At 41.2% G+C, this 72,089-nt stretch overlaps 1 protein-coding gene and 1 pseudogene across 3 annotated transcripts; one reads left to right on the forward strand and one right to left on the reverse strand.

Moving 5' to 3' along the window:
* The first annotated feature begins 1,531 nt into the window (after window positions 1-1,531).
* LOC308102786 (homeobox protein Nkx-2.4-like) lies at window positions 1,532-7,821 on the forward strand (annotated as a pseudogene). The gene is made up of 5 exons: window positions 1,532-1,574; window positions 2,461-2,901; window positions 5,606-5,890; window positions 7,228-7,370; window positions 7,480-7,821. The product of its transcript is annotated as a homeobox protein Nkx-2.4-like (transcript).
* A 3,641-nt stretch (window positions 7,822-11,462) lies between these two features.
* Window positions 11,463-57,118, reverse strand: xrn2 (5'-3' exoribonuclease 2). Of its 2 annotated transcripts, XM_080454139.1 has the most exons (31): window positions 56,885-57,118; window positions 55,765-55,892; window positions 55,432-55,543; window positions 54,735-54,846; window positions 54,242-54,300; window positions 53,949-54,038; window positions 53,641-53,713; window positions 52,438-52,488; window positions 51,861-52,018; window positions 51,080-51,154; window positions 50,692-50,825; window positions 49,878-49,935; window positions 48,974-49,081; window positions 48,553-48,597; window positions 48,105-48,248; window positions 47,513-47,557; window positions 40,574-40,653; window positions 37,810-37,945; window positions 32,941-33,048; window positions 32,422-32,511; window positions 32,063-32,135; window positions 31,006-31,089; window positions 30,266-30,366; window positions 30,085-30,164; window positions 27,965-28,021; window positions 27,641-27,709; window positions 26,651-26,797; window positions 24,112-24,239; window positions 16,624-16,696; window positions 14,029-14,296; window positions 11,463-11,665 (listed from the first exon to the last, which is right to left on the reverse strand). In XM_080454139.1, the coding sequence occupies exons 1-31, from the start codon at window positions 56,957-56,959 to the stop codon at window positions 11,597-11,599; spliced, it is 3,030 nt and encodes a 1,009-aa protein (XP_080310265.1). In that variant the 5' UTR covers window positions 56,960-57,118; the 3' UTR covers window positions 11,463-11,596. The 2 variants fall into 2 exon arrangements, with proteins under 2 accessions (XP_080310265.1, XP_080310266.1); XM_080454140.1 differs by lacking the exon at window positions 47,513-47,557.
* Window positions 57,119-72,089: the final 14,971 nt, after the last annotated feature.

Consider the following 72,089-nt stretch of genomic DNA (forward strand, 5'->3'; position numbering starts at 1 on the left):
CCTCAGTCCTCCTCAGTCCAAAAAAGGCGATCAATTTGGAATGGATCTCCTCCTCAAGTACCGACTCGAGTCTTTACCCACTGCACGCCTAAATACCGGGAGATAAAAAAAATAAGCAAAAACAAACAAATATAATCCTGTTTCTAGTAAGAGAATCTATAGTCCAGTTAGTCCTATAGGAAAAGGACCTTTGACTTTTTGGAGCTACTTCTGTGGACCAGCCTGGATGATGATGATGATACATCAGTCACATTAACTTCACATTTGAGGACATTGCAACAAAATCCTGGCTTTTGGAAACGGTTCCAGTAGGACTTGGGTATGTATAATTAAAATGTTAAAGGGGTAGTTCACCCCCCAAATAACTTTTTTTCTATTGATTACTCACCCCATGGAGCCTTGAATTCATGGATATTTTTTTGTTTTTGTCGCATTCCTTCCTTTATTATTTGATTATAATAAATTTAGCCCCATTGATTCCGGTAGGAGACACAAATGCATTTGTGTCTCCTACCGGAATCAATGGGGACACATTTATTATAATCAAATTATTGGCTTAGTAATGTGACAAAAACAAAAAAATATCTATGAATTCAAGGCTCCAGATGGTCAGTAATCAATAGAAAAAAAGTTATTTTGGGGTGAACTACCCCTTTAAGCATTTTTATTAAGGGCTGTTTTTTTATCTATTTTAAAAATGTCTTTGTTACGAAAATTATTTTTTTTCTAAATTGTATTTTTTATTTGACTGTCTCTCACTCGATGTGAATTGTCATGTTTTTTTTGTGTTGTTTGTATAAGGACCAAAATGGAAAACAAGTCCTGGACTTCATTGTGGTTTTTATCCTTGAAATGTGTTAACATAGGGCTATGATGATTTCGTTGCTGTCAGCCAGAAACCTTGCATGTCCAAAACCATTACTTTTCAGGAAATGGGAATAAAAAAGAGCGTGCGTTCTAATTGATCCAATGCAGTCCTGTTAATATTTTTCATAGGCCAATTATTAATTTTTTTAAAACACGGACAAACACGGACACACTTTACCACTTTCAGTTGTTTTTTTGTATTCAAAAATAGCAAAAGAAATAGCTGATCTACAAGAATGAGATGCAATGATGTTTGGCATTTGCATATTATTGTATATTTGTCTGTCATTAAATGTTTCGATGGAAACAACTCGGAAACAAGCCATAGGCTTTCTTGGGTTTAAAATCCTCTTAGTAGACCTTGTATTGAACTGTACTTTCTTGTCCTTTTTTTTGTTGCAAACTGCTAATAAAGTATTCAATCAATCAATTATTCAAAAGTTGTGAGCTTGTAGATCAGATATTGTTTTACTTCAGTCAGTGTGACACTTGAATTACAGAATTCAATAATACGAAAAGAAAATTGAAACATGAGAGATACGAGGTTTCTTGGCCGACAGCGACGATTTGTAATATGTGGTTATTATTGATTGTCAAATAAACTAAGGCTAAATTAAATGAAATACAAATCCGTTGTGTTCCGTGCAGAGTGGGAGGTGTCGCCATGTCCCTGAGCCCGAAGCACTCCACTCCCTTCTCCGTTCAAGGTTATTTATTATAGTTCTGCATTTGTCATTAGTTTAAATATTTTTTTTTCGTTTTGACTTTTGTGTTTTCAATTTCAGTTTAATTTTGATTCTTTTTTGTTGTTGTTTTTAAGCGGGTGTGCTAGTTTAGTTCAGTTTTTATTTGTCGAAAATACTTTGTTTAGTTTAGTTTTTATTAGTTAGAATTTTTAAATTTCTATAATACTAATAATAATTATATACATAATAATATATACAGATATTTTGTAATATGGGTGTAGTCAGGTGTAGACCACCAGCTTATAGGTTGCCTATTTTTGAATTTTTTTGAAGATTTTTAACAAAGAAAACCAAGGCCATTTCTCTATGATTTTCATTTATTTAACACAGTTTGGTTTCTAAAGCCTCCTTTTTTTAAATTCTAGTTTTGTTAGTTTTAATTAACTTGCTATTCAAAAATAGCAGATCTACAAGCTCATGCTGCGCTATGAGCTTGTAGATCTGCTATATATATTTTTTTATTCATGAAGATTTTGTGCAAATCTTTGAATATATATATTTTTTAAAGTGAACATTTGCTTTGGGGGGCGGGGGGGGGTCCCTGGAACAACATATTTTGAGATGGGGGTGGTCCGTGGCCAAATACATATCATTTGGGACCCCAATTTATACTGTAAAATCAATGTTAATTTAACTTTGACTACAAAGTCAGAGTTACAAATGGAACCAAATGGACACTCTCAGAGTTACAGACCCATAAGGGTCCATTTGGTTCCAAACTAAATAACCATCATTTAGCTGGGGACCCCCTGGAACTCCCTGAAGTACCCCCCTGGGGGTCCCCGGACCCCAGTTTGAGAACCAATGACTTCGGAAGACATTTGTAAGAATGTCTTTCTTTTTGCAGACATCCTGAGTCCCATAGAGGAGAGCTATAGGATCAAGTTCGGCGGATCGATGGACGCCGGCGGGGGGGCGACGACCACGGTGGTGTACCGGCAGAGCCAGGGCTCTCCGCCGGGCATGCAGCAGCACACCACCGGCTCCTCTTCTTCTTCTTACCACCACCACCATCATCACCATCAGTTCTCCTCCCCCGGGACCACCATGGCGGGGGGCCCCTACTGTAACGGAGGAATCAGTAACTGTAACGGAGGGATAAGCAACTGTAACGGAGGCATCGGCAACTGTAACGGAGGGATCGGCAACTGTAACGGAGGGATCGGTAACTGTAACGGAGGGATCGGTAACATAGGCGAGCTGCCGTCCTACCAGGACACGGTGAGAACGGGAGGAGGAGGCCCGGCGGCTGCGTGGTACAGCAACCCAGAACCCCGATATCCCACAAGTAAGTTCAATTCACTTAACCACTTAAAGGAGTATTTCACGGTAAAAAAAATACTTATTTTCTATCAATTACACAGCCATGAAGCATTGAATTCATGGAGATGTTTTTTGTTTTTGTCCCATTCCTATGCCAATAATTTGATGACCCGAGGAGACTCAAAGGAGACTTTTTGGGTCAAAAACAAAAACAAACAAAAAAACTCTCCATGAATTCAATGCTTCATGGGGTGTGTAATTGATAGAAAATAAGTAATCTTTTTGGGTGAACTACTCCTTTAAACCCTATATTGAGTGGAGTCCATCAGGGCTCCATAGTGTATTTTCTGTTTTCTGTTATTGTGGGGAAAGCTTTGGCTGAAAATAACCGATCGACAAGCTCACAAGGCATTGCAACGCAAAAACGCAAGGCAGTTGTGAGCTTGTCAATCTGCTATTTTCTGCGAAAGCTTTCCCCACAATAGGGATGCTGGGGTTTAAGTGGTTAATATTCAAAGGAGCTTTATTGGCATTAGAAAACATACATTTAGCTTACATTGCCAAAGCAAGTGTCAAAACATAATTAAAACAATTTAAGAAAATAGATGGGGAAAGTGTAGCTTACAGCTGGAGGGATTGCATTGCGTTAAACAGAGCTATATGTCACATTGCGACGTTATATACATGTTATATATATACATTTTTTGAAACAAATAGCAGCAATCTTTTGCAGTCACTTTTGGGACACTTATTATTCATTATTCTATTATTCATGTCATGGCAGTCAGGTGGAAAAACCTTGCATCTCCAACTCCAAAACAGTTACAGGAAAAAATTTACCAGTTTTTCTAATGGATCCAATTGTTATTTTGTCAGGAGGTGTTAATATAGGCCTACTTTTTATTGGTTCAATATTTATAAAAGCCATTCACTTTCGGTTATTTCTGTTCCCCAAAAATAGCAGATCTACAAGCTCACCTTGAGCTATATAAGATCTGCTATTTTTGCTATACTTTTGTGTGACACTGTTGTGTGCAGTATAGGGCATTCATTTACAGATACAAGGTATTAGCCTATTATTAATGTTCTACTTTGAAAAAGGCAGCGTTTTGATCACTTCAAACCAAATGTATCTGGAAAAAAAATCCTTTAAGTTAACGGTGGATTAATACATCTCACCAGTACAGAATGAGATAGATATAGAATACACAAATACAGATATAGGCTAAATACATATAGCCTACATAATTATTAAACAACTATACATCTTAAAAAACATCAATTAAATATCACAATAGGCCTACATGTAGGCCAATTCCAATGTTAAAAAGGTGTGCACGTGTTCCACCCCTAGAAACAAAAATAGGTTTGGCTAATGTAGTTCACAAATATTAATATTTAATATAAAATATTGACCACTGAATAATAATAATAATAATAATAATAATAATAATTTGGCACAACCAGTAAGTGAAAATGCAAAAAATATAATATTTATCTCTTTTCATAAACTATTTGTATTAAATAAGAAAGCCATGTGGTGTGAATTATTATTATTTTTATTATTATTATTATTATTATTATTATTATTATTATTATTATTATTATTATTATTATTTATTAGTAGTAGTAGTAATATTATAAGAAATGCAGTGCATAATTTCCTCAATGCAAGACAGACCAAATATCACATCACAATGTGATCTATATAAAAGTTGTAACTGTAGCATAAACACTATACCTGATGTCGTGTGATATCTTACAGTTATCGACCACACACGAATCAACTCAATAAAATCACTTCACAGCATGGCAAAAAAACACCATTCTGAATCTAGTTCATCATATGTATGTATATGTACGTACGCTATAGGCAAGGAAAAGTAAAATCCTATTTGTGAGAATGTATTCATTTGTAACTCCAAGAATGTATTATGAAACCAAATCAATTTGCTTTTAGTTACATAAGCTAGCCCACTTAAACCCCAGCATCCTTATTGCATGGGGAAGACTTTTGCAGGAAAATAGCAGATTGACAAGCTCACAACTGAGCTTGTCACTCGGCTATTTTCAACGAAAGCTTTCCCCTAACAAGGAATCAGGAGGACAGCTATATATGTTGATATACTACAACTGCTCATGTGTGTTTGTGTGTGTTGTGTGCATGCTTGAGTGTGTGCGTGTGTGCGCGTGTGTGTGTGTGTGTGTGTGTGTGTGTGTGTGTGTGTGTGTGTGTGTGCGTGCGTGCGTGCGTGCGTGCGCGCGCGCGCGCGCGCGTTTTTGATTGTATGAATACTTTATTGGAAATGCAAAAAGCACGACTGTGTCCCATAGACCTTCTAAATCTTTCTGAAAACACGTATATGTTGCTATATATCAGTGGTTCTCAAACTTCTTTCATGTCAAGGACCCCCAAAATGATATGTATTTGGCCGCAGACCCCCATCTCAAAACATTTTGTTCCAGGGACCCCCCAGAAGCAAAGATTTGAGTTAAAAATGTTCGTTTGAAAAAAATATATATATTCAAAGATTTGCACAAAATGTTCGAGATTTTTCAAAAATAGATCTACAAGCTCATAGCGCGGCACTCAGTGCCACACAGATCTGCTATTTTTGAATAGCCAAAGTATAAAACATGACTACAATCTAAAATGCTTTAATTCCAGATCTAAAATGGATTAGACGTGACAAAAAAGCTGATTAAATCTGATTCTTGGTATAATGAAGTTTCCAGGTTCATGGGGGGGTCCGGCGTGAACATGAACATGGCTAGCATGTCCGCCCTGGCGGGGATGGACCACCACCACCACGCCCACCACCACGCCCATAAGTCCCACATGGTGTGCGCGTCCACGCTGCACCACGCCGTGGCCCCGTGCAGGAGGAGGCGGCGCGTCCTGTTCTCCCAGGCCCAGGTCTACGAGCTGGAGCGGCGCTTCAAGCAACAGAAGTACCTGTCGGCGCCGGAGAGAGAGCACCTGGCCGGCATGGTGCACCTGAACCCCGACCCAGGTAGCCTATACTCTATACGGCAATGGATTTCAACCTTTTCAGGCCGTGACCCCCCCAAAATAATCATATTTGAATTGTGGGGACCCCCCCAAATAATCATATCGTTAGCATATAATATAGCACAATTGCTTGACTGATATTTTTTTGGTTTTCAGGAGACAAAACAAAACAAAAAAAATCACTTTCTGCCTATTTAAAGTCACCTAGAGATGACTTATGCAGAAAGTTAAAAAAATTAGTTTTCCTAAGTCATGTTTATCTGCCTTTATTTATATCTGCCTAATTCTACTCTCCTAACAAGGCTGATTCATCCTGCCTTATTGCCTATATGTCCTCAGCCTATCAGAATGCTTGTTAGTTGTTACATTCAAAATAATTTCTGCCTACGTCAAAAAGTTGACCTAAAATAAGTCATTTTGGAATGTAACAAGCACTCTGATAGGCTGAGGACATAGCAATAAGGCACAATGAAAAATGTCAATTTGACCAAAAGTGAGTTAGGCAATTATGCTATGAGGCTAACCGCTAATGATATTTGAACTGGGGACCCCCAACCCTTATAAGCACTTGGAATGTAGGAGTTGAGGCATTACATTTAGTTTGACTCGGTTCCACAGATAAATATTGTGAAAATAGCAGATCTACAGGCTCACACGCGAGGCATTGTGAGCATTTATTTTCTTATATTATTTGACAATTTGGCCAATGTTTGATCAGTTTTTATAGTATAGTTTGTTGTTTACCTTTGATGCAGTAATGGTCTTTTTCTTTTCTTTCTTTCTTTTTTTTTTGTTATTGAAAAAGGTCTTAAAAGTCCTTAAATTGTCACTTCACTGTCATCTGGGGTCCCGGCCCACAGGTTGAGAACCACTGCTACACCGTACTTATTTTTGGAAATGGAATGGAAACAAGCCATAGTACTTTCTTGGGTTTAAAAGGAATAGTTCACCCCAAAAAATACTTTTTGTCTATCGATTAGTCCCCCCATGGAGACTTGAATTCATGGATATTTTTTTGTTTTTGTCTCATTCCTAAGCCAATAATTTGATGCCCAGCGGACCGGTAGGTAGCGGTTCCGGTAGGAGACACAAAGGAGACTCTTTGTCTCCTACCGGAAACTTACTGTATAGGAATGAGACAAAAACAAAAAAATATCCATGAATTCAAGTCTCCATGGGGTGACTAATCGTAATCGATAGAAAAATAAGTCATTTTGGGGTGAACTATCCCTTTAATCCTCTTCCTTCCCTTGCATCCTTTTGTATAGAACTGTACTTTCTGTGCTTTTCTTTTTGGGGCAAACTTTTAATAAAGTATTCAATCAATCAATCAATCAGGTGAAGATCTGGTTCCAGAACCACCGCTACAAGATGAAGCGGCAGGTCAAGGACAAGGCGGCCCAGCAGCAGCTACAGGACAACGGAGGAGAGGAGGAGGAGGAGGAGGAGGAGGAGGAGGAGGAGAGGAGGAGGAGGAGGTGGTCTGGTGGTGGTGAAGGGTGACCCGGCGGCAGCCTGCCGCCCGGGTCACCCTTCACCACCACCAGACCCGGCGGTGGTGGTAATAATAATAATAACGGTCAACAACAGAACCCACCGGACACCGCGGCCGCCTCAGCCGTTGGCCAACCGCAGCATCAGCACCAGAACCAGAACCAGGACCTCCACCATCACCTCCTGCACGTCAACAACCCGTTGTCTCTGACAGCGGCCTCCGCCACCGAGGAGCTGGAGGAGGAGGAGGATGGGGAGGGGGAGGGGGACATGTCCGTGAGCCCGAGCCCCCCATCACGGCAAATCCCCCCGTCGGCGGTGGGGCTGTCGCTGCACCAAGCGCAGATAAACGCCAACAGCCATCATCACACGGACGGGGGGCTGATTGATAATTACAGCATGATCAACACTAACCTACTGTACGGACGGACCTGGTAGCACATGACGAAAGGAGAGGAGACCCCACCGTGTAACTTTACATTTTACAGGGATAGTTCACCCCCAAAATGACTTTTTGTCTATCGATCAGTCACCCCATGGAGACTTGAATTCATGGATTTTTTTTAGTTTTTGTCGCATTCTTAAGCCAATAATTTGATGACGAGCAGTGGGTTCCGGAAGGAGACACAAAGAGTCTCCTTTCTGTCTCCTACCGGAACCGCTGCCTACCTGGTCATCAAATTATTGGCTTAGGAATGCGACAAAAAAAATATCCATGAATTCAAGTCTCCATGGGGTGACTAATCGATAGGGGGAAAAAAATATCATTTTGGGGGTGAACTATCCCTTTAACTTTTTATTCTTATCCTGGACGCAGTTGTCAAGTTGGATGATGAAGGGAATCAATTAAAAACAGTGATTCTCTACCTTTTTTACCATGTCATGGACCCCCAGTTTGATATGCATTATTAGGCCATGGACTTGATGCCATTTTTTCTTTTTACTCTGGGACCTCAATTGACACAGTAAAATCCTGTGTTTATTTAACTCTGAGAGTGTACAAATGGAACCAAATAGACCCTTTAATGGAACCAAATTGTGTACACTCTTGAGTGACAGACCCCTAAGGGTCCATTTGAACCCCTGGGGACCCGACGATGAGAACCAGTGAATTGAAAAATGAAGTTCAAGGCACTGGAAAAGATAAGCTGAGGAAATGGATTCATGCAACCTTTTCAATAAATGACCTTTCACTCTTCATTCAAAACAAAGCTTGGGTTCAGTTGTTCTGAGGAAGATAATTGAAAAGAATTCTGCCAATATGTATATTGTAGAGCAATGAACTTGAACTGTGTATTGCAGACATTCCTCCATGGTGACTGTATTTTGTTTCTGTCCTAAAAACAACTACATACATTTGTAAAGTTTCTTTTTGTAAAATTACATTTGTGATTGCCGCTGAAAACTGCTTAAAAACAACCACAAAGACAAATGAACATTGTTGTGTGAGTGTAGGTTATTGACAGCTACGGCCAGTGGTGGAAAAAGTATTTTTTTTTTACTTAAGTGAAAGTATCAATACTGCAATGTAGAAATAGTAAAAGTCCGGTGATCTAAATTTACTTGAGTTAAAGTACAAAAGTATTGGCATCAAAATATACTTGAAGTGCCACAAGTAAAAGTACTCATTATGCAGAATGTCCCGTTTCACAATCATATGTATAAAGTTTATTAAAATCTTTCGAAAATAGAAGATCTGCAGGCCCCACAACGGATCGCAATGCGACACGTTGTGAGCTTGTAGATCGGTTATTTTCAAATAGACAAAGTTTAAATAGGGCTGAAGTTGTAAATGTGTTTTGTAATAATAATTCAAATCTACAAAGTAACTAGTACTGTAACTAGTTTTCAAATATCTGTAGTGGATTAATAAGTACAATATTTGCCTCTGAGATGTAGTGGAATAGAAGTCAAAGTATTGAAAATCGGAAATATATTCAAGTAAAGTCAAAGTACCTCAAAATTGTTCTTAAGTAACTTGAGTAAATGTAATTAGTTACTTTCCACCACTGGCTACGGCAGACTTCACGTCACTTATCGCAGGTTTATGTGAATTAAACCGGAGGTAAAAAGTCTCTCATTTTGTTTGTGAGTCATCAATCACTTGATTGTGGGTACAGCGCAAAGAAAGTCATTTCAATGGATAGCATGGATTAAAGTTCTTAATCGCCACAACTGATTACAGTCATTTTCACAAGATTAAAGAATAATAGAATGGGTCAAACTATCAATATAAAATACATGTTCAGAAGCATCTTTCATAAACATTAATGAGCAAAGGTTAAAGCCTCAATCTGCAATTTCTTCAACTGGTTGGCTGTATGTAGAATAGCAAGAACACAGATTTAGAATGATAATACCTAAATATCATAATTCTACATTATTGTGATAATTGTTTAGGAGACAATTAGCGTTAGTGTGGAGGACTCTTTTCACACGTCTTCCCAAATCACTGGAACTTAACCTATAGCAGTGGTTCTCAAACCTTGTCATGTCAATGTATATCGCGAACCCCCATCTGGAAATATTTTGACAGGAACCCCCATACAAGATTTGTGTAAAAATGTTTCAAATTGTTTCACAAGTTTTTTTTGAAAATAGCAGATCTACAAGCTCACGCGACGCGTTGTGAGCTTGTAGATCTGCTATTTTCATATCCAATGTATATCGGGCTCAAGTGGTTAAACTGAATTGAATGCAAAATTAACTAATTTTGCTGGGAACCCCCTGGTACCCCCCACCAGGACCCCACTTTGAGAACCAATGGCCTATGGCACACATTTTCAGTCGTGAGATTAGTTTTTTGCTTTAATCCCTGGGAAAGCAACGAGTTAAGGACATCTTAAGGACACCTCATCAAACCAGGATAACATATGATTTCCTTCCCCCACTGAATTAAAATGAAACGAGAGAATTCCACAAGAAAAAGAGAAAAGCGCTGTATTTGGAGAAGTGGTTATCAAAATGTTTTCAAGTCAAGGACCCCAAAATTGATATGTATTTCGCCACAGACCTCCACATGAAAAGGTTTTGCGCCAGGGACCCCCGGAAGTTAAGATTTATGTAAAAAAAGCTAAAGTTTAAAAAAATCCAATATCTTCAAAAATAGCAGATACTGTATACAAGCTCTACGAGCTTGTATATCTGTGAGCTTGTAGATCTGCTATTTTTTCATAGCGAACATATAAATGGATAAACTGGTTCAAATGATTGCAACGCTATATTAACTACTTTTGCTGGGGACCCCCTGCAATCCTCTCAATGAACCTGGGGGTCCCCAGGCTCCACAACGATTTGGAGTAAGTGGAGTAAAATGTGTCGCAAAAAAATCGCATATCAAAATAAGTGTTTTCTTTCATAAGCCAGCATATATATCTATATATGTATATAAAATATACAAAGTGAAAGTATGATTTTATGCTTGGAAAATGCAACACGATGGTTGATTTCACTTTATTGTTCAGTAGGCAAACATTGATAGTAAATTAGACTGTGGTCAATACAGGATGAGAGAATGCAACAAAACGGGCATAGGATTAACCCTGCCTGCTGACAAAATGTGACAAATTATATCGACATTAACGTAAAGCAGTCTATTACATTGCTTACATTAAACTTATATGCTATACTGCAAACTGTGATATGATTTTGAAACCCCAAACAGACATTACAACTGTTGAACTTAACTGGTTCAACAGTACTTATTGGTTTATGCATTAGATTTATTTTTTTATCGATTTATAACTGCAGTAAAAGACCAAATATTTCAAATAAATATGTGAAATCATTCACAATTTTGTGAGAACAAAAAAATAATTAATTGAAAAAAAATTAAAATACTAATTTTAAAATAATTATTTGATTTGGAAGAGAAAGACCAATCACAAGTTGAGATTTAAATTCATGTTTATTACATAATGTAACAAATTTAAAACATCGTGTTTGGAGAAATCTCTCAAAATCTCAAAGAAAAAAAAACCTAAATAAAAACAAAACGACAGCAGTTGTCGTCAATAACTATAACTTGTATTTCACATGACGTCCATAAAAGAAAAAAAAAATCTCTACAGGACATTTTTACTTTTAGCGGAGCACAGAGAGCGAGAACAAAAAAAAAAACGTTTCACAAGTAAACATTGAGGGAAAAACTGACGGACATGAAAGAGCTTCATGTACAAAAATCCTGGCCCCGCACGAGTCCATCTGTATCATTTTAGTTCCAGTTGTATCTTCTAGAAGGTGGTGGAGCGGCATAGCCACCCCTGGAGGAAGAGCCATAACCCTGCAACACAAAAACAACAAACATTTATACGAGTTATGATCTGCTATTTTTTTTTTATAATTACATTGTGAAAATCTTTATATATATTTTTTTTTAAGCCAACCTTTGTAACTCCAATCTTTGCTTCTGGGGATTCTACAAATGTCTTCTAAATCCTAACAGACCCCCAAAATTATATGCATTTGGCCGCGGACCCCCATCTCAAAATATTTTGTTCCAGGGACCCCCAGAAGCAAATATTGAAGTTAAAAATGTTCGCTTTAAAAAATATATATTCAAAGGTTTGCACAAATAAAATAAAAAATAGCAGATCTACAAGCTCATAGTGCGACTCTATAAATGTCTTCTGAATCCTAACATGTGGCTATATCAGTGGTGCTCATACGTTTTCATGTCAAGGACCCCCAAAATTAAAAATGTATTTGGCCGATGACCCCCATCTGAAAATATTTTGTTCCAGGGACCACCAGAAGCAAAACATTTGAGTTAAAAATCTTCGCTTTAAAAATCAGAATCAGAATCAGTTTTATTGTCACATCACAGGTTTACAAGGTAAAGAAGTGGGTGAAATTCGTTTTTGTACATCGTTCCCATCGCAACGTTAATTTCCATAGAAAGAAGAGGGGGGGGGGGGGGGAGAAGAAGAGGGGTGGGGGGCAAGTGGGAAGGAGATCAAAACAAGAGAGCAACAGAAGGCCAGACAAGTTATCTACATATTTACAAAGTACCTGAGATAATAAAAAACTAAGGTGCCTGAGCATAGCAGCAATGTATGTATACTGTGCATGTTATACTTATACTGTGCATGATATACATATGGACGTTAAGGTGCTTAGAGAAAAAAAAGCACAATAAAAAAGACAAAAAAGTCAGTGCGTTATACACTTATAAAATACACATAAATTCAAAGATTTGCACACATTTTCAATTTTTTTCAAAAATAGCAGATCTACAAGCTTCGTGACGCGCTATGAGCTCATATATCTGATAATTTTTAATAGCTAAAATCTAAAATGACACAGATGCTTTACCGGTTTTAATGTGTTAACACAGTGGTTCTCAAACTTTTCCAAGAACCCTCATTACTCAAAGTGCACAATTTACATTTACACTCTCAAAGAGTAACAGACTTCTAAGGGTCCATCAAAGAACCCTGAGGGTCCCTCGACTGAGAACCACTGATTTAACACATTCATTAACAGCATCATGGGTTCTTCTGTACAGGAAATGGTTGGAATATTCCCCAAAAGTTTAAAACTTTAATCTAAAGCAGCGATTTTAATTTCAAGGACCCCCCAGTTTGATTATGCATGAGGCCAAAGACCGCCAAAAGAAATCTCTTTATCTCTGAAACCCCAGTCTACACTGTAAAATCCTCAATATTTATGTAACTCTACAAGGAGCCCTTCAATGACTCAAGTGGACGACAAAGGTCAGACCTTAACTGTAATGACAGCGGTGAACGATATCGTTTTGGATCTCTTTCAGGGCCATTTTAATGAACGCTAACAGCCAACCGAAATCCAAATTCACAGGACCGCACGTTGTTTATGGAACGTTATCGTTTGTTCGTTCGTGTGGATGGTTCACAAACGGAACATTGTCTTCCTTATTGTCAGCAAAGAAATACATTTGTTTCAGTCAAGATTTCAGGTATATTCTGTTGCCGTCAGGCATAAATCTCTTGATTCTTTTTGTATTGTAGCTTATATTGTAGCTCAGGGTTAGCTTGTAGATCTGCTATTTTTGAAAGATTTAGAAATCTTTGAATATATATATATTTTTCAAAGCGACCGTCACGCTACGGCCCAGGCCTTTTTTGAAACATTTTTGACTCAAATCTTTGCTTCTGGGGGGTCCCTGGAACAAAATATTTTGATTCTACAGATGTCTTCTAAATCCTAAGAGTAAAAAAAATAAAAATGTAAGTTGCTATATCAGTGGTGCTCACACCTTTTATTGTCAAGGACCCCCAAAATTATATGTTTTTGGCCACTGACCCCCATCAAAATATGTTGTTCCAGGGACCCCCCAGAAGCAAAGATTTGAGTCAAAAATGTTTCAAAAAAGGCCTGGGCCGTAGCGTGACGGGTCCAGGCACCCTAGGCTGCAATGTCGCGGGTTCGACTCCCGTTCCCGACGACCTTTGCTGCGTGTGTCCCCCCCCCCCCCATCTCTCTCTATAATAAAGGCATAAAAAGCCCCCCAAAAAAAATCTAAGCCCCCAAAAAAGCTATGAGCTTGTACTGTATATCTGCTATTTTTGAATAGCCAAAGAAATCTTAAAATGACAGATGCGTCCCTGGATTGAATGGGTTAAAGTGACAACGTTGTGACATAGCATCAGGGGCCGTGTGTCTCACCTGCTGCTGCTGTTGCTGCTGCTGTCCTCCTCTGTCATCACGCCGGTCGTCTCTGCGTTGCTGCTGGTGGGGTTGTTGGTCGTAACGCTGGTGGTAGTTCCCCCCTCCACCACCACCTCCACCATGTCCACCTCCTCCTCCTCCACGGGACTGGTTCTGGTTGTAGGCTCCTGTCTGCGACTGCATGGCCCGGTCCCAGCCTCCGTGTCCACCACTTCCTCCTCCTCCTCCTCCACTTCCTCCTCCACCACTACCTCCATACTGTGGTCTGTGAGGTGCAATACAATACACATTCAATAACAGATCATCCATTACGATTAATGAACGATTATTTCATTGTTGTTGTGGAGGGGCAGAAACCTCTCAACCTCGTTTTTTTTTTCTTTTTGTCAGGAAATTCAGTATTTAAAGATTCAGACGGCAGACTGAATCCGATGAGGGGTCCCAAATATGGGGCTGATGACGGTGCTACGATTTTGTTTACCCGCCATGAAATGTATAGTTATTTACATAAAAAGCATTTCTTCAAAATTACATTCTTTCATCCTGCTAATCAGAGACAACTTCTACTGTCCCTGTTAGTTTTTCATTTTAATTTAAAGTGGTTAAGTGTTGGTTTTAGAAGGATAGAACTATAAGTATGAACAAGATATTGTGGCTAAATAACTACACTGGTAGTTCTTTTTTATTTTCTTAAAAATAACAGTTTTGGTCATACAAGGTTTCCACCCCACAGCGACAAAATATATATTGTGCATGTGCGTTTTTTCCCCCCGCAAGTTTACCCGGTCCATCCCAAACTTCTATAAAATGTCTTCCATTTTCACTCTGTTACAGAATTTTGTTTAGTCCTTGGGGGGGAGGGGGGATTCCATTCAATCATGGTCAAGTATGGCTGATGGCACTGATCAAAAGGAGCGAAAGACCTTTTGAAATTTCTATCGTTTCAACTTCGAAATGACCTCGGCGAGACCCCCCGCTGACTGCCATTTACCCCGGGGATCCAGGCCTCAAAGGGATGAAACAGCCACTCGTATGGGACGACTTAGAGCTTCCTAGATCCATGAAAGAACGAGTATGAAATGAAACATATCGTTGCTGTCGGGTGGAAAAGCGTTACTTTTCAGGAAACGGGGAAAAAAGAACCATGTCTTCCAGACTCCCACTTTCAGTTACTTTAAAAAAAATACATCCAAAATGTATATCGAATTTACGTAGCGTTTTCTATGTACTCAAAAAATAGCCAACACAGCAAATAGCAAATGCGCCGCGTTTTGAGTTTGCGGATCTGCTACTTTTGATGATTTCGTGTGACGCTGCAGTATTATTAAGTAGGTGCTTTAAATTTACACAAAAAGTTTAAATATAAGAGGTTTCTGCCCAGCAAATGACCCCCCCGCCCCCACAATTTCCTGAAAAGTAGCAGTTTTGGACATACAAGGTTTCTGCTTGACAGCAACGATATTCACACAGAGTCATCCTCTCCACCCCTGCAATGAGGCCACCACATTGCTCCGTTGACGTCGGCACGCCGCCAAACGCGGCGGGCGAGGCCCTCCAAGCGCACAGACGGCCGACACAATGTGTCGATCCGTAAGCAAACCCCAACCATATTAAAAAAAGTCTCAACTCATTCACCGCAATGAAGGATGAGAAAAGAAAGGAAAGGGAAAGGTTGGAAGAAAGAAAAAAAAGCCAAACCCAGCAGTCCCATCCATCCCTTATTACCGAACCAGGTCACATACTGGCCCAACGGCGAGCTTAAGCACTGCACTGGAATCCATAATCCCTCTCTTTGCCACCGTCCCCCCAAAAAAAAGTTCACTAATGCATTTCATTTCGTTTCAGGGTCCGCTTTCTTAACGTAGCTAAAGAAACTGTTTTCAGTGCGTGGGGATAATAACTAAGTGACCCTGAGGATGACACAAAGCCACAATGGAACCCGGGCGGGCAGGTTCTGGGAGAGAGAGAATCAATAGAAGGGAGCAGAGATGATACAACCTCAACAGCATTAGTGATGGCTCATTACGTTACACAAACCTCCTCCAGAGAAATCTGTTTTAGCGCACCAAGAAAAGAAGCTTCACGTTTAAAAAGACCCACCCCCCCTCACCCCCCTCCACGGAGGCTGCAGGTGGATTCCAATGGGGATGAGCAACCAGAGCTTCAGATGCCGGCATGTTTAAATTACAGTTAATTCTAGCGGGGAGGAGCGGGGGGCACAACAATACTACTTTATTTCCTGAGTACTCGCCGACACAGAGGGAAGCTTGCACAAAAGAATCTCAGTTTAATCTTCATACTTCAAATCACTCCGCCACCATCATTGGGACAAACATGTTTGTATTTGACTACTACAACATCATCAGTGTTTGACACAGACAAACTACTGGCTAAGCACACCTTCTATACAGCTTCTTCCAGAGGATAACAGCAGATATAGTCTGTATAGTAAGTATGGTCTCTCGACTGTTGGCTCGAGACCATATCTTCGAAGGAAAAGCCTACCTGACCATAGGAGAGGTTAACAGAAAAGCCTACCTGACTATAGGAGAGGTTAAAGTGAAAGCCTACACGGCTGTAGAGTTCTCTCACCTTGGGAACGGGGGTTGTTGGTTGAAGAGTGGAGGAACGCCCAGCAAGCTGCCCTGGCCCTGCTGCCTGGAATCTGGACAAACCAAAGACAGTTTCATGAGGTTAGGTTGTGTTGAGTTAAGCCACTCTTAAGGACCTCTCTTAAGGACCCATCGCTACAGAGTGTGGCATTAAAACATTATATGACCTTTTAAAAAAACATGGACTACTATGAAACTTTTTAAATATCAACGGTGTTCATTAAATGCACAAGGACAGAAGGGCTGTCAATAAGTGGTTCTACTGAGCTACATTGTGTGTAAAATTAAATTCATGAAAACTTGACAAACTCCATCAAAACATTAGATCTACGTTCGAATGCCCGAGGCAGAAATCTTAACGGACACAAAACGCCCAAAAATACTTCAGATTCCAGATCACCTTTGTCCCTTTACACATCGTTTGAAACGATGACACGTGAGAACGTTCTCTGGGGGGGCTTTTGTTTAGCCAGAATTCATCCGAATTGTTTAGAAATCATTTCGCCGACATGCCACAAAAAGAGACGCCACTACGGGTTAATGTGGTTATGACCCGATTCATCTACGAGCCGTAACCCCGATATCTATAAACCCACTATTTTTAAATCTTTTATGGTGATAACACAGAACCAATCAGTCGCTGTGTGGTAATAATACAAAAATATATAAATAAATAGGTAAGCTCTATTCAGTATGACAAATCACAGTGGAGGGGTGTGTGGGGGTGTACAGAGATGGAGAGAGAGGGATAGAGAGAGGCAGAGGAAGCGAGAGAGGGAAACATGGAGTGAGCGCGCGCGCGCACACACACACGCACACACACACACACACACACACACACACACACACACACGCACACACACACACCATTTGCATTTTTGCTTGTTGAGAAAATGAAATAAGCATTCAGCCCGTGGCATTGTGGGTAAACTCAAGTACCTCTGGTTCCATCACAGCGAGCTCCTTTACAAAGACACTTAACCCATTAAAACCGGGAACGCATCTGTGCAACCACTTTAACCATAATTTTATACTTTGGCTATTTAATATACATGCTCATAGCGTGGCACCGAGTGCCGCGCTGTGAGCTTGTAGATCTGCTATTTTTGAAAAAGTGTGAAGATTGGTGCAAATCTTTGAATATATATATTTTTTTAAAGGGACATTTTTTAACTCAAATCTTTGCTTCTAGGGGGTCCCTGGAACAACATATTTTGAGATGGGGGTCCGTGGCCAAATACATATCATTTGGAGAGTCCTTGACATGAAAAAGTTTGAGAACCACTGATCTTTTTTTTTTAATTGTTAGGATTTAGAAGAAATTTGTTGAATACCCAGAAGCAAAGATTTGCGTTACAAATGTTCGCTTTAAAAACATATATATATATTCAAAGATTTGCACACATTTTTGAAAAAAATAGCAAATCTACAAGCTCATAGCGCGGCATTCGTTGCCGTGCTATGAGCTTGTAAATCTATTTTTTTAATAGCCAATGCAAAAATCTAAAAGACGGGATTGCTTTCCCGGTTTTTATGTGTTAAAAAAGGGAAAGAGACACAGAGACGTGGGTGGGGGTGGGGGGGACAAAAAAGAAAAGTAGCAACTGGCTTCATCCGTGTTCCACCGTTGCCAGGGCGATGACCAGCTGCAAACTCAGGACTTGGCTTGTTTATTATAGCAGTGTTTCTCAAAGTGGGGTCTGGGGACCCCCCCCAGGGGTCCCTGAGGGGGTTCCAGGGCGGTCCCCAGGTAAATTATGATTACATTAATATAGTTAGGAACCAAATAGTCCCTTACAGGTCTACAACTCTTGAGTGTTCAAATGAAACCAAATGGACCATTCTGAACACTCGGGAGTTATTGGGGTCCGTGGCCTAATGTATACCAAATTGGGGGTCCATGAAATTAAGATGGAAGTCATACATTTTTACTACTGTCTGTAGTTCAAAGTGTTAAACATTGTTTCGACGCAAATTATTTGATTCAAGCCTTCTGCGTTTGTCATTTCTTCCCTTTATACCGTCAGTTACTAACTCTGGTGTGTCATGTACTTCAAATTTAGTTTTATTTAATCTACTTCCTGTAAGTAGACTTAAAAATAAAACCAGCCGACCAATCATATTACGAGGCTCTTATTCTGCTGAAAACGCGCCGTTTCCAGCTTGTATATCTGCTACATCTGATGCGTTCGTGTGACGCTGTAGTATGATCAAGTAGGGCGTTAATAAAAAAAATAAACACAAAAAGTTAGAAAAGGTTATGGAGATAAGAGGTTTCTGCCCGACAGCAATGAGGTATTATAAAACCTGCTGTGTTTTTCTCCATTAAGCTTACATTTCCAAAACACAATTAGCAGCAAGCAGGCGAGCAGATCTTCTCACATCATCATTACCTATTGTCACCGAGTTGTCCTGTTTGGTTATCTCCTCCACAAACACCACTTCAAACGGACCACCCAACTGGACCCCAATTATAACTGCACTACATCCTCCTCCCCCCCACAAAGGGACCTCCGAAGTTAACAGCCTGCCACCAAACAGGCCCACCTTTCAAAAACAGGGCTCGTCGGTTTGGGAGGCTCTCCGACATTTTACAAATCATGTTGCACAAAATCATGAGTTGGATTTTTTGGGGGTCATTACATTTTCTCCAAATCTTTCAAAAAAGTTTTTAAAAATTGTGAAACTAGAGATCTTACAAGCTCGTAAAATATTCGTTGTATGAGAAGTATTACGGCGCTTAAGTGGTCAACATGTTTGAACGCAAGATTGTATTTGTGTTCATGCGTGCATTTACGTGCGGGAGGTTCTTAGATTTGTCAGATGTAAGAAGGGGGGGGGGGGGGGGGTGAGAACTATGGCTCCTGATTGTACCAATGATGACTCAATGGGACGACTTAAGCCAGAGTTGCAAGCAGTAAATAGCAGATAAACAAGCTCACAACGCGTAGATATGCTATTTACTGACTAAGTATAACTGAGGCTTTTACACGGCAGAGACACCTGTCAATCTATTTAACAATGATTTGAAAAGGCTTGTGGGCAGCCGCTCCGCTCCGAGACAAAAGGCAACAAAGGCTTACGCCTCAAATCCCTAAAACACACTGCCGTCACTGTATTATTAACGCCCCGGGATTACAAGCCCGCCACAAACAACTGCCCGTCTCGCTCCCAAGCCTTTTCAAATTAGTCCAGCGACAATACCAACCACTCCAGTGTGTCCATCTAGGGAGTCTGGGGGGTTTGCAACCAAGGGCAGGAAAGTAACAGTTTAAAAAAAAAAGACTTTTACACACCTGGAAACGTTTATTTATTTTGCACGATTAATTCGCATTTAATTTAAGCTGCGTGTTCATGTCGTGAGCACATTTCACACACACACACACACACACACACACAACGCGGCTATTAGGTGGCCGATTAAAGAGACATCATTTATTTTGCGAAAGGAGGTTGATTTTTCAGCGAAAATAAAAGTGTCAACCTGCAATGATGAAATGAGGCATCACCAAATTAATAGTTGGTGGAAATATTGGCTGACGTATTTCCACATTGTATATTGGTCACGCTCCCCCGCTGTTTCAAGAGCTTTATGCTCACAGGCGCACAGGTCGATTATAAAATTCCTAAACTGATATTTCAGAATAATACCTAATTTACACTCCGTAGTATGACGTGTCACTTGCCAACAAGAACTGATCTTCAAGCTAACATGTCGCGTCACATAAATTAAGCTCAACCACTTAAACATGTAATTTGTCACGTGACGAATAGCAAAAATAACGGATCTAGATAACTGTTGACGGTGGTAAAAAACAAATACAGAAGATTGCCTTGTGATGGTAAGGAAACTGGGACTAAACAGAGAACCTGTAATATCCATGTAAGCTTGGATGTAGATCTGCTGTCCTCAAAATGTCTTATTTCTCAAATTCTACTATACTTGGGAGGGAGTGTATGGACATTTGGCCCTCACAATTAATAGTAATATTGTCTCAAAAATAGCAGATCAACAAGCTCAAAATGCGACGCGCAGCGTTTCGAGCTTGCGGATCTGCTAATTTTATTATGCTTTTGTGTGCCGCTGTAGTATGATCAAGTAGGGCGTTAATTTACGAAAAAAACACAAAGTTAACATATGGAGAGAGGTTTCTGCCCGACTGCCACGATCTAGAATTAAAAGGTGCACTCACACACACACACACCCCGTCTCTGTACCCTGATAAAAGTGTCCGGGAGGACAATTCTCGTTTTGACAATTCTTTAAAACGTTTTAATGGGATAGTCTACTTAATGACTACTTCAACTTTTTTTTTACTTTTACTCTGAAGTAGAAAATAATACAGGGCTTTACTTGTAACCTATTCCTACATTATACTATTACTATATTTGACTTAACCCATTAAGACCTGAGGCATTCTACAAATGCCTTCTAAATCAGTGGTTTTCAAACGTTTTTTCAAGGACCCGCAAATTGATATATATGGTCGCGGACACCCATCTGAAAATGTTTTGTGCCAGGGAACCATAGAAGAGAAGATTTGTGGGAAAAAAAATGTATTTTTTTTTTAAATAGCAGATGTACAAGCTCGCAGCACTGTGAGCTTGTATATCTGCTATTTTAGCAATCTAAACCACTATTCTAAATCACAGCTGCTTTCCCGGTTTAAATGGGTTAAGCCAAAAAAAAAAAGTACTTCTTCAACCACTGAAAGCGGGTGAACATTCACGCTTTCTCCTCCATCTCTACAGCGGTCGGTGCACACACACACCTTTAATTGTAGATCGTGGCAGTCGGGCAGAAACCTCTTATCTCCATATGTTAACTTTGTGTTTTTTCGTAAATCAACGCCCTACTTGATCATACTACAGCGGCACACAAAAACATAACAAATTAGCAGATCCACAAGCTCGAAACACAGCGCGCCGCATTTTGAGCTTGTAGATCTGCTAATTTTGCCTCTTTTTCTTTTGGAATCCTGAAAAGTAACAGTTTAGGACATTATGACAGTATGAGGTTTCCACCCCGAGACGATGTTACGATTAATTGTGAGGGCCAAATGTCCATACACTCCCTCCCAAGTAGAGTAGAATTTGAGAAATAAGACATTGTGAGGACAATGTTTCCTGGTTCCTCAGTCAGAACGTTTTTATTTTTTAATTTTATGTTTACAATTAGGAAAAAATTCAGGTTGGGGGTTTAGGATTAGGCATAATTTTAAGTTTTGGTTTAGTGGCTATGGTTGGAGTTATGCCTGATGCCTTAGTTGCTGCACCGAAAACAGCTCATCTACAAGCTCACAACATAACGATTTTATAATTGACAAAAAAAGCTACAAATTATATTTTTCAAAAATCGTCGTCTCAAAATATTTTTGTCCTTACAAGTCTAGTAATACAAACGTGTGTATGTGTGTGTGTGGGGGGGGGGGGGGGCATCCAGTGGGGCCCACTCGTCCACTCGACCATCTCATTAGCAAACCCTGTTCTCGTAGACTGCTAATCAGCAAACAGGGGGACCCCCGGACCTCCAACATCACAAAAGCCCCACCGGACCAAAAGCCTCCAGGACTGATTACTGGGCCAGCCTGGCCATTGGTCCAGAAGGAGAAGTGCTTTCTGGACAAAAGCAAAGCCTCGTCGGGGACCCTGAATAAGGTCTACTTGTCTTGGTTTAATCCCATTCCTGGGCTTGGTAATATTATGGACGAAAAGTTTTTACAATTTGTTTGTGTAGATTAAGACAGATCTCTGCCAACATGAGACAGAATCATCAATCACATCTGTTAATTTGAAGATATTGGAATCTAAAAAAGAAAGTTCTCTTTGTTACGCAACTGGTCCTTATGCTAGTTAGGATTTACTAGCGAGATCAAAAGCCCATTTCCACCCAAGGACAGTTTAACTTCACTTACAAAGCAATGAGATCGCTATCAAACTAAAGAAATCAAGTAAAAAAATGTGGGTGAAAAAATAAATGCGTTGTGAGCTTCTAGATTGGCTATTTTTTATTTTCTTTAATCTTTGAAAAAATATTTCCTCAGAGGCGAGCTGTCTAGAAGAGGGTCTGTGCGTCTGGAGCTAATCTCCCAAAACGATGGACTGATCAGTGTCAAATATACAGTATTGTGCACACTGAAACACTTCCACTAATGTGTGTGTTTCAAATAGAGAGTTACAAGCTCACAACGCATCGCTATTTTTCTAGCCGTCGTATGACAAAGTATAAAATCGTCTGTCGGGTGGAAACCAAAACTGTTTTGAGCTTGTGGATCTGCTACTTTTGCGTGATGCTGTAGTATGATCAAGTACGGCATTCATTTACGAAAAAGGACAAAAAGTAAAAAATGTGGAGATAAGAGGTTTCTGCCAACAGCAATGATGTAAGGCTTAATTGATTATGGGCTAAACATAACCCACTTACTTATGCAACCACTCCAGGCAAATCAAGTCTTACTTTTCAGTCAAATTTAAATAAGCTCATAAGAAAAATAACTGTCCACAGCACAATTCCACATCTCTGAGTGAATATTGTGAATATTATACAAAACTAAAATAAACCACCAAATGGAAGGTATCAAAGAAACGAAACCAAAAAAAAGACAAAATAAAAATGACCCGACAATTACCGACGGCCCACACCCACTTTCCACCATGATCGCCTTTATCAAACTGACTCTTTCAGGCCACAACAAAGCTCTGCTAGAGCTTTGCACTAATTGGCAAGTTTAAGACCCAGAATGGACAACCACAGCCCCCGGAGGAGCCGACATACTCCTCATTTGCATCAAGTGCCTCCGGAATAGCGTGGAGTCCCCCTGGTGGGCCGTGAGCACCGCGGTCCGAAGGACATTATTCATCAACTTCAAAGTCAGACAGGAGGACACACAGAGTCTCAAAGTCTCTCTACCATCCTTTCCTTTCTACCTCTTGCAGGCGCACACGCACACACATGCACGCGTGTGTGTGCGATTCGATTAGCCATTGTGCATTCCCTTCCCACACAGTAAAATCCTCAGTGTTAAGTCAACTCTGAGTGTGCAAATAAAACCAAATCGCGATGCATTGTAGATCGGCTATTTTTGCTACTTGCATGTGACACTGTAGTATGAAGAAGTACGGCATTAATTTACAAAAAAAGAAAAAAAAACTGTCGGGTGGAAACCTCATATGTCCAAAACTGTTACTTTTCAGGATTCAAATTCAAAAACGGCAGATCTGCAAGCTCAAAAAACGGTGTTTCGAGCAGCGTTTCGAACTTGCAGACCTTCTACTTTTGTGCGACACTGTAGTAGGATCAAGTAGGGCGTTAATATACGCCAAAAACACTAAAAGTTAAAATATGGTGATAAGAGGTTTCTGTCCGACAGCAACAATATAGAGTTTAAATATGGACATACAAGGTTTCTGCCCAAAAGCAACGTTATCCAAGTCTGGGTGCATGCTTTCGTGCGTGTGTGGTCCTTACGTGGGTTATGTTGGCGGTGACCTCCTCCACCTCCTCCACCTCCTCGGTAGTTTCCTTGGTTTCCATAGTTGCCAGGGGGCGGGGCATTGCTGTATTGCCCTTGCCCGCCTCCTCTGTTGAGGCTGTGACTGTAAATGACAACGCAGAGCGTCAAAGTATTAACACATTATCTGTGAGAACACAACGTTAAAATGATCATATTGTTTGGTTAACATTAGAATGGGCAGACAGTAGGCAAGCTGAGAGGGAGACAGTGTAGGAGAGACAGACAGTAGGTAAGCTGAGAGGGAGACAGTGTAGGAGAGACAGACAGTAGGTAAGCTGAGAGGGAGACAGTGTAGGAGAGACAGACAGTAGGTAAGCTGAGAGGGAGACAGTGTAGGAGAGACAGACAGTAGGGGGAGACCATGATGGAGAGACAAGACAGTAGGAAAGCTGAGAGGAAAACAGCATAGGAGAGAGTTTTTTGGTAGCGTCTACCCAAGTAACTGGCTGAAATCTCTGAGTTAAAGACTGGTTTGAGGAAAGAATACAAAAGAGGAATAACATTTTGATTCCTTCCATAATCAACCCTCCCAACATGCGATAGTGGGACTGGTCCAGATGTTCCATTAAGCCCGTTTCTTGATCAGAATATCAGCACTTTTGACTAAAGAGCTTAAGATCCTCATCAACCATGGCAGCTCAGCGGAGACGATAAGACATTTACACACTTACAACAGATCCTATCATTTTAAAAAGAGCACTTCACTTCCAAACCACTTTTTAGACATTGAGAATTTTGCGCTTGTTTTTATGCCTGTGACGACGGCCTAAACCGTAACGCAGTAAACGCACAATAATGTAATTTTATGTTCATAAACAATTTCACGGTTGGAGCAGTCAGCGTTCTTTTGTGGATCTCTATTCATAGATTTGTTTCCCATATGTTTTCCCACACAATGCAGTGAAACCTGGTTGGGAGTGCATTAGAGTGTCTTGTCTAACTCTGCAGCATCAAACAGGATTTGCCAGTCACGTTCTACGCGTCAATTATTTCCACACTTGACGCAAGTTAATTTCAGTGCCAGTTAATTAAATATGTGGTATAGTTAAGGTAGATATGAGGTTGGCTGGTTGTCAGATGCTAAAATTAGCTTGGGTAATAGCCGTTTAATGCGTGGCCTACAGGTTTTTCTGAACAGAAACAACATTACCACACCAGAGTATTAAAGAGATGTAAAAGGATGATCTGATCATTTCATGTCTGGGGTGGAACCTGTTTAACGTCACATGTTTTTTATGCACACAAGTAAAAAATAAAGTTAAAGATAAAGGGCAATTCCCCGATTTTTTACGTGAATCCTTTCACTCCATTATGAGATGCATCGCAAAATCACTACCTTGACGTCATCTTCACAATAGAACGATAAAGGTCCTTACACACCGGGGCGATTTTTTCGTGCGAATAATACGCTTTTTTTAAAAACCTTATAAAGTCAATGCAAGCGTACATGGCGCGAAAAAGCGGAAAAGCGAAGCGAAAAAGCGTCTTTTAATTATTCGGAACGAGTCCGAATTTTGCGTATATTCGCACATTCGCCGGTGTGTAAGGACCTTAAGTCAGGTTGAAAATCACTAGTACCAGTAGCATCTATTGATTATTTTCTTAGCGATTATATATGTGAGAGTGTGAGAGAGAGTGTGAGAGAGACATTTTTTTTTAATATATGTAAATTATTAATTCTTGATACATCAATGAATCGGCACAAATGTATTTTTTATAATCGACTAAATTAATTAGTCTGATTAACACATCCACCGCCAAGGGCTAATCTCATAATGTACTCACCAGTGCCAAGGTTTTATTGTTGTTTTTTGTTTTTTTCAGGTCGCCATAGGCCCCGTTAAAATCCTTTAGATTGCGCGATGCACTGTTTGTAAACAACGGGCACATGTCCTGGTGTCTACTCGTCGAGACCGCGTGTCAAACGGAGCCGCCATGTTTGAGTTCTGACCGTTTATGTTAACATGGGAAATGCGAGGATGAAAAACTACATAGGTTTTACAGGGCTTTTAGTGTACGACTTAGAATGGAGGCCGACGGGAAACAAAAAACGGGATCGCACTTCCGGTCGACTTCTAGTGGTGTTACACTGAAAATGGTCCCCCTAGAAAATTAAAAAAAAAAAAAAAAAATCGAAAAAAAAGGAAAAAACACCCGGACCGTAGGACTACGGTTTCGGCGCTTAACAGTTGGATTTAACGGACCGTAGGACTACGTTCTTGGCGGTGGATGTGTTAACCACTTAAGCCTCATTCTAGACTTTGTCATACAATGGTGTTGTGAAAGAATAGCGAAAACAGCCATGTCACAATGTGCTGTTGTGAGCTTGTAGATCTGCTATTTTTGAAAAAGAGGGGAACCCTCAAAATGTTATTTTTTTTAATAATCAAATAAATCCATTAGTTCGATTAACTGTTAGACACCGAATCACCAGAGAAAGAACCAATACACTGTACTTTGGCTAACTGATCTATGAATGTGAGTGACCCTTACCCGAGAGCCCTGAAACCTGATTGGTCGAGGTGGACTTGCTTCCTGTTGGGATTGAAGCCTAGCTGGGGTCTCCAGCCGCCACCGCCTCTGTGGCCGCCTTGGTTCCCTCTCTCCCAGTCCCCTGGTTTCAACACCTTTTCGGGCATCCTGAACAACAGTAAAACAACAATAAATCAATGCCTCCTTTTCCCGTTTCTTCTCATATTGTTTCTAATGACGCGGAATTGTGATAAATAACAATTTGATTCTAAAAGGGATAGTTCCAGTCCTGGATTCGGAGTTCAGACCGAATGAGTTCCATTGTAAAATACTTGATAAATACACACCTAGGGTGGCATGTATAGCTCGCTAGCACCGTCTTCATGGATTAATGGATAATAAAACGACTGGAAAACTGTTTGACCAAGTCGTAATGTGCGATTTGTGAAAAGGTGTGAAAGGAGCCCCCCACACCAGTGCTGTTTCCTTAACAATTAAGACAATGATGATGTTTTAGTAAGATTTGTTCCTGCTGTTCCACATACTGCCAACGAGGTGAAGAAAATCACAGATTGAGGATTTAACTTTTGCTTATGAAATATCTGAGACCATTAGGGTTTCATGGAAGATGCTTCAGAACATATTACTAGTTTGACCACTTCAAATGCACCAATCTTAAAATAATAACCGAAAATGGCCCATCTACAAGCTCTCAATGCCAGACGCATTGAGCACCTGAACTAGACTGATAGAATATCGTTGCTATCGGGCAGAAACCTATCTCCATATTTTTACTTTGCGTGTTTTTTCGTAAATTAACTTGATCATACTATAGCGTCACACAAAAGCATCAAAAGTTAGTAGATCCACAAGCTCGAAACAGCGCGTTTTGAGCTTGCAGATCTGCTACCATTCTTTTTTTTAATCCTGAAAAGTAACAGTTTTGGACATGTGAGGTTTTCACCCGACAGAGACGATATAATGGAATACATGACATTTATAATGACTCACTTGGCTCCGTTTAGGACAATAGCCTTGAACACATGTCCAAGTGGAAACTGCGGGTCTTGGAACTTAACCCTAGGGGAAATACAAAATAAAACAGTACGGTTTAGGTAAATAAATAAAAAATGTTAACAAAGAATGTATGCTGAAAATATATTTGTTAAGTGTGAACCCTCGAATTTATGCCATGCAAACATATGCCTTATTTATATGTCATGCAATCACCTGCATTGTTTTCTCTTTCCATTTCTATATCTCCATCTTTCACTCTATCTCTCTCTCTCTCTCTCACACACACACACGTCTACTGAGATAGATCAAAGTGTTTACCCGATGGCGCTGTTCACCGTGATGTCACGCAGCTGGGGTATAGGAGACTCCACCGGCCTGAAAGAAGGTTTAAACAAAAACTTAGTCATCAGTCCCAGTGTCTGGGCCATAAAGCCTGCCCTGGAGGACAAGGTACGTGTGCTGTAGGGCAGTGGTTCTCAACCTGTGGGCCGGGGCTCACTGGTAGGCTGTGAGAATAGTGCAAGTGGGCGCCCAAATCATTGGACAAACACCAAGATATTTATGATCATCTTCTCCTTTCGACTGTTCCCTTCAGGGGTCGCCACAGCGAATCATCTGCCTCCATCTCACTCTGTCCTCTGCCTCCTCCTCGCTCACACAAACTAACTTCATGTCCTTTTTCACTACATCCATAAATCTCCTCTTTGGTCTTCCTATAGGCCTCCTGCCTGGCAGTTCCAACCTCAGCAATGCATCCTTCTATCAATATAGTCACCATCCCTCCTCTGTACACGTCCAAACCATCTCCGTCTGGCCTCTCTGGCATTATCTCCAAAACATCCAACATGCGCTGTCCCTCTGATGTACTCGTTCCTGATCCTATCCATCCTTGTTACTCTCAGAGAGAACCTCAACATGTTAGTCTCTGCTACCTACAGCTCTGCTTCCTGTCTTTTCCTCAGTGTGACCGTCTCTAAACCATACAACATAGCTGGGTCTCACCGCCGTCTTGTACACCTTTCCTTTCATTCTTGCTGATACTTTCACACAACACACTTTTCTCCACAGTTTCAAACCTGCTTGCACATCTTTCTTCACCTCTTTTCCACACTCTCCATTGCTCTGGAATGTTGACCCTAAGTACTTAAAATCCGCCACTTCTTTACCTCTACTCCCTGTAACCTCGCTGTTCCTCTCATTCACACACACATGTATTCTGTCTTGCTGCGGCTAAGCTTCATTCCTCTCCTTTCCAGGGCGTATCTCCACCTCTCTGGTTTTTCCTCTACCTGCTCCCTGCTCTCGCTACGGATTACAATGTCATCTGCAAACATCATGATCCATGGGGATTCCTGTCTAACATCTGTCAGCCTGTCCATCACCATAGCGAACAAGAAGGGGCTCAGCGCTGATCCTTGATGCAGACCCACTTCCACCATGAACTCCTCTGTCACACCTCACAGCTGTCTTACAACTCTATAGCAGTGATATAAAAAAATGTATAACAAAAAAAGGAATGTCATGGCATTTTTTCTATTTTGTTTACATTGGTGAAAGCCAGAACAAAATGTATTGATTGATTATTAAAATAAAAATGCTCTTAACACTCTCACCGCCAGGCCCGTAGCCTACGGGCCGATAAATCCAACTGTAAAGCGCCGATCCCGTAGCCTACGGGCTGTGGTGCTTTTTCCTTTTTTTCCGAAAAAAAAAACTTTTCAATTTTCTAGTACGGCACATTTCATTGTAACACCACCGGAAATGGAATTATTCGGGATCACGTTTTGCCGATCCCATAGGACTCCATTCTAAAGCGCACACTGAGACGCCATTTTCTTCGATTGTAGTTTTTCTCCTCGCTGATCACTGTTTAACCTAAACCGTTCTAACTACAACATGGATGCCCCGTTTGACACGTGGTTTGGACTGGTACACGCAGGGAGATCTCCGCGATGTTTACAAACAGTGCAGAGCTCAATCTTAAGGATTTTAACGAGGTCTATGGCAACGTGAAAAAAACAAAAAACAACAATAAAACGTTGGCACTGGTGAGTACATTATGAGATTAACCTCTGGCGGTCAATGTGTTAACACATTGATTGCCTAGATCGAGTTAACTCGTTTTTTTTTGTTTTTTTTTACCCAAAGACCAAGGAGATATGATTTTTTGAAGATCTAGACTCCTATCCACTTCCTTGTTAACTTAAAAATTCTGTATCTCGGCTCCTGAGTACTTTTTTTTTTCAATGAAAAATCTCTGGCATAAAACTGCAAAAAATCTGAAATAATTCACGCAGTGAATGTGTTAAAATGCACACAGCCCACTTTCAAGTGGGCCCCGATCCAGAAAGGGTTGAGAACCACTGCTGTAGGACAAAAAAAACAACATGAACTTGCAGGAAATGCTCGGGTAGACTGAAGATAAGGGTGTTCCTTACTTATCTGGTAGGATGGGGTTTTCGTCCAGGTTTAATAAGCCTTGGATTCCATGACACAGCTCAGGTGACATCTCTGTTCCCTGGATGATAAAAACATATATGTTGCGTGAGCTTGAACTTTTGCACCACACATTTTCATCGACATGAAAAGGAGAGCATTGTGTGTGCTTGTTTTCCGTACCTCGATAGACGCCTCTGAGCGGTAGAGTTCCTGGATGAAGTCACACAGCGGGTGGTTCTTCCCTACAAACAGCATATCACTGCCCAGGCTGTTCCTCCTCACTGCAACACAAAACAAACGCCCTCTGTCGCTTAGTCACAGCGGAACCAAGTGCCGTCTTAGAGCTAGAGCTATAGGGACGTGTCACCTGCGCGTAAACCTGACTTTAACCAAAAATTGTTAATTTATGAAGATACACCATCCCAATTGGAGCCACTAGAGGCGAAATGGAACACAAAGCCTACACATGGTCTCCTAAGTGGGCGCCGTCTGATGGCAGATCTCGCAAACGTCCAATGTTGACTGGTGCTAGATCCTGCGAGAGTGTGTTGCTGAGACAGAGAAATGTCGATAATGAAGTCGATTTTCTCCCGATTCGTCGCTCTGAAAAAAGTTCGGAATATTGTGTGTCTTGTGACTATCGGGTCCAATATTTAGTTCAATGACCATGGAGCTAAAGAATGGTTCATAAGCTGTGTTCACGTTCACTCTCCCATTGAAATTAATAGACTCCAACCTGCCTCCTGTCTCCTAAAAAGGCGTCCGTCTACTTCACACAGATACGGGAAGTAAACGGGAGATGGCATGTCTTGCTATTTCCGTCTTGGCCTTAATCCTAACCTCAGACACATGTAAGGCGGGTCCATCCTATAACGTTGGTGGAATCCATAATAACGTGTCACCCTCTCATGTGTACTCACCCTCTTCAGGGCTCAGGTCTTTGTAGACTTCAGCCAAGGCCGCTCTCAGCCTGCGTTCGTCCACAAACGGCAACAACGCCACACCTTCAAACACAACAGAGAATACATTTTAACACATTGGGTGCCAAAACCGTATATATACGGTTTTGGCCATACTAACGTTGAGTGCCAAAACCGTATATATACGGTTTTTGGAAAAAAATAAAAAAAAGAGTTTTTTTTTTCTTTCTTCACAGCAACATGAGATATCACTCCTACAAGATTTAGACTCCAATCCAACTCCTGGTTAACTTATGACTTCAAAAACCTGTATCTCGGCTCCTGTGTACTTTTTTTTTTTACAATGTTAATTTAACTATTTTCAACTGGCTGCAACTATGGAACGGATTACCGAATGTTTTTAATTTTTTCCCCCCGATTGTACGAGACCTGTATGTGTGTAATGAGGGGATCACCGTGAGGACGGTGATCACTGAAAATATTTTGTGACTACTTGAAAAAGGTTCAAAATTTTAAAAAAATCCTGGCACTCAAAGTATAATATTTTAATAGACCTCTGGCACCCAATGTGTTAATAACCACAAATCTTGGGACAGAAGACCGAGCTCATCGTACTGAAGTAGTTAAAATTGCAGATCTACAAGCAAAATAGCCTATAACGACAGGCCCCAAAATAGTGATGCCAAGGTTAATGTGGTCAACAGATATTTACATACTAAGACAACGATGTTTTTTCATATATTTATATGCAAATGGCGGCTGTACATATAGCAGATTGTAATGGAAGAATCATGACGAGTGGAGGAAACCGATAGTTGTACATGCATACAATGTATTGTATAAAACACTCAAATACCATATTCTAACATAGGCATCGTTATGTTTTGTTTTCCTCCAGATTATTGGAATTCCAGCATTTCAAATGAGCCATTGCCCTGTTTTCAAAAACAACTGGCTTCATACAATCATACAGTTACATATTCACACCCGGGGGCAGAAAACCAGTCTTTCACTGTAGTGCCACTAGGGATTGCCCAGTAAAACAGGGACAGCTTACCCTGCCAGGCGTATTTCTTTCCGTTCAAATCGATGGCAAAGTCATCGGGGTAGAAGTCAATGATCGAGGACTCCTGGTTCACAGAGAGATTACAGAACATATTTAATGCAAACAATGATTATAGCCCTTAGGCCGAATTTATGCTGCATCGCACGGCGGTGTCGCATGCTGAAATTAAATTTTGAGGTACTTTTACTTTAATGGAGTATTTCCAATTTTCTGTACTTTTACTCCTACTCCACTACATCCCAGAGACAAATATTGCACTTTTACTCCACTACAATTATTTGAAAACTTTAGTTACTAGTTACTTTTATTATTATTATTATTATCACAAAACAACTGTGTGAACTTCTTACCGGACTGTTCATGAGATTCCTCCATGTTTCTGGTAGGAAGTTGCCGCTAGCTGCAGGAAACACTCCCATCAGCTGCTCCAGGGGTTTGAACTGAGAACATCAACAAGCATGCAGAAGATCAGAAACATGATCCACATCGTTGCCGCCGGGCAGCCCGAGTCAACTTGCGGGTGCTTGACATGAAAATGTTTGAGAAACATTTACCACCATTTTGGACCTTTTTACCTCATTCACCGTCATTTTATACTCATATACTGTAGACCCTTGATTTAGGCGAGCCATTGACAATACTGTTGACTACTGTCTGCTTGCACATTGGCTACCTAAATCAAACACACCCATTATTTACACTTAAGTTTATTCCACCCGTCTGCGGTTTTTGATCTGAAGCAGAAAACGAACTACAAAATCAGCCTCTAACAGAATATCTAAAAGAATATCAACAAATGAGCCGATTACGCACACAGGCCATTACCTGGAGCAGCAAACTGTAAATGAAAGGGAAAAGCTGACTCTCACCGGTTTGGTTTCCTTCTCAAACTCGGAGAACATCCCTTTGATGTCTTTGAAGTCGGAGGCGAACGGAGCGTAGTGGAACGGGAAGTACCACTTCCACGAAGCACAGCCCTGTCAGGAGGCACACAAACACATGGTCAACTGTAATGCTGGGATACGGTCTGACCGCATCCGATTGTGACTGGATCTTTATCCATTGCCTTTTGGCTATTAGCGAGTGCCGTGCTATGAGCTTGTAGATCTGCCATTTTTTGAAAAAACGTGAAAATGTGTGCAAATCTTTGAATATATATACATTTAAAGCAAACATTTGTAACTCAAATCTTTGCTTCTGGAGGTCCCTGGAACAAAATATTTTACAAATGCTTGCTTTAAAATGTATATATATTCAAAGACTTCACAATTTTTCACAAATATCAGATCTACAAGCTTGTAGCTATGAGTTAAAAGTGCATTTTCAGGTTGGGATATCAATCAGGAGAGAGAACTCATACAGGATACAGGATAAACAAGTGAAATGGTTAGTGGTGACACAGAAATGAGCAGACATAATTGAAACTAGACCACTATATAATTCGAAGCTGATAAATGGGTGCTCTCATCTGCAGGTTGTTGATGTTTATGCATTTTTTCCCGCCACCCTTTAAAAAAGGGTGGCGATCACATAGAATACAATGTGATCCACAATGTGATCCACATGCATGATGATCGTATTACCGGCGAGCATACAGAGAGGATGATGGACAACCACCTCGGACACAGCCCATGTAAAACTCCTGTCTTTGCCCTTTATCAGACAAGTTTCCTCTATACCATGTAGCTTAAAATACAATCCCAGATCGACTGCTGCAGCTGACATTTAAATATCTCCGCAGATTACTTCGGTCTTTCTAAAGCTGGATGGAAGGGAGTGAATTCTATTGGACAAAAACATAGCTGCTTGGTAGGACTTTACAACCCCCCAAAAAAATCTGCTGTACGTATAAATGTTTATATAGTGGCCAGATATGAGGGGGAAAAATGCATGTACCGGTACTTAATTCAGTTTGACCAGAAGCAAGGATATAATGTATCGCCACTGACCATAAACATTAATGACCCCCCACAACAAATTCAACAGTGCTTCTAAGACCAGAGGTAGTAGATTTTGTGATATCTTGGTTTGGGATATCCAAATTATCTGTCCAAAGTGTGGGACAGATAAATGTCATGACAGTCTTCTGCCCGTTAGATTTAGAGATCTCTAGTGTCAGGGTGTACATTTGTGGCAAAATGGAACCAAATGGACCCTTTCCTGGTTCCGTTTGTACACTCTCAGAGTTATATGAACACTGAGGATTTTACAGTGTAGATTGGGGTCCCAGAGAAAAAAAATTGAAAGAGAAAATGGTATCAAATGGGGGTCTGGGGCCTACTGCGCATTACCCCATTAAAACCGGGACAGCATCTGTGTCATTTTAGATTTTAGCGTTAGATGTACAAGCTCACCTGCTATTTTTGAACATTTTTGAAACATCTTGAAAACTGTGAGAACTACTGATTTAGATGGCATTTGTAGAATCGGCCTCAGGTAATAAGTGGGTTAAACTGGGTGTCCTTATAATGGAAAAGGTTGAGAAACACTGCACTAGAGGGGAAGGCCACGGGGGAGGGGGGGTCACCAAGATAAGTAGGGTTAATTGTCCGGGAGCACCATGGTTCACAACAGATTCCGTTGCAATCCAGCCAACGGTTTTCAAGATACTGCCATCATTCATGCTCTCCAGATAATGAACCCAAACCATTTGATTTGAGTGACCCAATGACCTTGCCTCTAGCACCACCCGCAGGCCAAAATGTGAAGTCGGCACACAAGGCATTACAACCTTTTTACATTTCAAGGACCCCCAGTTTGATATGCATCAGGCCATGGACCCCCATTTGATAACATTTATCATCTCTGGAACTGCAATCTACAATTATTTATTTAACTCACTACTACATTGTTATGCTTTTGTACTTTGCCTCAAGTAACATTTTGAATGAGAGACTTTTACGTCTTGGAACAAAGCATTTTTGTTGGCATGTGGTATTGCGGCTTTTTAACTCGAGTCCAAAATCCAAGTACTTCTTCCACCACTGCGTTAGTGGTCTTTGGTGGAACTAGGGATGTTAAGTTGAGTCGAAAGTCGACTCGTTGCTCCTGTCGATTCTAAAAATAGAAAGATTGTCTAACAAAAAACGTTTTAATGGCTTGTTCAAAAACGTTTTCCAAAATAGCCAGTTCAAAATGTAAAAAAATTATAAAATGTTTTCCAAATGGGAGAGGAACGGTGTGTGTGCGAGTTAGGTCTGTGTGTGCTGCGCTAGTGCATGTCCGGTCTGGTCGTGTGCACACTGACTAGTTTTGTTTACGTCCTGCTTATGCATGCTTGAAAGCCCGCTTGGAAATGGCAGCTTCACATAAGAGTGCGTGGATGATTTAGTCAAGATTGACGATAAAACAGTGCAATGCAAATTGTGCAACACAAAGTATGCGTATCACTCGCCGTCAATATCAGTGATGCCAGATCACATGTAAGTGAGACACCCGGTACCAAAGCCTGCCCTTCATCCAAAGCAAAGCAGAATGGCAGACCTCACCGTGAAACCTCACCATTGTGATGACCGGCTGGTAGAAAAGATAAAAAAAATGTAAAGCCTAGATTATAGCCAAAGATATAATGCCTACTATTAGCGTTGTCGAGGGCAAAGGCTTCCGTGAGATGCTGGCATTTCCAGAGTACACCGTGCCCTGTCGCCAAACAATGACAGCGCGATGAGAGAGAGAATGTACGCTGAGGTAACCGGAACGATCGCCCCAAAACACACTTGCCCCCATTTATTGGTGACCTGGTGGCGACCGTTCCCAGGTCACCAGATTTGATCCGGGGCCGCCGTGTTTTGGGGGCGAGCATTCATGTATTCGCTGAGGTAACCGGAATGTGCCGCAAGATGTCATAAAAGTTTATATCCAGGCCATATAGCTCCATATTGTGGCACGTGTTGTGTTGTTACTATTATTAGGCATCGGGAAGGAGAGCTTAGTCTGACATCATTCTTCCTCATTTGTGAAACGTAGGCCTCGTTAGTTATAGGCTGGTGTAGACTACGCATTAAAAGAAGATGCGAAAAAAATCGATTGACACATCGATAAATGCCCCGACACGTCGACGGCCAAACCACTGAGTCGTTAACCTCCCTAGGTGGAACGCGCCAGCGCTTCCGTTCTCGTGAGCGATGTGGCTTTTAAAGCTCAAACTCATCAGGAAGCGTGAATGTGCGACAGAGGCGAGCAGACACGTCCCCGCCTGTCTCCCCCCCCCCCCGAAGAGAAGGGCCTCACAAGAATATTAATTCACACAGAGACACCCCCCCCCACCCCCGCATCTCAGGGGACGCCGCCCGCCCACTGCCGAGCATGTGGCTCGACACAGTCGCCATCGTTACGCACACAGCCCAATTACGGCACGCAAATCCTCCAATGTCACCACAGACACACACTTTGCATGGTGTTACTATAGGTGTGAGGACATTTAGCGCATTAAGACCTGAGGCCGATTTGACAAAATAATGCCTTCTAAACCAGTAGTTATCACACTTTCAAGATTTTTCAACAGTATAGATCAGGCACAACTCCAACCCCCTCAATCTAACCTCTAAATGTCTATTCCTAACCGTGACCCAACTTGAATCTTTTCCCATTTGTAAACTTTTTTGTAAACCATTTCTCTTATGTGGAATAGGAAAATTGTCCTCCTCACAATGTCTTATTTCTCAAATTCTACTATACTTGTGGGGACATTTGGCCCTCACACACACACACACACACTCATGCCTAATACATCAGGGTTCTGCTGGAGAGGGCCCAGGGCTAATTATTCCATTTGGAGATAAAAGATCATTGTTTTACAACAATAAAATGATTTAGGCTGTAATGAAAGGGCAAACAATAACCAGGAGGAACACTCAAATATACACAACACAGTGGCTCTGTGGGGAATCCCTCTGAGCTCACAACCAAACACCCTTGTGGTACTTGGACCTGTAACTCAAACCTTGACTCGTCTTTACATCACGTGTACTGCCTGGCTTTTAACTTTGGTTGAACGCTGTTGTTTTTAACCCATTAAGACCTGAGGTCGATTTTGAAAAGTTTTCAGAAAACACTTCAATTTTATATTCAAAACATTTGAAAAAGTTCCTGTTGCAATATACATAGCAACATCTAAAACATACATGGGCAACTGGCGGCCACATGCGGCTCCCACCTTAACCCACCATTTAGGGCGGGAACCCCTATTTGTAACTATACCTTTCAAGACGGGAACCCGTTTTGGGGTTCCAGTTGCTATGTACAGTATGTAGCAGCATAATGTTTTAGTAATTTTTGAATACATCACAGGTCAGGTCAGGATTTAGAAGGTATTTTTAGAATCGGCCTAAATGTCTAAATGGGTTAACTTAACTCATTCACTGTCAATGTCTTTTGAAAGCCCTCACTGCCAATGAGGTCTTTTGAAGTCTCTATTTTTATTTTTTTAATAGTATTTATTCTTTACATTTTGCACACAGAACCAGGAGATAACGTGATCCAAAGATGTACTGCTCCATTCACTTCCTGGTTAAAGTATTTGGGAAATATTTTGTATCTCGGCTCCTGTGTTTTACCATGTATTTTTGGCGAGACATGCTATTTTCAACGGCGTATAACAAGCGAACGGGAGGTCGCGATGACATTCTTTTTTCACGGAAGCACAGTGAAAAAAGCACAGTGAAAAATGCTTTCCCAGTTTCAAGGGTATAACAACAACTTCTAGGCTTTCCCAGTCTTGGTTTAGGGGGACAACGGACCTGGTAGTAGTACTGCAGCACCCAGCAGAGACCCTCCACGTACGACTTCACCACCTTCTTCTTGAACTCTTCGTCGTTGGCATCCACGTCAAACTTGGTCTTATAATACCGCTGCTTCCACCCCTCCTCCCATAACCTGCAAAACACAACACCAGCACAACAAAACATCATTATTTATACTTTTTCTCTTCATTAGTATTATCATTATTCTTTAGCCACACAGTAGTCCATATTGGCAAGACATAGGGCCACTTCCTTACGTTCTTCACAGGTGTTACAGGCGATACACGGTTTAAGGTTGTATTCCAGCAACAATATTAAAGTGTATGAATAAAGTTTAACATATGGTCTATCTAATACAGTGTATATACTACAATGGCATGGACTTGTTGTGATGCTGCACACACACACACACAATTATTACATAAGCGTCTGATCGCAATTATTTGACATACTCGCAATCACTTTGCAAAATAGTCAGAATCATTTCCAAGTTGAAATATTTTCATACATTTTCCATAAAGAACTATAAAACTATAAAAAATTGCAGATCTACTAGCTCAGAACGCGTCGCATTGAGAGCCATTTCCACTTTCAATTCTGAATGTATAGTTATTTAACATGTCAGCCATTTATTTGAATATTAAAATTATTCGTCATATCCAAAAATAGAAATGTCAAATTGATCAAAGGCCAAAAAAGAAATGTAATTTTTAAGGCCAAAAAAGACAATTAAAATTGTTAATCATTTGTGTGACAATTAATCAAGTGAAATTTCATAATCATGACAACCCCATAAAACACACACACACACACACACACCACATTGTCGGGCATAGACCTCTTATCTCCATATTTTAGCTGTTTTTTCATAGATTAACGCCCTACTTGATCATACTACAGCGCCACACAAAAGTACCAAAAGTAGCAGATCCACAAATTTGAGCTCTATCGATCTGCTACTTTTGCCATTTTTTAAATTTGAATCCTGAAAAGCAACAGTTTTGGACATATGAGGTTTCCACCCGACAGAGACGACGATAATCAAGGAGCCCCAAGGCAGCATCTGTCTCGTCAGTGGCGGGGCAGCGAGGCCCGCGGGGAGAGCCCGGCGACAGGCCGGAAAGCCTCCATGAATACCAATTTAGCCCCGCGGATTTAGGAGGCTTTAGCGAAACATGTCGCAGAGGAATTTGGACAGAATATGACTGCTTTCCATGTTAATCACGTCCGGGGGGGAGGGGGGGTGTGTAGAGGCGTTGATGATTGCGGGGCACTAGAGGAATAAAACGGCTTGTACACAGCAGCACACAAAGGTGACTCATTTTGGACATTTATACACGTAAATTATTCAGTTTCTTCTACTTGTATTGTCTTTAGGGGAGCAATGGTTAAATCAAACAATTTGAATACAATAATACATTTTCTAAAATAGCAGAGCTTGTAAATTGGCTATTTTTGATTAATTAATGTAGTTGATTTAGAAAGAAAATCCATAAAAAAAAGTTATCCTCGATTCATTGGATAATGAATGAAAAACATATTAAAAACACGATTCTCGATAATTAAATTCATCTGGAAAAAAGTAATCGACAATCGCTACTGAAATAACCAATACTCGCAGTCCCAATTGCCTACAGAAATTAATATCATTAAATGCTCCTCAACTAAACAGACAGAACTCTGCTGTTGAGAGTAAATGCACCATCAGTGAAGCTATCTAGGAGGTCTGCTGATGGTCGGATTGTTAAACTTCTGAAGTGAGATTCTGAAGGAAGATTGTGCACAGGTTTGGTATGGTTTTGCCAATGACAAGCCACTCATTTACCGGTAATGTTAAAGGGATAGTCACCCCCAAATAGGGCATTCATAGAATAGTCGAATATTCGACTATCAAACCACTATTCGACCACTGTACATCAAAGTCGATTATTCAGATATTATGTTTTATATTATTATTCATTTATTTGTATTTAATCATTTAGCAGTGGCTTATTTTATACAGTAGATAAGCAGCTGTGAGCTCTGGTGTTGGTAGTTCTCCTAATCCATTCATGGTTGATTGTTGTCAAATAATTTCATACTGTACGTTGTGCCTTCACTCAATGGAGGTGGGGCGCTGAAAGCCCACTTGCTTTTTAAAGCAGAAAAAAAACATGTCTCTACACTCAATGGTGACAACTACAGTGTGTAAATACTTTACTTACAATTGGTGAGTTTATTAATGTAGTGTGTTTAACAAGTTAGATTGGAGACGTGTGGTGACGTCCAGGCACAGTATATCCAGTTTGGTAGGACACTACAGTAGCTCTTGCGGTGATGTCATGTTTCTTATTCTTATCATAACAAAGGTGCAAATGTGTGGCATTAATAACAAAACAAGTTTTGCGACACGCGATGGAGTGAAGTTGATCTTGTATTAGCCTGCTGTTAGCAGTGGTGAAAAAAGTACACCTTTTTTACTGACTTTTTCTATCGATTAGTCACCCCATGGAGACTTGAATTCATGGATATTTTTTGGTTTTTGTCTCATTCCTAAGCCAATAATTTGATGACCGGCAGCGGTTCCGGTAGGAGACACAAAGAGTCTCCTTTGAGTCTCCTACCGGAACCGCTGCCAACAGGTCCACTGGTCATCAAATGATTGGCTTAGGAATGCGACAAAAACAAAATCATTTATTCAAGTCTCCATGGGGTGACTAATCGATAGGGAAAAAAAGACACAAACCAGCCAAAAACACCTGAGAGGAGTGGGTGAACGTACCTGACGTTGTCTTCAGGTTCGGGCTCGCTGTCGCTGTCCTCCGCTTTCCTCTTCACTCCTCTGCCATCTGCACTGTCACCCTGCAGGGCACCGACCAAAAACGTCAAAACATTTCCAATAGCAGTAAAATAGCATACAAGCTCACAACATGTCGCAGGGTGATGCGTTCAATCTTCCATTATGAAATTATAGTTACATTCCTTCAAAAAGTATAAAACACGAGAAAACAAAATTAGTGGTTAGTACTTATGTGGCCTATTGGTGGCGTGTACAAGACATTTGGCACTGATGATCGGTCAAGGGCACAGCCACTCTCAGACAGCTAGATTCGTGAAGTCACATCATAAAAATGCACCACTGACTTATTATTTTTCTCATTTTCACTCCTACGTCAAAGATATGTTATGTCATAGACCAATGGTTCTCAAAGTTTCATGTCAAGGAACCCCAAATGAATATGGATTTGGCTGTGGACCCCCCATCTCAAAATATTTTGTGGTAGGGACCCCCATACAAGATTGCTCTTAATAAATTTTTCAAGATTTCCTTTTAAAAATTGCCGATCTATTGTACATTAGGGCTGGTAAATTAATATTCGAATATTCCTCAAATATGGGGGAAATATGTATATTCTATTTTTTTTTTAATGTTTATTTGACAGGAACAATACAAAAAACGTATTAAAAAAAACTATTATTGGATCCAAGCACTTGATACATTGTTTTATGTATTGTCCCTGTCAAATAAACATTAAAAAAATATATTTGTATTAATCTTTTGTTTTTATAATAATAATATTAGAATATATTAGAATATCTGCCAATTTTTAAGACCAATATTCGAATATCATTTCAGAGGAAAGTTACCAGCCCTACTGTACATGGGCCATTCTCAAAAAGCCGATGTATACAGGGTTAAAGTGGTTGAACTGATTTGTTGACCCCCTGGAACTCCTGACATAGATCAGTGGTTCTCAACCTTTTCAAGCCACGACCCCCCAAAATAATCATATTATCCCCCTGGGGGTCCCGACCCACAGGTTGAGAACCACCGTCATAGATGACTGACGTTACCCAGAAATCTGCAACACTCGGTTTTAACTGTTTAAATAAATGAACGTGCCCCGCAGCTGCATTAATTGACCAGTGATGACAGCTGTTTTAACTAAGATGCAGTCAGGGGCTGCTATTACAGTCTATCGCCACAAGATGGCTGTACACTACATTATGGGCCCTTGAGGCAAATTGTAATCTAATCACAACTTTGGTCTGTTGCAATACATTAAAATTTTCATCATAGCTACGGGTGCTACTTCCTCCTTTTAATAGGCCTTTTAATGGGATCTCACTCGCCGTGGTCCACACCTCAGCAACACTGGTTGCTCCATTCATTTGTGTGTGATCATCCTACCACCACCACCAGCATCTGCACGTTCTCTAAACCAGTGGTTCTTAAACTTTTCAGGCCTCGACCCTGAAAAATTATCATATTTGAACTGGGGACCCACCAAAATATTCATATTTGAACTGGGGACCCACCAAAATATTCATATTTGAAATGGGAACCCCCCACTCTGACGAGCGCTTGGAATTTTAGGAGTTAAAAGTCAATTTTGTTTGACTCAGTCCCACAGATAAATAGTGAAAATAGCAGATGTACAAGTTCACAACCCCTAGCAACGCGAGGCATTGTGAGCTTATAGATCTGCAATTTTCACAACTTTTGCCTCTTCCTTACATTATTTGACAATTTGGCTTATGGTTGAACAGTTTTTTATAGAATAGTTAAATTGTCACTTCACTGTCATCTGGGGACCCTCCCAAAATCATGGGGTCCCACAGGTTGAGAACCACTGCTCTAAAAACTGTGTTATAAAGTCCGCCAGTCCGGTACGCTCTGCTCTGCTCTGCTCTGCTGAGCTGTTGCTTCCGTGTGCGCGGCTCTGCTGCAGCACCGCGACCTCAGAGTGCCTTGTATGCCTTATTGTTTAGTTGTTTGTATTGTCCGTGTGCCTATATGTCGTTACATGTTATGATGAGAGCAGTAGCTATAGCTCTGCTGATCCTATGGACTATCAACCCCTGCTTGTCGGTCGAACAGACTCAACTCGACAAAAACATCTGGCGTGAGGACGGCGCGACCAGGATCGGCGACGCCTGTGTCACTGTGTACAGCCGAGCTGCACTGCTGGCATTACGGCCGCCGGAGCCGAACACAACGGCAAACCACGTCCACCTACCGGTGTTGGATAACATCCCCGCCGAGTTGATCCGAGGAAAAAGGAAGAGGAGACGAGGGAAAAGAGGGGGAATTCGGACCCGACTACGGAGGAGATTCACCCGCCCCCCGCTCCCTTCTATCGTTCTGGCCAACGTGCGTTCCCTGCACAACAAAATAGGCACGATACGGACATACACCAGGTACAATCATGATTTTCGTGAGGCATCACTGTTTTGTTTCACTGAGAGCTGGTTAAAGCCATCACAACCAGACTCACTCTATGAAGTCCCCGGATTCACTCTGGTACGACTGGACAGAGGTGGAGGGAGGGGTTACGGCGGTGTATGTGTGTACATAAATGATCTCTGGTGTCGATCCTTCTCCGTCAAACTTAGGATATGCGACGATCCCAACGTGGAGATCCTAGGCATGACTTTAAGACCTTTCTATCTTCCCCGCGAATTTGGGTGCATTTTACTTTTTCTAGTTTATGTGCCTCCTAAAGGGCCAGGAAGAGCTGCACAAGCAGCAAAAACCACTGCTGACTGTGTGCACGGACTGCAACTGCAGTATCCAGAGGCACCAGCAATCGTGCTGGGAGACTTAAATCAGTGCTATCTGGACACCGTGTTGCCGGGATTTGAACAGTATGTTAAGGATGCGACGAGGAAAAATAACATTCTGGACAAGTGTTATGTGAACATCCCAAATGCATATGTTGCCACGGTTGGGCCGCCTATATTGACCTCTGATCACAACGTTGTGTGCATGACTCCAGTTTATAAGTCAAAACTGAAGAGAGGAAAGGTGGAGAAGAAAATAGTTAGGACATGGACAAATGAAAGCAAGGAACAACTGAGAGCATGCCTGGACTGTACAGATTGGGACACCTTTAGAGATGGTTCATTGGACGAAGTAACCACAGTTACAAATGATTACATTAATTTTTATGTACAGCTGGTTGTTCCTACAAAAGAAATTAAAATCTATCCGAACAATAAATCTTATGTGACCAAGGACATAAAGAATGTTATAAATGAAAGGAAAACAGCCTTCATAAACAAAGATTTCGGTGCACTCAAATTGACAGAAAAAAAGCTAAAAACAAAAATGAGGCAGGCAAAATTGGCACATAGACAGCATCTAGAGGATGCGTTCAAAGCCAAAAATCACAAAAAGGCGTGGGATACTATGAAATCCATGACGGGAATGTCATCCCCAACAAAACCTATTGTGACAGATAATGAACTTGGCTTTTCTAATGACCTAAATACTTTCTTTGCTAGATTCGAATCATTAGGTGATTCCTCTAAGTGCACTGAAATACTTAAGGCTGTAACACCTGCCCCCTCAGACAGAATTATCATCACTGAAGAGGATGTCAGAAAAGTGTTTTGGTGTACTAACACAAGGAAAGCTAATGGGCCGGACGAGTGCAGTGCTTTCCTCCTCAAAAACTTCGCATCTGAGTTGGCTCCTGTGTGGCAACCAATATTTCAAAACTCTGTAGACACACACATAATTCCTCTGTGTTGGAAAACCTCACACATAAAACCACTACCCAAAATCCAATGTCCAAAAGAACATAAGGATTATAGACCCATAGCTCTCACTTCAGTGATCATGAAATCACTGGAAAGAATACTGTTGCAACATCTTGTAAGTATAACTAAAGACAAATTCGACCCCTGTCAGTTTGCTTATAAGAAAGGTTGCGGTACAGAGGATGCGGTTGTCACACTGGTCCACTTCATTACAAAACACCTAGATAAGTCTAATAAGAATCATGCAAGGGTGCTGTTCTTAGACTTCTCTTCAGCTTTCAATACAATACAGTCTGATATTCTGGTGTCTAAAGGCGGCTTTCCATATACATGGACTTACCTAGCCCCACCCCACACCGCCCACCACAGCAACGGTTTCCACTACAATGAAGTGGGTAGAGTGGTGTGTAAGTGGTACTAAACTGGTGCCTAAAAAGTACCCAGTCTTGGGTAGGTCTGAGCTGGGCTAAGCGGGGCTAAAGCTGTGACTGCTATTGATTGGTCGGCTCACAGCTGTGTCTGTCCACTCAGGTCTCTGTAAAATGTAAACACTACGGTAGCAGTGTTGCCATGTCCACTTATTATAAGTGACATTGGGCTTATTTTTCTGTAAAGTTGCTTGTAAATATTGGTAGTACTTTTACTCCACTACAATTATCTGAAAACGTATTAGTTACTAGTTACTAGTTACTTTTCAGATATAAATGATTACATTATAAAACATACATTAACCACTTAAGCCCTATTTTATACCTAGGCTATTTGAAAATAGCCGATCTACAAGCTCACAACGCATCGCATCATTGTAGATCTGCTATTTTCAAACATTTTAGTACTTACTTTTGGTACCTTAAGTACATTTTGATACCAATAGTTTTTGTACTTTTACTCAAGTAATTCCAGACTTTCACTTGTAGATGCTTCTACATTGCAGTATTGATACTTTTACTTAAGTAAAACATTTGAGTACTTTTTCCACCACTGCTTGTTTCTAAAATGTAGTTGATTATTTGGGGCTTGTTTCCATATGTTGTTGAAACCAGTGGTTCTTAAACATTTTCATGTATTTGTCAACATTATATATGTATATATATTTTTTAAATAGCAGATGCACACACTCACAATGCGTCGCATCGCTACGCGTTGTGAATTTGTAGATCTGCTATTTTCAAATAGCCGTAGATAGTCGCTTCTTTTGGGATTGTTTTCATAGACCTGATTGCTTATTTTTTTCTGCTAAACCTGGCAACAATGAATGTGCGACGATACACGCTAATAATGTTTTTTATATAAGTGATGGCAACGTGTTTAGACACCACACAGGTCTTCCCAACAACAGCGAAGATTAAAGTCAGGGTGAACATGGCCAAATAATAACTTAAGAGCCAAACTAGCTCTGAGGAAGCAAGCTAGCATTTAGGCTAACCCTGTAGCCTGAGGCTAAGTTGGTGTGTTAAAGAAAGGGGCGTTGATTTCCTTCGGGAGGGGAGGGGAGGGTGGGGATTTTGCGAGTGGGGACTTTTGTGCAATGGAAACGCAAGACATTTTGAAGCGGTGTGGTGCGGTTCTGGACTGTACTGGACAGTGTCGTGCTTAAGCTGTGATGGAAAAGGGGCTAAAGATGGTACAGTTGGAACTGAATCCATACTTAATTCACTGGTATGCTTCCTTCCTTACTAACAGAGTACAGAAGGTGAAAGTGAACAGAACCCTCTCCGCAGCATTAACTACTAATGTTGGTGCTCCCCAGGGTTGTGTAAGCTCAGCTGTACTTTTCACCCTTTATACTGACAGCTGTCGTACTGAGGAATGTCTGTCTGAATGTCGCACTGACAAACCAGACCAATACATTCTAAAGTACTCTGATGATACAGTTTTGATTTCTCTTTTGGATAGTTCCAGTGATCCTGGACTGCACCAACACAGAGTAAATAAGGTGGTGGAGTGGAGTGATAACAACGCTCTTATCATTAACACAAAAAAGACAGAGGAGATTGTTTTTGGTGCCCCACTAGAGATACACAGATCCCCCATTACTATTCATAGTGAACAGATCAACCAGGTATGTTCGTATACATACCTAGGAGTAGTAATTGACCACCTTCTGTCATGGAAAGACCAGATTGAATCAGTGGGTAAGAAGACAAAGCAAAGAGTCTATTTCCTTCGCCGCCTGAGATCTTTTGGTGCTAGTAGACAGATTCTTCTTTTGTTTTTCACTTCTGTTATTATGAGTGTTCTTCAGTACTGTAGTACCACCTGGTATGGATGTCTGTCTGTAGCCTTAAAGTCACAACTGCTGCAGCAACTGAACATTTGTTCAAAGATTGTTGGACAACCACTTCAGAGGCTCTATACATCTACGTATAATGACAGTATGATAAGGTTGGCAAGGAATATCACTTCAAACACAAGCCATGCTTTGTATGGAGAATATAGGTTGCTGCCTTCAGGAAGGAGATACAGTGTTCCTACATACAATAAGGTCAAACTGAAGAGGTCCTTTGTCCATCAGACGACATTGAGGCTTAATCAGGAGTTGTAGGCTTGGGGTAGGCTGAGAGGTGGACATTGCTCTTGTCTTTGTATGTCTTTATGTATGTATTCTGTTTTGTTTTCTTATGTCATGTTTATTGTTGCATACATGGCTGCTGTGTCGCAAGACAAATTTCAGTGTGAACTGACAATAAAGTATTATCGTATCGTATCGGTATAGCCTCCTTTGAAAATAACTTTCTCCCAGGCAGCTCACACTGTGGATCCAACTTCCCGACCATATTTTTGAATTCCTTTTTTTCTCACTGTGTGGAAAGCTGTGGCACACATGCGCTGTCCCTGCGTGCTGCACTGTACTTTAGGCAAAGGCAGCTAAGATCCCAGCTGTTGTTCAGACGGTCCTCCGTCAGTTTGCTTCAAGCTCACTTGAGCTTGGGTAAGCGAGTGGTGTTTTTTTTAAAGATGATTTGATCAATTGGACTTATTGCCGTCGATAGCAAACACTTTGTTTAAGCAGAGCTTGCCGATTGACTTATGCACGTTAGTTGGCTCGTGACATGGTTTTGCTGACAAACCGAAGCCATGTTAATATTCTCCTTTTGTATTCCTATTCATGAATATTAATAGAAATCATGAATATGAATAGAAGTGAAGCTGTAACATTTGAAAGTGTTCGTACCTGTCCTCCGTTCTTTATCATGGCCTTCAGAGACTGGGCTGCATCCTGGACAACCATGAACCAGATCAAAATAATCATTTCACAATCATAAAATAATATATTTTAAAAAAAATTTAACCGTCTAAATGTCTGGTATTACACTGGTTCTCAAACCCCCAGGGGATCCCTGAGGGGGTTCCAGGGGGTTCCCAGCAAAATGAGGAACAGTTTAAAACCTTAGGCTGCATTTTTTTTGGCTATTCGAAGGTACAAATGTTGACAAATCGTCTCTTATGGGGGGCCCTGGCACAAAGTATTTTTGAACGGGGGTTTGCGGCTTAATACATGTGAATTTGGGTCGTCTTGACATGAAAATGTTTGAGAACCACTGTTGTACAATAGTTACAACTTTAGACATGTAGGCATTTAGCAGACACCGTTATCGAGAGCGACGTACAAGTGCAAGATCAGAATAAGCACAGTAAACACAAACTCTGGTCAACAAAGCAAATAATCACATACATGAATTAGAGTGCATAAAGAACAACGTAGTGCCTCAAAGAAAATATGAAGAAAGAAGTCTAAGAGACAATGAATGTGTGAATGTGCATACCTTGTTGTGCTGCTCGGTGGGCTGCATCCTCATGCCGTAGGCCTGTTGTCGGGCGTTGTGCACAGCCCCGGGTCTGTCTCTGCCACCCAGGGCCTGGGGGGCAAACTGACCCGTGGTCATATGGGCTGGAGCCTGATGCTCGGCCTGCACAAAGAAATAAGAACAACAACAATGGCTTATACAGGAACTGTTGAACATTTATAGGAACAGTTAATCCAAACAATTGATTTAATCCATTATAAAAAGAGATATTGATGTTGATATACATATATAAAAATACAATTATAAAGTAGAAACGCACTTCTCGATTAACAAGCTCATAACTGTACAGTTTGGTGTCGTTTAGAATTGATTTTGCAGTAAAAAAAAAAAAAAGATTGGTCAAAATGTCATCCATCTATTTTTACTCATTCATTTATTCATACGTCTGTCTGTCTGTTACACTCACCTTCATTCTTTTCTTCTTATCTTTCATCCTTCTCTTGAAGCCTTCCTAAAAGATGGGGGGAAAAACGGTAGGAGTTCAAGAAAAGAAACAGTAGAAGTACAATGTCACCGAGAGTTCTGGTCTTTCACAGGGTTCATGGTGCTAGGTGATATGACTTCATATCAACAACACTATTATTTCAAACTTTTGCCTCGATTACGCATATCGTGAAAATAAGTCGGCAATTAGTTCTAAATATCGATTTGGATATATTTTCGGTTAATTGCCCAGACGTAGTTCCAGAGAAAACAGCAGATACAAACTCGCGACGCATTGTGTGCTGGTAGATCGGCTACTTTTGCGGAATGTTCAGCCCACAATAGGGACGCTATGGGTTCATGTGGTTATTAGATCACAGAAGCCAGTTAGAAGCAGATCTTACGTCATCCTGTTTGCGTTTCCTGAAGATGTTGTCTTCAGCCACACCGACCGCCTGCATAATCAGCTCAACTCTCTCCAGGTTGACAAAGCCGTTGTGCGTCAGGTAGCCCTGAGGAGACACGCACGCACACACACACACAGCTGGTGAGGACAAGTAGAGATATACATTGATAAAACAGAGCTGGACTGCATGGCATTCGTCAGTGAGTGAGTAGTCAGCCTTGCCGAGCAATGAGGCCCATAGGTCAGGAGTCTCTCTCCTGTTTCTGTAGCGTGAGGCAGCTTCATGTACAAGTACATCCCCCCCAACCACGATGTAAAAGTACACCCCCTCGACATGCCACTAGTATGTCGTAGGGATTTACCCCCAATCTAACCCTTGATGCTGAGTGCCAAGCAGGGAGGCATTGGGTCTTTGATACGAACCCGGCCAGGGAATCTAAGCCCGACCTCCCAAACACAAGGCCACTGAACTGGTATTCGTCAGTAATGTTTAATTCACAGCTGAACAAAACACTCACAGCTGGGGCTGCAACTACCGATTGTTTTCTTCTTCAATTACCGTATTCATAACTTTTTCGATTAATCAAAGAAACTCCACTTATGTGACCATTTATCTTGTTTAGCTTTTTTACTAGAGTTCATGTTTAATCCAATCGTTCACTGTCTTACAAGCTAAGGGTAAGAGTGTCCTAAATTGTAAATTGCACACCAAACTGCATCGTCTCTGCATCGTCTCTTCCCCAAAGTTCATGACCAGGTTTCAGATAAACAAAATGACAGTGTCATTTTGGAACCCCCCCCCCTAACTATTCTACATCTTTATCAACAGACACCTCTGGTGGAGATGAGGAGTATTTGTTTCTATTACATTGTTTAGATCAATCAGTGCAGATGATACTTACTCCAGTTTTGTGTACCACGTCTTTGTAGATGCCCACCAGTCTGTCTATTGCACCCTCCCTGAAATGATAAACACAACAGACCAACTTAGACAGTCTTTTCAACAGTTCTTCAATTGATAACTAGAAACGTTGAATTGCCAGAAAAACTAAATGGGTCATTACAGCAACAGACAATAGCTCAAATACAAGCTAATAACGTGTCGCACTGTCATCTGCTACTTTCACTACTTTTGAACGTTTTCACCTACTGTATAATGATATTCCCAAAAATAGGGAGGGACGACAGGTTGAAAGTAGTTTAAATACAGTAAACTGTGCGTAATGTAGTTCCTTTTTCCAAAAGGTAACAAAATGGGTGAGTTTTCCCATAGATTCATTTGATTGGCTCAGCAGCAGATGTGACCCGGAAACACGCATGACATTTTCAAATGCCGTTTCCCCCTCAAATCTGCTGCCGAGCCAATGAAATTATATATATATATATATATATTTTTAAAGCAAACATTTGTAACTCAAATCTTTGCTTCTGGGGGTCCCTGGAACAAAATATTTTGAGATGAGGGTCGCCGGCCAAATACATATACATTTTTGGGTCCTTGACATGAAAAAGATTGAGAACCACTGACATAGTAACATAAGTTTTTTCAAAAAACAGTTTGACAGACATTTTGTAGAATCAGCCTCAGGTCTTAATGGGTTAAGCAATGGGAAACTTGACCCGGAACAGAAAAATAGGTATGCCATCTTCTGGGAACCTGGGACTACATTTATCCGGTTAGGTATATACACATTTAAAAACTCAACTCCAACTCACCTGATCTCTAAGGACGGTAAGTGAGGGAGGAAGTCGTTGCCGACGAAGAAGCACATGAACACCCAGTCATCAACACTTCTCTCAAAGTCGAAGGGGAACGGCAGACTGGCCATGGTCAGCTCTTTCTCCAGATACTGCACAAGTAAAGAGTGAACATCAGTGATAGAATGAGTGATTTACATAACAGTAAGCAATACGATGTAGAAATACTCCGTTACAAGTAAACGGTCCTGTATTAAAATGTTATTATTTGAGTAAAAGTGCAAAAGTATTGGCATAAAATGTACTCATGCAGAATATCCCACTTTACAATAGGGACGCTAGGGTTCAAGTGGCATTGTGGTAGTGTAGTGTGGTGGGTGTGTGTGAGTGTGTATTTCTTCCATACCTCGCGCAAAACACAGAGTCTGATGAAGATGAACTCGCATTCAGATACTGGCATGGCGTCTGCAAACTGGTCATGCTGGAATAATGAACGATAAAGGACAAGGTCAGACAGAGAGAATCCACTGGAGGGCTTCTAAAAGCTTCTTACGACGACATGACACGTTGGTGTTCTGTTGCTTGTGGGAACTAAAGAGGAACTGGTTTAACTAATGCCTATCCAAAACCGTCCAAATACAATACGGAATGTGTAAGCTCTCTCGCGCAACATCAAAATCTGGGGGCAGCAGAAGCCAAAAGGTTAGAGAAGCATGCTTGTGGCTGAAAGGGTTCCCAGTTCAATTCTGTTGAGCAAGGCAGTGAACCCCAAATAACCTGCTCCAGTGGCCAACAGCATAAGACTAGAGATGTACCGATAAAATGTTTTCCTTCTCGATACCGATGCCCATAACTTGCGTATCAGTCGATACCGAGTACCAATCCGATACCGAGTACCAATCCGATACCAATCCGATACCAGTGTGTAATTAATACAATAAAAACATACACATATATATATATATATATATATATATATATATATATATATATATATATATATACACATACACATATATATATACATACACATATATATATATATATATATATATATATATATATATATATATATATATATATATATATATATATATATAATGACAGTGGTTCTCAAAGTGGGGTCCAGCAAGAGCATGTTCAGCAAACCTTCCTAGGATAAATAAAGGGTAAAAACAAATAATCACCTCTCCCTGTTTCTCCCGAGCCGTTCCTGTGCAGTCTTTGAGCTCATGACCCATCTGATTACACAGCGCACAGGGCCGAGGTTGGTTGGGTTTGAACTCCTCTCTGATGATGGTGAAGTTTGGCTCGTGAGTAGCCAGGCCCAGCATGATCAGATCAGCTGATTGAATCGCAAAGAAAATGATAAACATTAGAAACAAAGTGGGATAAGATTAATGCAATGCTAGTTGTGAGGTTCCATCGATATACGCGGGTGTGCGTGTGTTTGCGTGTGTTGTCAGCTTGGAATCTTTGGAATGGCCAAAGTCATTGCTTTTCAGGAAATTGAACAAAGAGCATGTGTTCCAAATCATACAATGTACTGTAGTTTTTATTTCAAATACAAGGTTTTTGGCCATGATGACATAAACACATAATATGTATGTTCTAAGTGGCATGCATGGGGATGATTAAATCTACATTTACACAACTATGACAAGATGAGGTGGCTTTTTTTCTTTTGTGCGACAAATTTTGGACGAAAAATACAGCTCTTTAAGCGTGAGTTCAGTGCGCTCGCGAGCAGGGGAGGGGGCTTACCGTCAGCTCCGCACAGGCAGTGATGTGTGTTGGGGTCATGGTTGGGCTGAGCTGTTGAAGTAAACACATAGGTGAGTCACAAGCTACACACATTTCAGACAGTTTTTTTTTGTAATCGTTTTTTTGAGTCTCATGCCGTGCCCACACTTGCAGTGACAAATTGACATGCTATTCAATGGAAACCAGCGACATCAATCTACAAAGTGACGCCAGACACTTTGAAAAAAGCTCTCCCAAGAGGCAGTTAACTCTTTGACTGCCAGAGTATTTTCATAAAGTACTCCCCCAGTGCCAGCAATTTGTGTTTTTTTATTTTTATATTTTGAATTTTTCTCATGAAAATAATTTAAGGGCACATAATATAAAGACCCAGCACAAATCCGCCACTAGAGAGCAGCACATGACTGCTTGATCAGGTCGTTGGGTCTCTCTCACCCTTCTTGATAGATTAGACAGGGAAAAACATGAAAACGGATGTGACGTCCTCCCAGATTGTTTTGATCGCCAAAATTACGATGTGATACACGACGGCGATGACTGATCGTCACCCAGACCATAGATTATAGAAGAGAAACTGTCCGTTTGTCCGTCATACCGTGTGAAAGACCGTTTATTTACCTATTTTGGACGAAAATGACTGGGGAAAAGAATCAAAAACCGGAAACGGAATCCAGGTCATGAAACCGGATGCAGATGTCCGTGAAGTAAGTGGAACTCGAGAATAACATTGAATATTAAGCAGCATAGCGCAATCAGAGATTAAACAATGAACGCGCGTCCAGCGCGTCGAACGCGTCGACGGCCAACTGGACAAAGTAGCACTTGACGCGTTATCGCGTCGTCCGCAGTCAAAGAGTTAAGTGTCAATCAATCAAGTGTTTTTGTTGCACCATTTCCAATCCTCTTCTCTCCCCCCACAATTCCTCCTTTGTTCTCACATATTTTCATATCAAGGACCCCCAAATTTACATTGAAAATGTAAATGTAAAGGGAAGAAAAAGTCGGTCCGCCACAGTGTAGCTAGCCACGCATGGACGTTTTGGTAGCTTTGTTGCTGGCCTGCCAGGCCTGGTAGTGTGAACAGGGCATTATCCGCACAACAGCTTTGAGCTTGTGATCAATTCTCTTCACAGGGGCACAAATCCATTCAAACAAAAGTTACTCTGACACATTAGAGTAACCAGAAGGTCTCTCCTACAGTACCTCTCTGTCTTCTGATGTAGTCCATGATCTTGTGTTCTCCCTCTCCAGGAACACTGGCGTCGGACAAGACCACCTGAAAAGACAAACACCCGCTAATGAAATGCCTTCTTTTACTAACCACTTGCTAGTGCAGTGGTTCTCGGACATTTTCTAGTCAAGGACCCCCCAAATTGATATGCGTTTAGTCGCAAATTAATTCAGATTATATAAGACATGCTACATGAATGGCAATTCAAAAATGGTCCAAAATGTTGGGTGCTGGGTGTCTGTGCATGGTTAGAGAAAGTGGGGTGCAAAGTTGTACTCACTGTGATGTTTCGCCATCCAGGGTCGTTGCTCAGTCTGTCTGCGCAGTAGTAGCGAAGACAATTAGCGAGGTTGTCCATAAACTCTGTTCCCTACACACACACAAAATATATGTCAAAAGATTCTGATAACGCATTCACCTTGAACCGTTCCGTTGATTATAATAACCCACCGCTACGCTAGGTTAACATTTTTGATTAGAATTGTGGGTGAACCTTGTTGCTAATTGCTGGCATCCGTGTTCCAAAATAAATGGAAAAGAACCACAATGAAAATAAATATTTGTCCAACTTACTGGAGTAATGCAGTTGCTGTCAAACCGCTCCTTTATCTGGTCGGGTGGCAGGTATCCTCCTAAAGATGGTAGAAACAAGACGTAAAGTTAAGTGTAATTTGAGCATTTAGCAGACTGGGTGTTGAAGACAGAAGTTGTAAAATGTTATGCATATAAAACAGAATATGACTAACTGGGAGTCAATATTTCAGATGCTGATTAAATGTAGCCAACGATCGATGACACCAATAAGGATAAGGATAATTCCTTTTAACAGGACGTTCATGAAAGTCCTTACGGGCTTGTTTCCAATGAGGGCCTGTGAGCAATTAGGGGTTAAGAGTCTTGCTCAGGGACAAATTTCATTTCATCGACACATGCTGGCGTGGCCTGGAATCGTACCTGGGGCAACCAGGGCCTCTGGCTCCCTAGGCGGGCTCACTAACCACTCAGCTATGGCAAGCTATGGCCGCCCCCATATATATATATATATCAAGAGACAATCAACACATGCCTTTCTGGATGACCTCCTCTCGCACTCGCTCTTTCTCCACCATTAGCTCCGCCCCCTCTTTGGAAGCGCGGAATCTTCTGGAGCGCTGTTGGTTCATCTTGGCACGAGGAGCCTGGTCAGGGTTAAGGGCGAAAGCGCTTCATTTATGACACATCCTGGATCTAGTATTTTGAGCACTGGTACTGTGTGTTTAACACTGCATGACGTGACCGTTTGACATCAGACCTGATCAGATGTATCATCAATATACACAGGCAATTTTGTTGTTTGGTTAATTTAAACACCAGTATTTTCAGGGCAAACTGTTTCAGCATTACCTATCTCAGCACTACTGTGCAGTTTGTACTCGCAGTAATAGTAAATTAGATTCTCAGGAAAATCACTGCTTATCAATTAATGGATGATGATTGATCAATAAGGTGAATCAACGATCGATTAATTAATTAATTAAACATTTGCATTCCCTAATAGACACACATATACATACATACATATACACACACACATTATATATATATATATATATATATATATATATATATATATATATATATATATATATATATATATATATATTGCACCATACATCTTCCAAAATATAAACATTTGGGCTTGCACAGGTTTCAGTCGATGACAGTGGAGTATAGTTCTTCTAAGCCTTGTTCAATGGAGTCTGGTTCAATGGTTCATTACTCACCACTCCATCTATAGCCATGTAAAGGACCCTCCTGGGTCGGACGATATTGAACAGGCGATCGATGTACTCAAAGATGAGCACCATCATCTCGTCCTCATTTTTGGGTGCAGGCCTGCAGACAAATTTAAATAACAGAACTCGTTACGAAAACATGAGTTAGACTTACTGCATACTTCTGCTGTCGGGCATAAACTTTGAATTTCCATTTTTTTACTTTTTAGGTTTTATTTGTTTTAAATGAATGCCCTCCTGACAGAGACGATATATATATATAAGCTAAAATGACACGGATGCTTTCCCGTAAAGAAGGAGCAGAGATGGAAGGGGACTGACTTGTCTTCAGGGTGACTGCAGGGGTGGATGATTCCATTCATGTCCAGGTACAGGTTGTCGAACTCCACCTCGTTGGGATTGGGCTTGCTGGTGTCCACCGGTACGCGGACTCCATTGCAATCCTTTGACTGTGGAGAGAAGATATAAAAAAATATATATCATAAATCAGGGGTCTTCAACAGGGCGTCCGTGACCCCTAGGGGGTCCTCAGAGTTACTACAGGGGGGCCGCAAAATCTTTGTGCTTGAACCCTAGCATTCTTATTATACTGAGGAGAACTTTAGCCAAAAATAGCAGATCTACAAGCTCACAATGCCTCGCGCTGCGAGGCGTTGTGATCTTGTAGATTGGCTATTTTCGGCAAAGAGGTTTGGTGTAGGTGGGGAAAAAAGCAGACTAAGTGCAGAGTGAAAGGTCAAGTTTGCTAAGTATAGACTAGAGGGTTTAAGTGGTTAAATATCCAAAAATACACTGTCCAACAGGTCTATGAATCTATGAAACCTATGAAAAAGTTTAATCTGCAACACGATGTTATACAATATGCAGTGGGGGTCCCTGCGACATCTCTCTCACACCTAAGGGGTCCTTACACTGACAAATGTTGAAGTCCCCTGTTATAAATAATTAGTGTTTTTATTCCCCGCCTTGCTGGTTTACATTATTCATATATTTTCAACAAAATGCCACAAAAACAACAAAGCACCAAACAAAGGTAATAGTATTGCCCTGTAAACCAGTGTTTCTCAAACTTCTTACTACCAAGGACCCCACAATTGATATACATTTGGCTGCGGGCCCCCAGAAGAGAAGATTTATGATGGCGTGACGCGCTATGAGCTTGTACATCTGCCATTAAAAAAACAAACACACATTCAAAAATGGGCGCATTTGGGGGTCCCTAGAACAAAAATATTTTCAGATGGGGGGTCCGTGGCCAAATGCATATAATTGTGGGGGTCCTTGACATGATATACGGCAACATTTCACAGAAAACTGCTAAGATATAGAAGACATTTAGTAGAATAGGCCTCAGGCTAAGGTCTTAACATGGTTCATTCTAATAACAATACAAACACACCGCAGCGTCACGTATTAGCACGATGCTAACAGGCTAACCCACCTTCTCCTCCGTACAGTGGACAACGATGGTCGAATACTTTCTGCTCAGCCATCGGAAGAACGCCGGGACTCCCATCTATTATTCTCCACTGAACAACGGTGTTAGATAACAACACAGCAGGAGAAACAACAACCTACGAAACGTATAGAATGGTTTCTTTTAAAACAAAAACAAGCAGATGAGACGTTGTTGTTGTAACAGCATCGATTAGCAATGTGATAACATGCTGCAGCGGCCCCACACATGTACTGGATCCGGGTCACACCGAGAGAGAGTCTGGTTTCCGCCTAAAACAGTTGATCACTCCCGCGAGTCACAGTGCCCCACGCTGGAGAGAGAGAGAGAGAGAGAGTGTGTGTGTGTGTGTGTGTGTGTGTGTGTGTGTGTGTGTGTGTTTGTGTGTTTGTGTGCGTGGTTTCATATACAAACTAGTTGAAAAGGGTAGGAAAATAATTAAGAAGTATATGCCTCCTGCTCTCAAAGTGGGGTCCAGGGACCCCCAGAGGTCCTTGAAGGGGGTTCCTGGGGGTCCCCATCTAAATTATGAATAGTTAGGAACCAAATGCATTTGGTTGCATGGTGGCCTATATTGAATACCAAACTGCCCCGGACCTTGGAATTAAAAAAGTTTGTGAACCTTTTATAAAACACCACTGCAAGGTTCAAGGTTCAAGGTTGTACTCTATTGTTACATCTTGTGTACAGGTACATAAGACAAAACTTATTTTGGTTTGGCTTCCTTCAGACAATGCAGCAGCATAGGTAATAACAACAATAGAATAATGATAGAAAACGTAAAAGATTTAAAGAAAGAGTGCAAAAAGAGAATAAAAAGAGCATCATCAAATAAAATGTAGCCTACATGTGCATAAAAATAATGAAAAAACTTGGTATGTTGTATACACCACCAGCATTTTTTTCTTCAGTAGCTGCCACCTAACTTTGTGTAAACAACTTCACAGTATATGCTACAGCAGATTAGGTACAGTAGGTGCAGTTCAGGCATAGTAGTGCAAGAAAAGGATGGATGGTTGTGCGGGGGGGGGGGGGGGGGGCAGCTTAGCATTTCCCCTTGCCCTGGTTCTGGTTCTCGTCAGATCGTTCATGTACCTGATTGTACGTGGAAAGAAGCTTTTTTGCCGTCTATTGCTAGTAGCTGTGAGACTGCGTAGACGTTTTCCATGCGGCTGCCAGAGGCAAGGCCTTCAAGGTAAGCTCCCACGCATTCATTCCCACAACTGAACAGGTCAGGGCTTTGTCTTTCTGACCATATATTCAGGAAGTGTTATTATCAGTCTGTCATGAGTCTCAAGGGAGACACAGCGTTTCTTCAACTGATGAGACCGTCTCAAATGCAAGCTGATTTCAGAGCGACAAAGAGTAATATTATGGATGAGGTAAAACTTATTTTTCCCCCCTATCCTAGCCTATCGTTTTGGATTGTACTTGCATTTAGGATAGCAGAGTTTGGTAGTCTTCTATTTAGATTGTAATCCAGATTCCAGACATGTGCATAGCTTTCAAATGATGTTATGTTATGTTTATTTATTGGACATCACAATCACATTGGACGAACCAGATGCATTGCTTAAAGTGTTGAGACGTGTTGTGAGCTTGTAGATCTGCTACTTTCAAAGGATTTTATACATTTGGAGCCTTGTGAAATGGGAAATATTCTGTGTAATAAGTACTTTTACTTTTGGTACTCCTTTGTATACCAGACTTTTACTTGTATCAGAGTATTTCTACATTGTGGTATTTATTGATACTTTCTTTTACTCAAGTAGAAGATGTGAGATACTTCTTCCACCACTGGTCCCATCGCAGGAGAAGAATCAGATCTGACCCGTCCTGATCAGATCCTGCCTGCTGTAGATATAGGGCCAGCCCTGGTAGTGGGTGCCAGTGGTGGAAAAAGTACTCACATTTCTTTACTTAAGTAAAAGTATCAATACTGCAATGTAGAAATACTCTGTTACAAGTAAAAGTACGGAATTCAAAATGTGCTTGAGTAAAAGTACAAAAGTATTGGTATCAAAATGTACTTAAAGTACCAAAAGTCATCATAGGCATCCGTCCGTCAGTGATGACAATTGGTTTAGTGCCTGAGGGGTCAGTTTTTCTCTGGACTGACAGTCTCTAGTGCAGTTGGCACAGACGAATGGGGAAGGGTCTGGTACTGGAGTGGAGCTGCTTCAAGCAGTTTCCTCTTCTGTCTCTTTGCCTGCAGCAAGGAGGAGATGTGTCTCTCCTCGGCACGGTGAGTTCCATAGTGACAGTCTGCCTCCAAACGCCACGTCCCTTTGCAGCTTCCTCCCAGTTGTTGTGGTCAATGCCTGCCTGGCTGCTTCATATCACGTTTGCAGACGTCCTTGAAGCACAAGCGTGGGCGACCGAGAGGTCTGGAGCCTCTTGACAGCTCACTGTACGGGAAAGCTCTGGTAGTCAAAGTAGTCATTATGCAGAATGTCCCATTTTCGAAGTTATAAAAGTTTTCGAATGTATAAAATGTATTAAAATCTTTAGAAAATAGCAGATCTACAAGCTCACAATGCGTCGCATCGCAAGGCATTGTGAGCTTGTAGAACGGCTATTTTCAAATGGTGGAAATGTATATAGGGCTGAAGTGGTTAGTGTATGTTTTGTAATAATAATCAAAATCTACAAAGTAACTAGTAACTAAAGTTTACTAATTGTAGTGGAGTAAAAGTAAAAGTGTATTTGCCTCTGAGATGTAGTGAAGTAGAAATAAAAGTACGTAAAATTGGAAATGCATCCCAGAAACTAGTACAGTAGATGAAAGCCATTTGATAGCATGCCTCTACTATGTGTATCTCTTATCAGGGGGTAGATGAGGACCAGGGGGAGAGGAACCAAGTGATTGTGAAGGTGGAGGAATGTGTCACTGGCCAGGTGGAGATGTTCCAGATGGAGAGGAACCAAGTGATTGTCAAGGTAGAGGAATGTGCCACTGGCCAGGTGGAGATGTTCACATGGACCAGCAGCACCATCAGAGATGGAGGAGAAGATGCTCTTACATCTCCTACCGGAGGCCTGGAGACTCGCAGTGATGGGAAAGTGGCTGGAAATCCCAGTGTAACAGAGGTCAGTGGAATTGTTGTCACATATTTGTGTGTGTGTGTGTGTGTGTGTGTGTGTGTGTGTGTGTGTGTGTGTGTGTGTGTGTGTGTGTGTGTGTGTGTGTGCGACTGTGCGTGCATGCGTTTGTTCTTGTGTGCGTGCGTGCGTGCGTGCGCGTGCGTGCGTGCGTGCGTGCGTGCGTGCGTGCGTGCGTGCGTGCGTGCGTGCGTGCGTGCGTGCGTGCGTGCGTGCGTGCGTGCGTGCGTGCGTGCGTGCGTGTATTGAATAATGAATATATTATATTGTTCTTACAGTACAGTGCTGGGATAGTCCAGCTTGTGGCCAAACTATGCGCATTCTATGAAAATTCTAAGGAGGCTTTATGAAAGATTGATTGCTTTCTTGTGACAACGTATCACAATCCTATATTAAAATTGGCTTAAGGGAGGACGGACGGACGGACCTCTGGTCCAGGTGAAACCAGAACCAGCACAGATTAAAGAGGAACAGCAGGAGGAACTACTTCAAAGACCACAGGAGGCTGATCGGTTAACATTGACATTAGACAGACGTACATATGGATCCGGATATGTTAGCCGTATGGAATATGCAGGTACATCACTTTCTCACGCATCTCTCTGTCTCTCCATCTCTCTATCTCTCTCTCTCTCTGCTTCTGTAGAGCTGATATTACATGAGCTGTTCGTTCATTGTAGCTGGGTTATCAAGTAGCTTGTCTGTTTCAAATAGTTAGCACCCTCTCAAGCTTAGACACTATACAGTAGAAGGGAGAAAGAATAATAGTCAACTCTAACTTATCTTTTGTCCAGAGTTCCCTCACCTGCCTGTGTGTCCCCCTGAACACAAGGAGAGGAACTCCAGTCTGGTCCAGAAGGAACCAGAGCCTCCACAGATTAAACAGGAACAGGAAGAGAAGCCACTTCAGAGACCAGTGGAGGCTGCTGGGTCACTAGCAGTGAAAACTGAAGAAGACGATGGAAACATGACAGAGACAGAGCCTGTGGCCAGCACCTCAACTGAACACATAAAAACACAAGCTGACGTAGAGGACTGTGGAGCATCACAAGTTCCAACCAGCGATGGCCGGCCCCTCTCTTCACACAGTTCTGATGAAGACATCACTGGAGACCGTGATGAGTGGGAGGAGAACAGGGAAGACCAGTCAGCTTTAAACAAACTGAACTCTCACAAGGCGCAGAATGTGAAGGGACGGTGCTTGGCTTTGCGCAACAAGCTGTCCCGGGGACAGAAATCATCAAAACAAACTCCATCCACTAGGAGTGACACAGGGAAGAAAAGCTGTACTTGTACAGAGTGTTGCAAAGTCTTTGGATGCACAAGTTATCTGAAACGACACATGAGGACTCATACAGGTAAAAAAAAAACACTTTCATTACTCGACTACATGTGTTTGTAATGTTAACAAGGAACAGTACAATATTTAGCATTGTAAATATGCTTGAATTATAGTAAACATAGACAGTTCATTCATTTTAAATGTCCAATCATCTCTAAACATCAGACAATCACTGTGTACCAGGAATATGTTGATCTGACAGTCATTTGCTTCTAACTGCCCATCAGGTCTGAAGTCTAAAGCTCTAAATGTTCTGAGGAGACACAGGACTGGTCGGGGAAAAACCTGCTCGCCTCGGTCAAGTGAGGAAGAGGAGGAGGAGGAGGAGGAAGAGAAGGAAAATGAAGACGGGACCGCTCGTCTGTCTGGTATTCATTTATTTCTCAACTTTCTTCTTGTATTTTTAATGTTAACAAGCAAAAGTCCAATAGCTATGTGATTATGCTCTACTGATATACAGTATAGACAGTTTATTCATTTTACATGTCCAATACTCCCTAAACATCAGACAATCACTGTTTGGATAGAGTTCTCTGAATATAAATGATAACTGGCCCCCCTCCCCCACCAGGAAAGAACTCTTCACCTCAACCAAGCGATGAAGAGGAAGAGGGAGAAGACGAAGAGTGGACTCCTGATCTCTCTGGTATTTGTACACTATTACCAAAGTACAGTAGTACAATAGTGTTTCTGAACTTGTACTCAGCTAGAGGTAGTTAGTTAACTCAAAGTAGTGCCCATATCCAGTTCTTTTTTTTTAATGGGTCTACTCTGTACATGACAATTGCTTTTCAGTTCAGACCAACAAGTTGTGCTTCTAGATAGTTGGCAGCCATGGTTTAACAGAGACAGGGGTCAACACTATGCTGGCTTGTGGTGGACATTTTTGTCAAAATTTAAATTTTGCCACGGACAAACAAATGAGCGGATAATAATATACCAGAAACACATGTATGGGCCCTATTTTCGCCAGTGCCCATTATCCCTAAACTTCTTTGCCATTTTTTTTACTATTTTCAAAAATATTTTCAAATAGTTCAAATAGCCAATCTACAAGCTCACAACGTGTCGATGTAGATCGGCTAGTTGAACTATTTGAAAAAGTTTTTAAAAATAGTAAAAAAAAATGCAAAGAAGTTTAGGGATAATGGGTAAGGCACCGGCGAAAATAGGGCCCCTAAAGAGCTAACCCTAATATACTGTAGTACAGTGGTCAAGGGACCTTTGGGGTTCCTTGAAGGTGATCTGTAACTCTAAGAGCTATGGGGGTCCTTGAAAAGTCTAAAAAGTCTGTACAAGTGGCTCCTAATATGCTATATAGTGTATATATAGTTTCATAGTAAATCAGTGTCATACATATTCTGAAGAGAATCAGAATGTCTTGGGTCTTATGATTAAATAAGAACATTATAATATTATGTAAAAACAAAAACATTTGCCACGGACAAGGACAAGTCTTTGCCATGGACATATTTGTCCATGTACGGACATATTGATGACCACTGAACAGAGATTATAGGTGTGAATATCACTCCTGTTCTGCAAGTCTGTCCTGTCCTGAACTAAAGACAACTCATAGCTACAGTTATGGACATTGTGGTTAAAGCCATAGCACAGAATTGGGGTACCAATGACTTTATTAGTCAACAATCCAACATTTGTATCATTGTACACCTTACCATGTGTGTGTGTGTGTGTGTGTGTGTGTGTGTGTGTGTGTGTGTGTGTGTGTGTGTGTGTGTGTGTGTGTGTGTGTGTGTGTGTGTGTGTGTGTACTTGTATACATGTCTCCACAAGTATAGTATTACTTGAGACAATTTTCCTGGTCGTCACAAGAGAAATGGCTTATTGTTCAAATACACAAGCTACATGTTTAGAATTAGGTGTACAACTAGGAAAAGATTGAGGTTGGTGTTAGAATTAGACATTTAGAGGTGTAGGGATTAGGTTTGGAATTATTCCTGATTTTTACTCAGTTGCCTGTCTATGTTGCACATCGAAAAGAGCACATCTACAAGCTCACCACGTGTGTGTGTGTGTGTGTGTGTGTGTGTGTGTGTGTGTGTGTGTGTGTGTGTGTGTGTGTGTGTGTGCGTGCGCGTGTGCGTGTTTGTGTGTGTGTGTGTGTGTGTGTGTGTGTGTGTGTGTGTGTGTGTGTGTGTGTGTGTGTGTGTGTGTGTGTATGTGCGCGTGCGTGTGTGTGTGTTACAGGTGGTCAGGTGATGGAAGGAGTAGCAGAGTGTTCCAGTGACAGAAAGCTCAGGAAACGGTCAGAAATTAAATACACAGAACCGGAAGTTCCAGACGATGAACATTACTACTGTAGGTCATCTTTGGCCAAAATCATATTCTACATGCTACACACTAAATCTGTTTGCTATTTGTCAACATTTTGAGTGCATACAGTACACAAATTATGTTTAATTTCTGACACACTGAACAGACCAAATGCAATGTTAGGAAAGTGCCCCATCTTGTGACAAAGTAGAGGTACTACGGCATACATGCTCCCATTTCATCATCACAGTGTATTTGCCTTATTCTTGGCCCTCCTCCAGGGGAAGGAGGAAACACACACGGTCGCCTATTGGAAATGTTACTGGTTTAAACAAATAACTGCATTCTTCTACAGTAGCTGTGTGTAATAGAAGAGTAACTGACATTATGCCAGAGGTTTGCTTACTGCACGCCATGTATGTTGTAGTTGTTGGAACTATACCACTACATTTATACCATCTGTCAGAGGTGGGACAAAGTCCCTATGTTGCAAGTCCAAGTCGAGTCTCAAGTCTTTGCTCTCAAGTCCCGAGTCAAGTCCAAGTCAACACAGCCAAGTCCCAAGTCAAGTCCAAGTTCTCAGCTTTTTGTTTCGAGTCCCACACAAGTCCTTAGCATTTTGGTTCGAGTCCCACACAAGTCCTAACCTTTTGTTTCGAGTCCCAAACAAGTCCTAACCTTTTGTTTCGAGTCCCACACAAGTCCTAACCTTTTGTTTCGAGTCCCAAACAAGTCAAAATGTTAATTCAAGATATGTAAAGATTTACATAAATCATGAGCATTTTTCACAATTTGCATTTGTTTTAAAACAAGGGTAATTCCAGGCCAACAGAACGCAGATACTGTACTTTTAATTTCCTCCTTGAGGACAGGGTTTAAAAGGGCCCTTTTTAATGAATATAATGTAATTTTGTACAATCTGTATGGTAGAGTATGTTACTACAATATAACGTATACAATCAGGGTGGTTGTATTTTGTCTCCCTGCTCTTCTATTGAGACATTTAGATAATGTCAAAGGCCATGTCTCACCTAGACACAGGATCTGACACAAATTCAGTGTATCCTCTGATCAAGCAGGCTCTATTATCACAATGGTGAAATTTCAGCACTTGCACTGGAAACCGCGTTCAAATCCGGGGTAGAAGAGGAAATGTATATAGCGCTGAAGTGGTCAATGTATGTTTTGTATTAATAACCGAAATCTACAAAGTAACTGGTACGTAAAGTTTTCAAATAATTGTAGTGGAGTAAAAGTAGGCTAATATCTGCCTCTGATATGTAGTTGAGTAGAAGTAGGTAGCTGATATATTGCACTTTTACCTTAGCGCTAGGTATACTCTTGGTTGCTTGTTTTTGCAGAAAATGCACTTACGACTTCTGGTGATTAGTAGTTTCGTTCCCTACCTATGTTGAATGCACTTACTGTAAGTCGCTTTGGATAAAAGCGTCTGCTAAATGACTGTAATGTAGAAGTAAAAGTACTGAAAATTGCAAATACTTCAGTAAAGTAAAAAATAAGTCAAAATTGTACTTAAGTAAAGTACTTGAGTAAATGTACTTAGTTACTTTCCACCACTGGTTATAGTTTGCTCTTAGCACGCAATAATGTTAATGTGAAGAATAGGTCTTGCCTTGCATACTGCTTTTCTCGTCTTGTCTTCCACCTTGTAATCTTTAAAACCGAAAGCTATAACTGCTGGAGTTGACATTTTATTCCACCTGGCTTCAGTTCCAGCAGCGGCAGGAGTGAAGCCGGTGTGTTGTTTGTTTGGTAACGTGCAACATGTGGGCCAGTGTTGCCAAGTATCGGGATAGAAACAAGCAAACCAACTTCCAAAAACAAGCCAAAAACAAGCCAAAGTTTGTCCAAAAGTTAGGGTAAATAAGCAGCTTTGGCAACACTACACTAGGTGTCACTGACGGCCGGGATTTCTGACTAATAACATTATAGTTGATTCACACTTTTTAAACATTTTTGGCTTGCTTAAGTGACTTGAAAGTGACTTGAAAAGACTTGAATTTTCAAGTCAAGAGGGCTCAAGTCAAGTCAAGTCTCAAGTCTTTAGCGTTCAAGTCAAGTCAAGTCTCAAGTCTTTGGCATTCAAGTCCCAAGCAAGTCCAAGTCTATTTTTGATTTGGTCAAGCAAGTCTAAAGTCATCAAAATCGGGACTCGAGTCCAAGTCGAGTCTCGAGTCTCGAGTCTCGAGTCCAAGTCCCCACCTCTGCCATCTGTGTCTAGTATTACATACTGTAATATTTCCAGAATTTAGGATGCATTTTATGTACTATTGAGTAGCTACTAAGCTTTCAAACATACACATTTGGCTTACTAAATAGTATGTTATGTGCATGCGTGTGTGCGTGCATGTGCGTGCGTGTGTCCAGTCTGTGATCGGTGTGGGGAGTTCTTTTTAGAGAAATGTGAGGTACATGGAGAGCCTAAATTCATCGAGGACACAGATGTAGCTAAAGGAGAGACTAACAGAGCCAGGATGACCCTGCCTCCTGAATTTAAGGTATACTGTATACATTCACTAAAAAACAATAACATAGAACTATTACAGTCTAAGTTAACACATAATATTAATATATGCCTCTCTCCCTGTCTTTTTCTAACTGTCTCTGTGTGTGTGTGTGTGTGTGTGTGTGTGTATGTGTGTGTGTGTGTGTGTGTGTGTGTGTGTGTGTGTGTGTGTGTGTGTGTGTGTGCGCGTGTGCGTGTGCGCGTGTGCGTGTGTGTGTGTGTGTGTGTGTGTGTGTGTGTGTGTGTGTGTGTGTGTGTGTGATTGTGGATGTGTGCATGTGTGCTCGTGTGTGCATGTGTGTGCGTGTGTGTGTGTGTGTGTGTGTGTGTGTGTGTGTGTGTGTGTGTGTGTGTGTGTGTGTGTGTGTGTGTGTGTGTTTTCAGATTAGAAAGTCACGCATTCGAGGTGCAGGTCAAGGAGTGTTTTACTGTGGAGACTCTAAGCTTCCTGTCGGGACTCACTTTGGTCCTTATGAAGGACTGAAGACTGGCAAAGAGGAGGCTGTAGAGAGTGGATACTCCTGGGTGGTGAGTTAGTGTGTGTGTGTGTGTGTGTGTGTGTGTGTGTGTGTGTGTGTGTGTGCGTGTGCGTGCGTGCGTGCGTGCGTGCGTGCGTGCGTGCGTGCGTGCGTGCGTGCGTGCGTGCGTGCGTGCGTGCGTGCGTGCGTGCGTGCGTGCGTGCGGAAAAGCCTTTATATCAGTATACCTTAGGTTCATATAGACAGATGTTTGTATGTCAGCATAACGTATATGTAAGTAGCCTTGTGGCCATACAGGTCAGGAGACTATCTCCTGTTTCTCACTGAGCTGGTATGTCAGTATACTTAAACATAAATAATGTGTTTCTTTTTCTTTAGATCCGCAGGGAGAGAAACCGTTATGACTACATTGATGCTAAGGACGAGACTTGGTCCAACTGGATGAGGTAGGACATAATTCTCTGGTTCTAAACTCTTGTAGATCAATGCTTTCTCCCAAAAACTATTAGTTTACATCTATACATATCAATATACGGTATAAATGCAGTATGTAGACCTCTAGATTATAGTTATTATCTTATAGTTAAAAAATATATCTTTAGAGCTTGTACCAGGCACAGAAAAAGACAGACCTTCAACCTCCACTCAGGAACAACAGGTTCCTGCCTGACCTCTGCGTACAGGATCAGTAATATCCTAAAATTAATCCTAAAAGAGGCAGACAGTGTAGGGATGATAAAATATTCCGTTCAATTTGGAGACCAATATCTTTTGTATGTTTTGTGTATAGGGTCTATTTTTGTTTTGTTTTTAGGTACATACAAAATGAAAATTGTATATGTGTGTGTGTGTGTGTGTGTGTGTGTGTGTGTGTGTGTGTGTGTGTGTGTGTGTGTGTGTGTGTGTGTGTGTGTGTGTGTGTGTGTGTGTGTGTCAGGTATGTGAACTGTGCTCGTAATGAAATGGAACAGAACCTGATAGCGTTCCAGCATCGAGGACGGGTCTTGTATCGTTGTTGTCGTCCTGTGGCCAGGGGAGAAGAGCTGCTTGTATGGTACGGAGATGAGTATGCAAAGGAACTAGGAATCATCTTTGATGAGCTGTGGAACAATAAGAGCACTGCTAAAGGTAAACCATCTAACTGTCTGTTAAATGTAACTTGTATGTCTGAGTAGTGTATCTATCTATTACGAATTAAACTAAAGTAGATTGCTTACGTAGCTCATGCAGGTCTGATGAGAACACGTTGGGTTTTGTCTTTGTTTTGTTTTATTTTTTGTTTTCTTTGGGAGGGGGGGGGGGTGAGAGCCTACTTAAGTACAGAACTTGAGTAAAAGTACTTTGTTACTTTCTACCACTGGTCGTTGAACAGTAAGGAAAGACCATGCCTAGAGACTGTCTGGGACCTGTTTGGACATACTGTTAACTAAGCCGGTTAGCTACAGTAATTAAGACTTCATAGCTAGATAACCTAGCACTGTTGGCTACCATTACCGCTAAGGATTATCGAACAAAAGTGTCAACTCAGAGTAACAGACAGCTAAGGCAATGTTAGCTACGTTACAACATTGTTGCATGCGGTGTGAATAAACTATAACATCAGCTAATAAAAAAAAGTTAGGAATCTGAAATGTTTTACTTTTAGTCTAGTCTTATTCAACTAAATCTACAGTTGATGTTGTCGACAAAAAAATATTTTGGCGGGCCTTGATGGCGTCTGATGGCTGATTTTACACCTGGCTGCATTCTGAAATGAGCTCTTAACGTGTCGTAACTGCTTTACTGTCCTATTCCTGTGGCTGTGGTTGAGGCTGAGGTGTGTGGTAATCCTCTTCTTGGTTACAATGTCTGTCTGTTAACCTGTATAATCCAATACCATCAGACAGACCAGTCAGTGAGTCAGGTATAGGCATGAGGCAGGCACGTGATAGGGAAAAAAGCGTAGTTGATTGGTGCTGCCAGGGGCTTTGTGGACGCGGCCCCCGGAGCTTCGGGCCAAGGGCTGAAGCCCTGTGAGCCTGTGCGTTAATCCGGGCCCACATTCGCTTAATTTTAATGCAACAAAAACTGGGGTTGAGGTGAACCAGAACCTAAAATGTCTAGTTTTGACTGATTTTACCCCCCTTCTCTACTCTCTCTTCCTCTCTTTCACCCCCCCCCCTCTCTCTCTCTCTCTCTCAGGAGTCTTGTCCAAGTCTTCCCAGGCTCAGGTCTTCTCCTGTTCTGAGTGTCCATATGCCTTCACGTCTCAGGTCTTCCTCCATAAACACTTGAAGAGGAGCCACAGCGACATCTACTGCCAAATGCTGAGGAGTGGACACATCACCTCAGCAGCCTGTCAGCCAATCAACGGCTCTGTAACCAGCCAGAAACCAGGAGGCACAGACCAACCAAGATCTTGCAGTGGTCAGCAGTCTACCAAGACTTTAACTCAGCCTAGAGAAGTAAAGACACATCGCATGTCTTACACAGGAAAGAAAAAACACGCCTGTAAACAATGTGACAAGAGTTTCAGTAAGTTAAGTAAACTGGAGAGCCACCAGCGTGTCCACACTGGAGAAAAACCTTTCCAGTGTAGCCAGTGTAACAAGAGTTTTAGTCATTCACAAGACCTGAACAGACACCAGCGTGTCCACACTGGAGAAAAACCTTTCCAGTGTAATCACTGTGACAAGAGTTATAGTCAGTCACAAGACCTGAACAGACACCAGCGTGTCCACACTGGAGAAAAACCTTTCCAGTGTAATCACTGTGACAAGAGTTATAGTCAGTCACAAGACCTGAACAGACACCAGCGTGTCCACACTGGAGAAAAACCTTTCCACTGCACTCAGTGTAACAAGAGTTTTAGGCATTCAAAACACCTGAACACACACAAGCGTGTCCACACTGGAGAAAAACCCTACATCTGTAAACAGTGTCACAGGAGTTTCACTCTGTCACAGAACCTGATAAGGCACCTGCATATTCACACCAAGGGACAAACATGTCCACTGTAAACGGTGTGAGAAGTAAACAGCTGTACTGTATGTTGGTAGGGAGGTGGTTATACAAGCATGTTACATCCTATTAATATTTACTATTATTGTCTCCGCCGAAGGTGGAGAATATGTTTTCGCTTTGTTGTCTCCGCCGAAGGTGGAGAATATGTTTTCGCTTTGTGTGAGCAAACATTGTTAGCCAAGCTAACATTGGGCAAGCTCCACGTGACACGTGTCAATATGTTGACACCAATGCCTCTGATTGGCTAGAGGGACGCGTGACGAAATAAAATTCTATAAATAGGTGTGTCACTTCAAAAAGCCCCTACTTTTTGAAGTGAGGTAAAACAGGATCAATCAGACTTGATTGGAACAGTACCTTCAGTAAGTCCAAGTCACCCGTCTGTGCGTGTGTGTTTCCCTCTGAGAACACCTAACATTGGTCAAGCAAAGGCGCAGAAGGCCAAAGCCAAGAAAGCATACTCATCTACAATTGTAACGTAGAAGAGGACTAGAGTTGAAATGATCCCACAACAAAGCCGAACTCTTAATACGTGTCAATATGTTGACATCAATGTCTCTGATTGGCTAGAGGGACGCATGACGAAATACAATCCTATAATAAAAAGGTGTGTCACTTCAAAAAGCCGTTTACGTTTTTGAAGCGAGGTAAGACAGGATCAATCAGTCTTGATTGGAACAGTATCTTCTAGTCCAAATCACCCGTCCGTGCGTGTGTGTGTCCCTTTGAGAACACCTGACATTGGTCAAGCAAAGGCGCAGAAGGCCAAAGCTAAGAAAGCATACTCATCTACAACAGTAACACAGAAGAGGACTAGAGTTGAATTGATCCCACAACAAGACCGAAATCTTAATACGTATTAATATGTTGACACCAATGCCTTTGATTGGCTAGAGGAATGCATGACGAAATACAATTCTATAAATAGGTGTGTCACTTCAAAAAACCGTTTACGTTTTTGAAGCGAGGTAAGACAGGATCAATCAGTCTTGATTGGAACAGTATCTTCTAGTCCAAATCACCCGTCCGTGCGTGTGTGTGTCCCTCTGAGAACACCTAACATTGGTCAAACAAAGGCGCAGAAGGCCAAAGCTGATCAAACACACCAATCAACTGCTGAAACTGTTCAAGACAATGAAGATGAAGAAGACAGACAAGTATTTGAACAAACCAGTCAATTATGACGACTCCCATATGATAGATTGCTTCAATGTAAACAGAGCATTGCTTCAATTAAACAGAGCTAAGAATCATAAAGAAAGAATGAAGAATGAACATACACCTTTTTATTTAACTACAGTATATATCTTTTACTCTACTGTATCTCATTAGTTATTGCTATGATAATATAATTGCTATAGTCTGCTGGCGGAGACTTGTGCTCCGAGGAGCACATTTTCTAGTTATATACTACTATTATTTTATAGTATATAATATATATATATATATTATATTCTACTTAACACTTTATAATAAGAGAGAAAACAAAAATATATAATTTAAAGAATTAGATTAGATGTAAATATTATGAATTGAAAGAGAATTGAGGGCACAACTGCACAGGTTCACTTCCTGGCTGCTTGGCTGCGGCGCCTCTGGCTTGGCCGGGCGCTCCAACAAATGTAATTGTCAGGTTTTGTGAGTGGGAAGCCAGCAAGTGAAGTGTGTCCTTGTCAAGGATATTATAGACAGGTTTCATGTATACAAACATTACTGGGTGTGTGCACATTCAGCAGGACAAAACCGCTCGGACTGGAACACGCACGGTTATCAGTTGTGCCTGATTAGAGTCAGCTATAGAGCAGTGAGCTGCAATGTGTGATCACAAGACCTCAAGTTCAAGTCCGTCTCAAACTAGAAGGATGCGTTCCAGTTAGGTTGAAACCGGTCTATTTCTGAAATTTCCCTATTTGCTAGTTTAGTTTTTGACAAGGCTTAGCTTTTGTTGTAATATGGGGTATTTCATGGGAGTGAGATTAAAAAAGTAACAAAACAAAATTGCAGATCTACAAGCTCTGCATTGTGAGTTTGTAGTTGTAGATCGACTATTTATGCTATTTTTGAAGATTTAATTTGATGGGTGGGCCGTGAATGCTTTCAAGATTTTCAAGTGGGCCCTAATCCAGAAAAGGTGGAGAACCACTGCTCTAGAAAAGTGGTTCAATTTACAAATGCTTCCGCCATACAGTACAGTTCTGAAAAAGAGCAGACGGTAAAGGGTGTCTGCCGCATTTCCCCTTACTTCGTTTTTGCCTTTGCAGTCGTGTAAATTTGTCCTACTGTAAATCAAATTAGTACAAGCATATCTAGCTAGCTGCTTATAGCAGAAATGGAAATTCCTGTGCGCTGCTTTCTGGGAGCGTAGTTACAAACTATTTAGCATTTGAAGATTGTGGAATAGTTGTCTGGCTTCAGTGGCTCAAGAGATTAGATTGCTGCTATATGTTTCAAAAGGCTTCA

The sequence above is a fragment of the Gymnoscopelus braueri genome (assembly GCF_963280865.1).
Source record: "Gymnoscopelus braueri genome assembly, chromosome: 16".
In the NCBI taxonomy this organism is placed as follows: Eukaryota; Metazoa; Chordata; class Actinopteri; order Myctophiformes; family Myctophidae; genus Gymnoscopelus; species Gymnoscopelus braueri.

Excerpts from the sequence above, each read along its gene's own strand:
- xrn2 (XM_080454139.1), bottom strand. The coding sequence starts at position 56,959 with ATGGGAGTCCCGGCGTTCTTCCGATGGCTGAGCAGAAAGTATTCGACC. Across the intron at positions 54,039-54,241 it reads ACAGCAACTGCATTACTCCA|GGAACAGAGTTTATGGACAA; the intron begins GTAAGTTGGACA and ends GTGTGTGTGTAG. Across the intron at positions 48,249-48,552 it reads ATAAGAAGAAAAGAATGAAG|GCCGAGCATCAGGCTCCAGC; the intron begins GTGAGTGTAACA and ends TTCTTTGTGCAG.